Source organism: Hydra vulgaris, chromosome 11 (assembly GCF_038396675.1).
Source record: "Hydra vulgaris chromosome 11, alternate assembly HydraT2T_AEP".
Classification (NCBI taxonomy): Eukaryota; Metazoa; Cnidaria; class Hydrozoa; order Anthoathecata; family Hydridae; genus Hydra; species Hydra vulgaris.
Window position 1 is genome coordinate 42358343 of NC_088930.1, and position 72089 is coordinate 42430431.

The 72089-nt window shown below is 28.8% G+C and overlaps 1 protein-coding gene across 1 annotated transcript; it reads right to left on the reverse strand.

Moving 5' to 3' along the window:
• Positions 1-11604: 11604 nt before the first annotated feature.
• On the reverse strand, positions 11605-52085 carry LOC136086667 (protein lifeguard 1-like). Its single transcript, XM_065808889.1, has 12 exons — positions 51684-52085; positions 33429-33442; positions 32504-32568; positions 32214-32267; positions 31625-31675; positions 31408-31447; positions 29879-29916; positions 26654-26699; positions 26471-26512; positions 14732-14821; positions 14380-14427; positions 11605-11987 (listed from the first exon to the last, which is right to left on the reverse strand). Exons 1-12 carry the CDS (start codon positions 51892-51894, stop codon positions 11835-11837), a joined length of 852 nt encoding a protein of 283 aa, XP_065664961.1. The 5' UTR covers positions 51895-52085; the 3' UTR covers positions 11605-11834.
• Positions 52086-72089: the final 20004 nt, after the last annotated feature.

Here is a 72089-nt window from a genome sequence, read left to right on the forward strand (position 1 = left end):
CTATCACAACGAAATGTTATTTCAAAATGCAAAAAATAGTAAAAAAATTTATCTAGTAGTTTTTGAGTAATTACCAATTAAAGGGTGCTGAATTTCTTTGTTTTCAACCAATAGAGAAAAAATCTTATCTAATTTTTGAAATCTAATTTTTTCTAATCTTATCCTCCTTAAAATTCTTAAATTTTTTTAAATCTTATCTATTTTTTTGCTTTTGCTACTATTATAACCCTTGTTCACCGCCCTCCACCCTTCTCCCCCTACTTTCAATACCGTCTTTTAGGGAGATATGTTTGGGTATTTGTCCCCACCGTGAAAATAATAAATATACATTTTAATAAACTACTTTCATATTTTATAAAACAGGATTAACTTAATTAAACAAAAGAATTGAAAATTAATGAATTTTAACATTTCATACTACTACTAATTATAGTAATAATACTAAAAACATTAATTCTCCAATATTTAAAAGTATCATTATATCGACACAAATAAAAGTAAAAATGCATTAAACAAATTTGCTGAATCAAAACTCATTTTTAACACTATTTTCTACATTTATTTAATTTTTTTTTTAATCTTATTTCGTCATTAAAATAAGCTTTTTACAATGTTTTTACTAAACAAAAATAAAACAAATGTTTGAACCGGAGCTGGCAGAAGACGAGAACTTATTGTCCCGTTAATATAACTGAAAAATACATCCGATAAAAATGAAAAAGGAAAAACTAAATTAATGTGAAAACTGTTTTTACAATCAATCATTTTTGCAATCTTCTTACTACCTTTTTAAATTCACAAACATGTCCGTTCATATATACATACAATACCAAATAAATCTATATTATATTTCATCAACAAATTGTGTCAGATATACATATATATAAGAGTGTCCCAAAAAAAAAAAAAGATTTTTGCACGCATGTTTTTCCCATTCCTTATGTCTACTGAGTTCATATATATGACAAAAAATTTTTTCTGAGGTCTATTTCAGCTATATGTAAAATCTCAGTTTCTTCATTAATGATAAAATTTGAGATTTTTTATTTAGTTGCAAACACACCAATTTTACATTTTTAATGCCCTTACCCTAGAGGATTTGAAAAGCCGATATTATTAGACTATATAAAAATCAGTCCATCTGGCTTATTTAAAAAGCCGATATTATTAGACTATATAAAAATCAGTCCATCTGGCTTATTTGGTACAGAAGGTTCATTGAAGATTCACAGAGGTGATCAATAATAAAAACTAGTTGAACAACCTTTGTGTTTTCTGTATACTATTTAGTTTAACTAGATTTTGTCTATTATTTTGATTTTAACCGCTTATTGTAACAATTAGAAACTGTTTTTTTAATGGTATAAGAACTAGCTTTTTAATATATAATTGTATAATAGTTATATATATCTTCAACATACATATTATATATATATCTTCAATATACATATTATATATATATCTTCAATATATTAACTTGAAAATTGTATTAAAAAAAGTAGTTTTTTAAGGGTTTTTTAAGAAGTTTTTTAATTAAATTTTTTAAATTTGTTTTAGCATTAACCAATAATAAAGGTATTAACTGAAATGGGTTGTACTCAAAAAAAAAAAAAAAAGAAGTCTGAGAAGAGAAAGTATAGCGTGTCAACGAATCCAAGGAGGCTGTTGTTTCTCCTAAAGTATAAAATCAATGAGATTTCAATAAACTAGATAGAAACCATCAGAAATATTCAATAATATTAATATGATACATTCAGTTTCTAAAATCTCTCAGGTAGAACAAGTAATTTTTTTTTTTTAATATAAATTTACTATAAAACAATAACAAAATTCAAAAATGGTCTATTTTATGCAATACATACTTAATCTAATATCCCTTTTCCCCTATATGTTTAAAATAACAATAAGGCAAAAATTTATGTGAGAATAAAAAAAACCATAATGATAAATACTTGTCTACTTTAATTTTAGATCAATAAGATTTCAATCTACTAAGCTGATAATGGCCTGCCCTCAGAAGGTTGAGAACAGGGATCTGATCAGCAAAGAGTTTCTGGAAGAATTTTAAACAAGGATGTGTTGCCTCTGCTGTAATAGATGCTTGGAAGAAAGTAGGGTTTCAAGATTTTATCATTAGTGGGTTCAGTGTCAGGGGTAAGATACTGAAGCTACATAATAAGTATATAAATCTCAAAGATTTATGTACTTATTGTGGAAATTGATGTACTTATTGTGGCTTCAGGATCTTCAGTTCAAGAACTCAAGAGATAGCAACTTCTCTAAGATATAGAACGAGTATTTAGAGGGGAGTAATACACTCTTTGATATTTTATTTGCAAACTTTAAACAAAAAGTAAATCAGAATCGCTTTCGTTCTGAAAATGCTAAAAAGAAGGATATTCAGTTCTATCTAGATCAAAAAGGAACTTGAGGTTTATCTGGAAATGATTCTGAATCGGAAATTAGTTTAGATTCTTCATTTGACGAAAATTTACCTAATAGATTCAGTCATTCTACTAAACTTAAGATAATGATAAGTATAAGTCCTAAAGATCTGGTTGACTGTACTGTTGCAGTTTCTGCCCGAGATAGATTAGATATACGCCCAAAAGCTTTATTATTAGCTGCTATTTGCAATATAGCTGGTGTTAATTTAGAAGATATTAATCTATCAAGAAGTATAGTCCATAGAAAAAGATTCAAGAAGACTGAGATGTGAGGAGATAAGCTCAGGCAAGAAATTTTAATAACTCTGAAGAGAAAAAAGTTATGCGTCCATTTTGATGGAAAGAGGATGAAACAGATTGAAGAAGATCTAAAAATAATTGTTTTTGTAGAAAGAATAGCGTTCAGTGTTACATCCCCTGATATGGATGATTCAAATGACATACTGCTAGGTGTTGTTCAGACACCAAGGTCCAAAGGTAGTGACCAGGCTGAAGCAATTTTGAATCTACTAGAATACTTTGACTTTGTTGATCAAATATTTGCTGTTTTTGAGACACTACCGCATCCAATACTGGATTACACTCCGGAGCTGCTGTTATCCATAGCTCCATTATTAATATTTCACTTAATGGTTTCTCTGTAGAAGACTTATACTAAAAATACACATCTCACACTTTATGGAGGCTTTGACTGGAGAGAAGACGAAGGGCCTAAGGAAAGGCCTGTTTGTTAAACTCCAGAAAAATTGGTGTTTAGTCAAGAAAGTGGTGGACAAGATGATTGACCTTGTTAGGTTTGATTGGAGTCAGCTGAGTTACCCCTTTGTGAAATTGCTAAGAAAGATCTGGATTTTGAGGAAAGAAAAAAAGTGTAGACTTGGGACAACCTATTATAAATTTCATCTACAAATTGGGTCTGCATTATAAAATAAAATAATATCATACATGTTTTAAGTACCATACAAGATAATTAAAGATGTTGCGTCAATTTATAAGATATTAAATAACTAAGATAAACAAAAATTTTGAATAATAGAATAATAATTGCTTTGTATCAAATAAATGTTGTTTTGTTGCACGTTTAAAATGTTGAGTTAAAGTTTTAATATTACTTGTTAAAAGCAAGTTCCAAAACCATGGCCCTCGGCAAGATACCAAAAAATCAGCTTGTTTTGTAATGTTTATGGAATAATAAAGCTATTTATTGAGTATTTAGTTTAGTATTTGTGGTTTAAAGAAAAAAGTAAGTTTGGAAAATGCTTGGTAGCATACCATTTTTAAACTTAAACATAAAAAACTATATTAAGAATATTTATTTCATAGACATTAGGCACTCCAATTTCTCTTAGTAGTGGTCTGGCACTAGCGTATTTATTATTAATATCAAGTTACTTGCTCGTTTTTGTATTTTGTAGATCGTATTTAACTTTGAAGGATAAGTACTTGCTCAGATTATGTTGCAGTAGCTGATGTAGCTATGAATAAATGCGAAATAAATATTTTTGAAGCATGTGTTTAGGGGATGTTTTGTTTTATACATAATACCAATAATTTTAGATGTTTTATTTTCTATTATTTTGATATGATTACTCCAGAATGTTTATTAAAAATTATGCCCCAAAACTTGAATGAGTATTCTTGTTTAAGTTTAGTTTTATCAGTTAGTAGATCATGTAGTTTTAAAGGGAGGGATTTTACTTCTTGTGAGAACTCTTTAATTATATTGTTGTAATCTGTTTTGGATGTTACATCTGTTTCTATTTCGAACAAAGTGCAAGGTAGGATTTAATTAATTTCACTGTTAAAAACAAAAATTTTCAAAATACCTTAAGGTGCTTTTTACGTATTTCGAGAAAAACGCAGTTAAAAAAATTTATAGGAGAAACTTTTATAAAACTTTTTTTAAAATTTTTATGAATTTTTTCATAATTTTTCAAAAATATTTTTTCAATAACGTTTTCTAGGCATCTAAATTAGCTTATTTTGTAATAAAGTCAAATTTCATTTTTTTACCTAAAGATGTTTTGAAAAACGGCTAAAGTGTTAATAATAATTATATAAGTTAATCAATTATTTTGTTTTATAAACGTACACATATGTTGAATCATTTTGGGAACATCAATATCAATGCTTTTTGAATGGCCTCTAAAATGAAAATATTCGTCACAAAAAGAGAGTTTTAGATCAGTATGATATTCTTTTTAATTGTTTATGCGACACAAAGATCGCAAAAAGTGACCAACAGAGCCGTCCAGTTACGTAGACCTAAGAGATGTAAAAATAAAAACAGATTGTAGATGGTGTCATTGATTAAAAAATAAAAATCATAAGAAAATATAAAATGTGTGGCAAGACTTTTGTGAAGTAGAAAAACGAAGAATAGACGATAAGGGGGTATGGGGAGGAACAACTAACGCTCTAGTCACTCTGAGTGTTGAACATATGCAACAAAGAACAAATATTTGATATACTGATTTTAGAGGCTGTTGATGTCTATAGGTGTGATGGTGTAGTGCTTTATTATGTACCGTTTGGTCGTCTCGTATGGTCTCGTTATGTTTTTGTTCACTTTCAAATCGGGTGAATAGAAAGCTAAACACACTCACTCCTTGCGCTTATGGGCTACCACATCAGAGCCAAACGTACATCAGAGTAAGACCTACAGAATGGATTTCAATTGATCGAATGCACACATTAGTCACTGTAGGCCACAAGCCATCGCTCTTAGTCAAAAGAGCTACTGCCCCGTGCTGGTGTGGAATGATGTGCTATGGAGTGAGATTTTAGATCCGAGCACATAGTCAGCGAGTGATGATCCGACGTGCATTGTGGAGCTTCCGAATGAACGTGTGCGTGAGTGTTAGCGTAGCCATTAGGTTATTGGGCGCCGTAATCACATCCAGCGGGATAGCCTAATGTCCGTTTTGTCGTTGTAGTGTACATTGGAAAAAGTTAGGGCTCACCAGTCACAAAGAATAAATTTGTTTGTTTATGCGACACAATGGTCGCATAAACTTTTAGTTCTTTTAGTTCTGATATCATTCAATCCAAAATAGAAAAATATATAATAACTTTAAAAACGTTTTTTTTTTTATTAGTGTTGTATCTTTACCTAATCATTCATCACTAAACTTCTTTTTATTTTATTTTACGTTTAGTATTTTTTTCAAATTCTCTAATACCACATTTTTCAATAGCAGATAATTTAAAGTGTATATATGCTTCATCAGAACAAAAATCAGTTAACAAATTATACAAATAAACTATATAAGTCAATTTAAACAGGTAGTAATTGTTTACTAACTACATTAAATCGTTGCATCACTTATCCCCGAAATTGATAAAAATGAGGTTACAAGAGATATAATTTTATTTTTATTTCTTCAGCCTCATAACGAGCAACTGACTTCTTATTTTCATTATTTTCTATTATTGATGTCTAGTTTTTTTTTAAAGACTTGCAAGTATCATCCCGAGCAAACCACTTTGTTTATGAGAGATGAGAGGTTTTTTACAGTTGTCAATGTGATTAAATTTTCCCATTGGTGTGTTGACAAAGAAAAAATTCATATACACTTTGGAGTAGATTGAAGAATAGAACCGCTTCAGAACAATAACTTACTGCATTCACTCCAACCAAATTTAATGAATGGGCTACACAAAAAACAAATTTAGCTAAAGGGTGGACTTCTTTAAATATCGTTTGTTGACCAAAGTTTGTATCAGACATATTGTTTACATTGTCATGTGATTGACCTCTGAAATTGATGGGGATGCGGGGTAGGGTAGTAAAGACAACCAGCTTGTACGCGATTTGATTTTCTTGAGTTTTTTATCTTTCCTAAAACTTGAAATTAAAAAAAAAAAAAAGAATTTCCCGAGTTTAAAAAATCAATTTAATGTTATGTAACATAGATATGTCAAATAAACTAAAATTTATTTTGTTATTAATGTTTTTAAAAATTTATGCGTATGTAAGGGTTTAATTTTATATTTTTATAATAAATAGTGCCTAATTACGCAGAGGTAGAGGGTAAGGAGATGGCGGGGGGGGGGGGAGATTAAAGTAGTCACTTGCGTACAAGGAGAGAAATAGCTTATGATTTTGTTTTGTTGATATTTGTTAAATTGTAATTTTGATATTTTTTATATGCCTCCAATGTACTCGGTCGCTAAATTTGACTAAAAACAAAACAAAAGAGATCAAAAGTTTTTCCTCGCAGTGTCTTGAGTGAAATAAAAAAAAAAATTAAATTAGCGCATTAAGTTTAATAAAAATCGCCGCGTAAAAAAGCTTAAGAACTCCTACTTCTGTTTTTAAATAAATTTAACGTTGCGTAATTTAATGACAATCCTTTAACAGCTGTATAATCACACATTTCCTCCATTTTTGCCATGGTTTAGAAATCCAAAAATGGTACTAAAAATATGTGAAAAACAAAAATCAACCAATAAGGAAAAATTTGTTATTTGGAAAATAAAATAATACGGTATTATTTTTACCGCATTATTTTACTTTAGTAATTTAGGGACATAAACGACGTCACGCTATATTTAACTTTCAGATAGATAAATAAGATCTTATCCTCACTTTCCCGGAGATTTTTATTAAACATAAAGTCCTTGATTACATTAGAAATCTCCGCGCAATATAGCCAATAATCTCTTGACGTCGTTTATGCACAGCCCCTTATCATTAAGCAAATATAATAGAGGAGACCAGGACGAGTTGCCTCTGTTTTAATTCAATGAGCTCTATAGTCATAACAACAACAAATTTTGTAAATATTAAAGCGCAGTCTTTTAGAGTATGAATTAAGATAATATTTGTAACTTACATCGGTTATAAAACCATCAAGCTCTTTCGTGAAATAGAGAAAAATTTAATTTAAAGCTAAAAGTAAACTAAAATGTTTGGAAGAAAAAGTTTGTAAAAATGAAATTATAAAACTTGCAAAGAATAAAATCTTTAAAAAAAAACAACTTACTAACTGCAAAAAAATAATATACAAATCGGTACATACACGAGTCGTAATATATACGTATTCAATACAATACATAATGTATATTTAAATATTCAAAAGAGATTTTGAATTTATAAAGATTCAAAACATTTTGAAGATTTAATTTCATTTATCATATTTTTTATACAAAATTAAAAAACAAAAACTTCAAAAAAGATATACCAAAAAATAATTTTTTTTCTTTAAAAAATTGAAAGAGTGTACGCATTGTTTAAATTTAGCAAGTGTTTTTTTATAGTTCTTTTAAAAACATCAATATATTCTATTTTTTTCATATTTTCGTCAAGACCCGAGCTCCACAAGCTTCGTCCCCGACATGTAATTGAGAAATCAAATTTTTTTAGTAACGTTAGTGGAATGTAGGATTTACTTATTGAGTGTTTTGTTTCATATTTACGATCATTTAGAGAAAAACTGTAATAAAATTATTTTGGAATTATTTCATTTTGAAGTTTAAACATAAATAACAAGTTATGGTAGATATTTAGTTCGTATATGTTTAGAGCATTTGTTTCCTTGGGTAACGGCTCGGCACTTTTGTACTTATCTGCACTCAAAACCAATCGACTTATGTTTTTTACAAATATTTTTTAGGAAAGATGAATGATTATTTGCCCACGAAATATTACAATAGTTAATATAACTATGTATAAATAAATATTATAAATTCAAAAGTCTTGTAAATAATCTCCAGAGTCTTTGAAACTTTATTCTCGACCTAACTTTACTTTGCATTTCCAATTTAAATGTTCATCGAAAATAATTCCAAGTGTTTTCATGGAAAAACTCTTTTTATTTTAATATTGTTAATTGTTAGTTCTGTCAGTTTAAGCAGAAGGTTCTCGGATTTAGATGGTTTAGCAAACAAAATATGTTTAGTTTTATCAGTATTCAATGAAAGTTTATTTGCCATAAACCACTCTTTAAGATATATTAGTTCTTTGTTTACATAATAAAAAAGATTTTTTAAATTTGAGTCTGGAAAGAGAACTAAAAAGGAAAAAAAAATTACCAACTTACCCTATCCCGGGGTAAGTCGGCTCAAACTATAAAAATGGTTATAAATGTACTATTAAGTGCAAAATTTATAGATATTTTTTTACTATTTATTTAGGCAACAATTTCAAGCCAAAAACATAATATTACTTTTAGCTAGTACCAAATAGCAGTGAGTTTAAGCATTTAAGCGTTGTCGAAGCAGTGCACAGTGGGCCAGAGGTGAGCAAAACCATTCAAAAGGGCAGCAAGACAAATTTACAATATTTTAATTTTTTGAGCAATTTATACTATTCCATCAACATCATATATTGAAATAATTAGAAAAATATCAAAATTTATTTTTTTGTGCTTGCTTTTTTCAAAGTGTCTTTAAATAAAACCCGTTAAAATGCGCAGCCTTTTTTTTAACACTTACCTTAACACAAGCAGAAAAATACTTGGCTGCACTAGGCCGCTCATGTGATCGACTTTAAATTACGTTCTTATATGTAAATAAAAATTTACAATTAAATTTTTTGAGCTCAGCTGAGTGCAGTAGGGGAATTAAGTGACAAAATTTTGTGGGAAATGAGTTACGAAATTTTAGGGCTTATTTGTTCCCAGCCTCCAATCATCGCAATTTGTTGCAAAGCATCATTAGTTGAAATAAGTATAAACATAAAAATGTTTGGAGTTTGCTTCATGTCTGTAAGTTATCTCAAACACCAAAAATGCTGGATCCGTCACTGAAGATAATACTTATTATTTGTATTAATGTATGCAAAAAGTTTTTATTTATCTAAAAAGAAGAGTTTAGTTTAGTAAAGAGTTAAAATTAGTTTGTTTACGAGATAAAAAGGTTTTCAATTTTTCGTTGTGTTGAAAGCGAGAAAGTTACATCATCATGCACATTTAGTTTTAATATTGTCTAAATGATTTTTCTAAAGTGCCGTTTTTCTAGAAAATTGTAAACTAAATGTGTCAAATGTGTTTTGTTCATTTAAATAACGCCAATAAAATGGAAAAACAGTAATATAATTGCAAAAAATAGTCATTCATTTATTCTCAGTATCGAAATAAATAAGTACATAAAATGAATAAAAATCAAGAAAATGTCTTGACAACCTATGACCACACCTACCTGTGTAATCATAACCACTCCTGGAGACCAAATATGGCCAAATTCAATTTTCCTGATATCAATTACTTATATTTAGATATACAACATGTACCATCTAATTAAAATACTGTCTGGATAATCTAAAACCACTCTTGACCACTCCTAAAATGATCCCTTGAACGGTCATGACAACCGAATATGCCCAGTTTCAATTCTTTAACCTCATTTACCTTTATTTAGACACAAACATGTCCAATCTAATTAAAAAATATCGGCACATCTCAGGATTATCCTTGACTACCACGAAAATGACCATTTGAGCGGTTATGACCACTTCTAAAGTTGAATATCCCCAGATTTGAATTCTCTGACAGCAGTTACTTATATTTAGATATGCAACATGTCACATCTTATTTAAAAACCATCAAGAAACCCTATGACCACCTTTAAAATAACCACGTGTGTGGTCACGACCACTCCACAATTTAAATGGAGCTCAAAAATGAAATCCTTGGCCCTAAAAGCCTCTATAAACATGTATTATATGTCTATACTTAACCCATAAACAGTTTTACCATTTTTAGACAATTCTGGCCCACTGTACAGTGGTAGAAAAACAAAAAAATTCCTCGTAAATAATTAATAAATCTTCAGGAAATTTTATTTTTAACCCATTGTGTTCAAAACAAACGCTAGAAATCTTATTTGTTACCAATGCAGTGGTTAGAAATAAGATTTTTAACGTACCCTGATTAACCTAAAAATGGCAAAAAGTCCGAAAAATAAGTGAAAGTTTTATCGTTTTTAGACTTAAAATGTTAAAGTAAACTACTTTTTAACCTAAAACTAACTTCAAATAATTTTATAGATATATGTAATTTTAAAGGGATATATGTGTAAGAAGTTAAATTTATCAACATAAAATTTTATAAATTTAAGGTGTGGTTATCTTGTAAGCAACCTTATTTTCCACCTCAATACAAAACTTTATTATTTTTGTTAAAGTAATGAGTGGTTAGATATCTAAAATTGATTTGTTTTTTTTTTGATTTAAAGAACAGGTTCTTTTTAATTTTTCTTTTGAAAATTAAAAATTTTAATACAGAATCTTAAACATAAGTGCCAGCCAAAAAAAGTTCCACGTTGTTCCAGGTTCAATTTTAGCGAAACAAAACCACTAAACTATAGCCAAATAAACCCTGCAGCATTTACTGCAACCTCCTGCTCCGGAGATGTTTTAAATAGATTTATGCCTCGTTTGGTCAAATGCAGCACGCCCCTCCCTTTTCGATTTAAAAACAGCTTTCGGACGTATACAATCTAGTATTTACTTTTTTTTGAAATTTAAAGAATTTTTTTACGTCATATCATAATAATAATTGTGCACTGCAAGAAGGTTTAATAAACCTTTTTATTAACCTCCAAAGTTTTATTAACCTCCAAAGAGGGTTTACAAAAAGAGGTTTTTTAAACCTATAAATTCGCAGCCCTTTATATCCGTTTAAAAAAACTTAAAAAAAATTAATTTTATTTTTTTGTAAAAAACAAATTTTTTTAAGATTGTTAAAAGAAAAAAAAGTTGGGGAAAGTATTCTTTTTTCTATAGTAAACTAACCCCGTAAAATTTTGCCAACACCCCAAAAGCCTTTTTTCAATAAACAGTCAATAAAACCTGAAAAAGGGCAACTATCGAAAAAAACCCTTGAAAATAGTATGACTAAAAATAAATTTTTTTAAAATACGACGATTTTCTTTTTAAAGTAAAAAAGAAGCGATATTTCAAAAGTTAGGTTTTTGTCCAAAAACCACATAAATCCTAATATCTCCCATGCGCATTTGCGAACCCTAACAATACTACAGTGAATGGTGAAATGGTTAATTAGGAGATTCTATGTAATTTTTGGCACTTTCTGATGAAAGCCTCTGAAGATTAACGCAGTTTGTCAACTTACCCCTGGTGCCAAATAGCCCTGGTCTCCCCTACTGTAATTTACAGTACACTATTATAAACCCTAATTAAAGATAAGATGACAAGTAATCGTATTGATTTCTTTTTTATGCTTTATAACTTTGACACAAGAATATTTTAGTGAATAAACAAATATGTATTAATCGAATATCCAAATATATAACATAAAAATACTTTAAAAAAAATCTACAACAAAGTAAAACTTTACAGAAATTTGAGCACGCCTTGTCATTGTGAATATCGATGCAATAACTTTAAAAATACATATAAAACCAGAAACTTTAAAAGAAAAGGTATCAATTTCTTGCCAGTCCAATAATTTGTAAAATATACAAAAACAAAGTGATTATATCAATGTACAAGTTCAATGCAGCGAAAATATATTCCTCCGGGCTGAGCGAATATTTTTTTTTCCCTCCAAGCATCATTTGTGTGTCAAACACTAAAAACTAAATAAAAGAATACAAACTTTATATATATACACATATATATAAATATAACATGAATTTCAAATAAAAATAATATATTTTTAGGTTGCATCAATGTTTATAAAGACCCCATCATAAAACGGAGACAAATATTAACTCTGGCCTCTTACTATCAATTGGTCACAAAAAGCATACTTGTAGTTAACCATAATTGTACTAAAAGATGGTAATCTATGCTCTAAAACCGATCGAGTGATACATTACCGAACTTGTCATAGCCAAAAAACATTTAAGCACATTTGTTATAAAAATACTGAAGCGTGCCATTTTCTTTTAACATAATTTTGTGTGCCATTGTTTTTACATTTTTTTAACAATTTCGACACAGAGAAACACTATTTAAACAAATGCGATACAATTCAAACAACTTAATCTTTACACTGCTGAAGCATAAATAAACGCGTCTAATTAGAGTATTTGTGTGTGTATATAGACTTTTTACTTTCTTGGTTATTAGTGATATAAAATTTTTTTTTTAATCTCGAGTGTTGTAAGCTTAATAAAAAAAATGTCAAAAAATTTGATAAACTTTAAACTTTTTTTTTTAAATAATTTGCACATCTTTGTACATTTTTTTTTCCCAAAAATTTCGTACATCTTTAAACATTTTTTGCAAAGCTTAATGATTTTTTTTTTTTTTAAATTTTACGTGCCCCCAAAAGTCCTTATGGCCTTATCACAGAGCACCGCGGAAGAGCATTTAATGGGAAGTTCACGCCTCCTTAGCACTGCGCCACGGCTGATTCTGACTTAAACTACTTTATTTCTGACCAGTACAAACAAATACAGATTCTAATAAACAATTTTAATTTTCAATAAAAAATTTCCAAACATTTGGAATTCAACTAATTGCTTGAAATAACTTTGAACTCTGCAATTGCTGCCATTGCTCAACCATCTTACAATTTTTTTTGTACAGAGTTTAAACTTGTATTTAAATTCTGTACAGAAAAGTACAAAATTTAAACACAGCTACAAATATGCTCCATAAAAGAGATTCTTGCATCAGTGCAGGTATTCCAATCATGACAACCATCGTGAAGTCATTTGCGTCTATTTTATGTCTTTTAAAGAAATGAAGGATATAAAATAGGTTTTTCTGACTTGAAAACCCAAGATCATATTACAGTAGCAACACTTCTTCATCCCAGATTTAAACAGCACTTCTTCAGAAACTTTCCAACACAATGCATCTTTCAAAGATAGAGTCTATAGCAGATCTTAGATAAATATTTTAATCTGCTAAAAAATGTATTTTTGGAAGTTGAAAATTCAAATTTGAGCTAAAATGAAAAACAGGTGTGTTGAAAACTATTTCTATTAAGAACACTGGATTGTTTTTAAATGATGCAAAAGACGATTGCACAGTCGCAAACTGCATGGTTAAAAAATTTTTTAAATAGGCAAAAAAAGTTTTAAGCAAGTATCCAGAGCCCAACATCTTCAAGCCGTTTAGAATTTAGAAAAAAGAGAAAAACAATATTAAAAAAATTTGACTTGAGAAAAATAGCAAATGTTGGCATCATTGCCAACAACAACAACAACAACAACAAGAGTTAAAAGATTATTATTAACTGCTGAAAACATTTTTTCAAACAAGAGAAATATATGGAAAATATTTTTTTCTGCATAGAAAAACATTTAAATTGATTAATTAAAATGTGTGCACATGTTCTACATTATATAAAATTATGCTTCATACTGATGGTATAAATATACTAAAAATGTTATTTCATATATTTTGTAAATAATCTAGTGACAAAAAAAATTCAGGACTTTTACAATTCATTTCCAAGTTCTAATCTATTTTTTTTTTTTTTTGGACTTTAGTTTCACTTAAATTTTAGCACTTTGTTTTGGATAAAAATGTAATTTTAATTGATCCCTAATATAGAAAAAACAATTTATCCGTACACAATCAATATATTACTAGCAACTTTGACTACAAAACCACTGTAAATTTTAGAGACCCTGAGCTTGAAAATAAATTTTATTTTATAAGTGAAACCTAAGATACACAAATCATCTAAAATCATAGAAAATATCTAAGTATAGAATTCACACTTAAACTGTCTAATGATCTTTGGAAACTATGTTTCTATGGCAACTTGGTTTACTTGGTTACTATAACTTCCATAATTATTTGTAAAAATTTTAATTTGTTTTTTAAAAACTTGTAATGAAGAGTATAAACATATAAATAAAATTAGACATTCAACGTTACATCAATACTATTCATACTTTACCAAAATATTTGTTGTTTAATAACTGAGATATTTGATGACTAATTAACTCACAAATTTTCAGTTTTAGTGCTATAAACACCTTATGAATTGCATATAAAAAAACATACCAGGCCAAAGACAAGAGCTCCAAGACAAGCATAGACTATTCGAACAATCTAAAGGACAACAGAAAACTAATGAAATAATTTATGTTATTCAAGATTGCAATTCATTTATTAAAAATATTTCATTCAAAAAAATTAATTTTCTATTTAAAACTTTTTCAAAATAATGTTAGTTGCAGTTAAATTTGAACTTTTCATTATCTCTGCATTTCTTAACATTTTTACTTATTTGAAAAAAATCTTTCAAAATATATTTATACTTTTCACATATTTATTTAAAATTTTTTTTTTAAATATTATTATATTTTTCACATATTTATTTATTTGAAAAAAAAAAAGTCGTAAAATAAGTTACCTTGCTGTGAAAAAAAATTGTGAATATTCCAAAGCACAATAACACAATAATGAGCACAAGTAAAAATCCACCCATCATTGTGAAGTCGTACTATTAATAAAAAAGCAACTATAAAATTTTATACAAAAGTTATCTTTGTATAAAGTGTATTTGTTTATGGTCATAACTCAAGATATCTGCAAGAATTATTTGTTTAAAAATTTACTTTGGATTTTTATTTAATCTTAAACCTGATATTCAATCAACAGAACCATTGTTACACATCATTTCTCAAAGGACAAATAAATTGACAATAGTTGCTTTAAACAACAACTGCTTTATAACCTTGGAAGCCAAAGTTGAAGAAAATCATTATAAAAAAAAATTACAACAATAGTTTATTTTTTTTTTAAATAAAAAACCCCGAATAATCAATAAAAATTCAAAAGAGTAAAATTAGCCCAACTAAAAAAAATAACATTTAAGCAGAGTTTCATCAATTTTGTGCAAAATGTGAATAGATATAACTAAAATGACTATAAGCAATTGAAGGATAATTGAGTATAAATGACTATTAGCAATTGAAGCATTGAAGGATATAAATGATAAATCACTAAAGCAAACTCACTAAATTTCAGTTCCTAACTCAACTTCTAACAAAAAAACGCAAAATTGATTAACTAATTATAGCAAGAGTATCAGAAAACTTTTTAGATTAAAACACCCAATTAAAAAATCAATTAAATGAACTAGAAGACAAAAAACTGCTACCACACCTGAATCATTTCGGAATAATTTCCCTAAACCCACATTATTGTGTAAATCATCCGAACAAATAAGCCTTGAAGGGAAGCAAACTAATACCAATCAGTAACTCAAAAATCTTTATACATTCAACTTCGCCACCATTACACAGAACTTCATTATCTAAATTAACTTGTTACTCAGCTTGAATTTCATTAAACTATTATTATAACAATGCAATATCCTTAAACAATAATATGCAAGAGCTTCAAACAATCGCCTTTCATCACTATTTCAACATTATTTTTATCACAGAAACATGGTTTACAGAAACATCTGTTCCTTTACAACTAACCATGAGTTATTTAGAAAAGGTCATGCGAGGGTGGAGTAGCCATATATTATAATTAAAAATATACTAGTAATGAAACAAATAATAGGATACTAAATGAGGACTGTGTCAAGCAACGGTGGTGCTGCTTATCAATTGGCAAAGAAAAGCTGCTGCTAGGGTGTATATATAGGTCAATGACTCACAATGCACAAGACAACCACTTCACTTACTATAAGAGACAATAAAATTTTTGAATCTTGATATGAAACTAATCGCTATCTCTTGTCTAAAAAATTTGATAGGCTAATGATTAGGGATGTACAGGAATTCCGGCCAGAATTTGTGACTTTTAGTTCATTCCGGTTCCAGCCAGAAATATAATATTTTAGGCTGGAATGCCAGAACTCTTTTGTACTTTTATTTAAGACATGTGACACAGACAGTGTAAATTAAATCAAAAAATCATCCTACAGGGCAATGAACAACTATAAGTAAACCTAGGTAAAAAATATAAATTTCTAAACAAACAAAATGTAATTTTATTTGCTATAATCAATTTTGAAAGGATTTCTGGAAGTTTAGGAATATTGTGGTGCAAGAGTTGCTCTATAGTTTTGGGCAACAAATTTGTTCTTTTTTCATCAAAAATGTTACCTGGCTCTGAGATGAGTCTTATCTCAAATGTTACTTAAATTTTAAACAGTTAAAAAATATAGGATGCCTATTACAGCAAAATATTTCAATTTTAACCTATATGGAAAAAAAGAAAATAATTTTAAATATAAATATTATGCAAATATAAATATTATGCAATTTTAAATATGAATATTATACAAATATTATGCAAAACTTTCAATACATAAATGAAACAAGAATCAAATTAATGAAATAGGTTATATATATTATAGGTTATAAATATATATTATATGGCTAAAATGCTGAGGTGGAGGCCATTAATTTAATGTTGAAGGTAAAAAATAACATAAATATAATCTGGTTCCAGACAGAATTTAAAATTTCAATTCCGGTACAACCCTAAACTTGAGTGTCAATTTGCAACAAAACAAACTTGGCAATTGAAACACTAAGAAGTCAATAGTTAATATATTTAATAAATACTTTCAATTAGTCTTTGCAAATAATATAAATAATGAACTTACTGAATTTGAAAAATGTTCTATAAGTCAAGCATACGATAACACAGATCATCTTTTTAGTGAAACCATAATATTACAGAAACTAGAAAATTCAAATATTCGATCAGGATTGATGGCACAAGTCCATAAGTTCTAAAAAACTGTGCAACGTCATTTTGTATTCCACTTAAAATAATTTTCATGAAAATTTTTAGTTCAAATTCAATACCGAGGCAATGGAGCCAGGCAAAGGTTATACCACTACACAAAAATGGTAGTAAACTTATTGCAAGCATATAAAGGCTTATTTTACTCACATCAGTCGTAAGTAATTTAATAGAAAGCATATCTTGAGACTCTATGGTGAAACATCTAATGATAAGTAATCTTATCAACCCGTCACCGCATGATTTAGTGAAAAAAAGTTGTGCCTAAAATTTGCTAGAGTGTCAAGACTTTGTTAGTGCAGCTATACATACCAAACATCTAGTCTACATTCTATTTATTGATTTTGCGAAAATATTCGACACTATCGCATGATATTTGTGGTTCCAATTTTAAAAACTCTGGAGAACACTCTGATATATCCAATCAGTCCAATTTGTCCTTTTCTCTATTGTTATTCTCTATTGTCTTTTAGTCTTTAATTAACAAACTTCTAATATCTTATCTTGAGTCTAACAATTTACTCTCTGACAATCAATACAAGTTTCAATATTCTTGTTCTACTCCTGAACTGTTACCTATTATAACAGAAAAATTCCATCATGTATTAGATGAAGGAAGCAAGGCAAGGACTAATGCTCTTGACATATCAAAAGCTTTTGACAAAGTCTGAGATGCTGGTCTTCTACATAAGCTCATTTCAAATGGTGTGTCTGGGAAATTTTTTAAAGTTATTAAATTATTCATTTATAACTGCAGTATTTAAACTGTCTTATTCTTCACTCACACGACTCTTCATTTCTATTAACTACTGGGGTACCACAAGGTTCTATTCTTGGTCTGTATTGTTTCTAGGGATGGCAATCCCGGGATTACAGACAAATTCATGATCCCGAAATCCCGGGATTAGTCTCTAAAATTTCCCGGGATTTCGGGATTGTAATAAACAATAAATAAAAACAAAAATTGATTAAACTTAATTTATTTATTTAAAATGTCTAAATTTTCGCTATAAAATTTGTTGAGCTGCTTATTCTCCATGCAATGTTTTCCTTTTATTTTTTAAATTCTTAACGTTGGCGTGATTGTCACAAGTTCTTTAACATTAAAAGTTATCAAATACGGAAGGTATATTAAATAAACTTTATTTATTAATTCGAAGTATAATTGTTTTCACATAAGTTCATTTTGAATTATGAATAAAGATAATTAGTCAATAAATAGCTTAAAATATAACTTTTATCATGACTAACTACGCTATCATGAATAACTTTTATAAAATATAACTAATATCATGACTAACTACGCTGAATTCAACAGCACAAATCTCATATGGAAACATTTTTTAAAAGGAGCAGATGAAACAGCCTTATGCAAAGTAATTACATGCAAAAAAATATTAAAAATTGCTGGTGGTTCAACGAAAGGTCTTCATACCCATTTACTTTCCATACATAAAATTAAATTAACATCGCAGGAATCAAGTTTATCCACGACACCTTCAACTTCAAAAGAATTATTAGAACCGAAAAATAAAAAACCGAAAATCACAAGTTATTTTCCAACAACATCGAAAAAAGATGAATGCCTACCTGAAGTATTTGCCCGTATGGCAGCAAAAGATGGTATATCATTTAATACAATTTGCAACTCTTCTGATATACGAGCTGGGTTAGTTGCACGAGGCTTTAAAAATGTCCCAAAATCACGAAACACTATTCGAAAAATGGTGTTAGACTACTATGAACAGGTTAAAAAACTAGTTATAAAGGAAATAATTTTTTTTTTTTTTTTTTTTTTTTTAAACATCTTCGCTTCCAACAAGGCTGCAAGCAGCCACTAATTAAAGTTGGAAGTTACTGTAAGAGAAAAGATGAAGATTGTAGAGCAAGATAACGATTGACGGACGATTTAAAAGATTGCAAATTATATGAATCAGGAAAGCAAGATGAAGGAAGCGAATTCCAAAGAGCTGATGTTCGAGGAAAAAAACTAGACGAATAAGCGTTTTTGGAGCACTTAGGAACAGTCACAGAAAAAGGATGACACTTAATTGAATGACGAGTAACACGAGAATGAATTTTAGTAGATGGCACAAGAGAAGCTAGCTCTTTCGAGCAGTGTCCATTATAGTATTTGTAGAAAAGAGAAAGAGAAGCAACATTACGACGATGTGATAATGGTTGAAGGTTGGCTGCAAGAGCAGGTCCAACTATGTTTACAATGCGTTTTTGCACCTTGTCTAAAAGAGAAAGGGCATCAATAGAAGATCCGCCCCAGATATGGCAACAGTATTCCATACAAGGCCGGATTTGAGATTTATAGAGGTAGAGAATAGAATCCAGAGTAAGAAAGTGGCGAGCTCGATAAAGAGATGCAACCTTAGCAGATGCTAATTTTGCAACCGATTTGATATATGGTTTCCAAGAAAGATTGGAAGTAAGAGTTAATCCTAGAAGATGAAGAGTAGGTGACTCGATCAAATATCAAGAGGCTTCAAGTTTTCCTTATTAATTGATCAAGAGGCTTCAAGTTTTCCTTAACGCTTGATGAGTGGACTTTTTTTGGAAACTGCAGATACATGAATGTGAACGTACACGAGTTGAAAAGTTATTGGAATTTAGGTTTGATTCGCATTTTAGGATCTATGCCAGCAGAAAAGTGCGTTTCACTTCTAAACGAAAGACTCAACAATTTTAAAATAAAACTTGAGGACGATATCATTGGTATTACCACGGATGGTGCAAGCGTCATGAAGAAACTTGGAAAAATTATAGAAAGTGATCAACAACTATGCTTTGCGCACGCTCAGTAATATCAGTTGGCAGTAATATCAGTTCTTTATAAAAATGACCCCAATTACTTGGAAATCGATGAAATTTTAGATGATGAGCCCACTACCTTTGCAAGTTTAGAGAACCACAGTGACGAAGAAAAAGATAATGATTGTATTAATGACTATGCTTCCGAAGAGGAAGATTGTATTCAAGATTCAAATAATTCATTTTTGTTTAACGAAACCTCTGAGGTTACTATTAAACACCAAGTTTTTGGACCTGTTATAACAAAGGTCAGGAAAAATGTAAAAATCTTTAAAAGGTCCCCAACCAAAAATGAAAATTATTTACAAAAGTACGTAAAAATTGAGTTTGGAAAGGTCATCCATTTGATTATGGATTGTAAAACCCGATGGAGCAGCTTATTGCTTATGTTTGAAAGATTTGACAAATTAAAATATTGTGTTAAAAAGGCATTTCTAGATTTAGAATTGTATTCCTAAATTGACGATTCAATTAAGATGGACGAAAATGAATATAAAATTGTATCTGATTTAGTAGCACTTTTGACTCCTGTTAAAGCCACTGTGGAAGCACTTTGTTGACGAGACGCAACTTTAATTACAGCTGACATTGCATTAGAGTTTATGTTGACCAAAATAAAACAACAAAAATCTGAAATCGGGAATAAACTGTATGCTGCTTTGAGTCACCAAATTAAAGAGAGGAGAACACCATTAAGTAGCTTAGTTTATTATCTTCATAATGGCCAGGTTACATCAACGAAAATCACAGATGTTTTTGTACCAAATACAAGTAATCAAAACAAAAAGATTATAGTAAGCATGATAAAGCGTTTTCATCCCGCAGATATAGCATCAGCAGCAGACAGCAGTTGTGATGTTCAGCTAAACCAGGTTTTAAGAAGCGACGAAGGTGATAAGAAAGTCAAAACAAATTTGTAATCCTGAAATCCCGGGATTGAGAATTTCCGAGATTTTTGCCATCCCTAATTGTTTCTTACCTATGTTGATGATCTTCCTGACAATCTTTTATCTAATTGTAAACATAGTTGGACCTGCTCTTGCAGCCAACCTCCAACCATTATTACATCGTCATAACGTTGCTTCTCTTTCTCTTTTCTACAAATACTATAATGGGCACTGCTCTAAAGAGCTAGCATCTCTTGTGCCATCTATCAAAATTCATTCTTGTGTTACTCGTCATTCAATTAAGTGTCATCCTTTTTCTGTGACTGTTCCTAAGTGCTCCAAAAACTCTTCTTTGTCTAGTTTTTTTCCTCGAACATCAGCTCTTTGGAGTTTGCTTCCTTCATCTTGCTTTCCTGATTCATATAATTTGCAATCCTTTAAGTCGTCCGTCAATTGTTTTCTTGCTCTACAATCTTCATCTTTTCTCTTCCAGTAACTTCCAACTTTAATTAGTGGTTGCTTGCAGCCTTGTTGGAAGCAAAGATGTTTAAAAAAAAAAAAAAAAAAGGTCATAACTACATCTTCAGTCTTGACTCTTCTGCAAGAAGAGTCAAGACTGGCAACAGCTGGCAGTGACAAGTAAACAAGTGGCTGCAAAAGCTGGCAGTGGCTAGTTCTCTTTTGCAAAAGCTGGCAGTGGCTAGTAAACTAGTAAACAGTGGCTAGTAAACTAATTCAAAAAAAGCAGCTATTAACTGCAAACAACTATCACAATATTGTTGATATTTTTATACTGATGATTGGAAACACTCTCACTGAAACTATTTTATGTCTTTTCAGATTATCATTCATTACTGATATCTTTTCAAAACCATATCTATGCATATTAGGGATATGACTTTTTAATTTTTTTTCAAATAAAATGTTTCCTGTATCATAAATCGATGAACTTTTACCTAAAATCATGAAAAAAGGCCCAAATAGCTTTCTGCAACAAAAAAAGGTCACCCCCAAAATAAAAATTTGATTTACCATTTTTATACATTCATTTTTGACCGATGTTTTAAGCTTAATTCTCAGCTTAATTCTATTTATTTCATTATTTTGTTATGAATTTATAAATATAACGCCACACGTTACCATGGCAACGAAACGGCCGTGTGCCGGCAAATACTTGGAATTGTTATGTGATGACGTCATTGTGTTACCACGGTGATATAGACGACTGTAACAGACTGTAGAAGATTATAGAACTTAGTAGAACATTCTGGAAGCTCTAAATAATTATATAAGCGAGCTGCTGTCAGAGCTCAGTGTTGATAATGTGAATAGTTCTATGAAGTACTCTGCGTGTAACTGAGCTAATAAGGAACTACTGTAGCGAACTAAAGACGCTGTAAGTGTACGAAGTATAAGTAGTTGTAGCATTATCGTTAGGATACGGACTGGATTATCGAACTGTTATCAACATTGACTGGATTATCGAACTATAATTGGATTACTATACAGTTAAAGTATTTTATTAATTAAACGACTTTATTAAACGGATATTTACGCTCAGCTATCCGTAAAGTCGTAACAATATTATATGATGTCTCACAAGAAAAGTCATACCACAGTAACAAAGAACAAGAAGACTTGGACTAAAAATTTGGTGAGATTTCAAGAGTCACACAGAAGAAGAGGAAGCGTGGCTGTAGAAGAACATTCACTCGATGAAAAATCCAGAATACCACTTCAATTGCAGATCGTAGGAAGATACCAGTTTCTCGGAGCATATGTTAAAGGAAGAAAAGAACGAATAGACCAAATTTCTAAGGAAATTACAAAATTGTGGGACAATAAACTGAATTTTCCACGTGTGTCTGATCAAGTGATAAGAGCAAAGCTTATGAAGGTGCTGAAGGTCTATGATGAATGTGTCAAGCGTGGAAAATATGATGTTCTCAATGCATTATTTGACATCACGAAAGTGAATGGCCAGTGGTTATCCTCGGAAGATAAACGTCTATACCACCTACAAAAAGAAAGTAAAGGACAGGTGGGGTACTCAACAGGACAAGTGGCAAGTAAAGAAACCATTCACCCTTCCAAGAGAAGGAAAGTCCAGTCTGGAACAGCAATACCTTCCACATCACAAGTCCTGTCTACCACAGACAGTGGTACTGAATCTGAAAACTGCAAAAGTAAGAGTGAAGATGATGAAGACGACGACGGTGATAAAGACGATGATGAGGACACTCAGAAAAAAACTAGAAAGCACTACAAAAGTAAATTTGCTGTAAGTATGGTTACATCAAGTGGAGTTTCCACAAAGAAAGCTGCTAAAATATGCAATGTATTATCACAACAAGGTATTGATATTCCAACTCCAAGTCAATCAGCAATTTACAAGTCCATATTCAAAGAGGCAGGTAAATTAAAAAAAGAAATGATACAACAACTTAAAATGGAACAGTGGTCCTTACACTTTGACGGCAAACGAATAGATGATAAGGAATATCAGGTAGTTGTACTTCAGAATGAAAGAACTGACGTGAAACTTGATGCACTGCGTTTAAAAGATGGCAAAGCTGAAACTGTTGCTGAAAAAATTGCCAAACTTATTGATGAATACAATTTGTGGAATTCAATTAAGATGATCATTACTGATACAACAAACGTCAATACTGGGAAGAGAAATGGAGTTGTTGTGAAGTTGCAACGTATGTTTAAATTAAAGGGTGTCACAATACCACAATTTATCGGTTGTCAGCATCACGTACTAGACAGGATTCTCCGTCTGGTGATGGACGAAGAACTTGGGGGTGATACCAAATCTCCAAACATTGAATACCCATTTGTGTCTGAACTGTTGAATAAGTATGATGAACTGAAGGATAAGTTTGTGAATGGAACTGTAGAAATTCTTGATAAATCAGGGTGGAGAGACGATATGAAGTTTTTGTACCATTTAACAAGAGTGTTTAGGTTCTATGAAGAACAAAGAAACTTCCCTCTGATTCACTTTCAGAACATTCCTAATATGAGCAATGCCAGATGGAACTCAAGAGCCATTCTCGCCATTCTGGCGTTCATTCTTATGCCTGAAGCGAGAAAGAATTTGGAGAAGGTTTGCAGGTTCATTTCATATGAGTGGGCAGAACATTGGTTTAGTAGTCAAAAGTACAATGACAATGACTTCAAGAATTTATCTGATGTATTGAAGTCTTACAAAAAGGCATTGCAGTCATTCAAAAATCACTGGAAGAAAGAGCCATCCGTCATCGACATACCACAAAGTAATCAGATAGCTGAACGTGCAATCAAGGTGATGCAAGACCTGTATGCTTCCTGCAGAAAGAAAGACAAACTGCAACTTCGATTCATTCTAAGTAATAAGCGCTAGACTCTTTATGAGACGTGAGCATCATGTGACCCATGTACTAAACACAGTAGGCCTATAGACACAGACAGTTATGTATATTGTTGTACTAGACGCTTTGATACTGTTAATTTTGTAATACTTGTATAATTATATATCACATAATGTTTTTTGTTATATCACAGTACATGTTGCATAAATAAATAAAATAACAACAGGAGTATGACTCTTACAACATCTTCAGCCTTTAATATTCATTTACTGTACAAAAGTGTACCTATTGAAAATTCGATTTTTTGGTTTTGGGGTGACCTTTTTTCAAAATATGTCAAAATGAAACATCTATTCGTTCTTTTTACATAAAAGTTCATTGAATTACGATACAGGCCTAGTAGGTTGCAAAAAAGTCATATCCCTAATGCATATATTAACCCATTTCCATTTGCTATACAATCAATTGCAAAGTTAGCATTGGTTAAGGTTGCTGCTATTTATCATGCTCATCATTTCTTTAACTCTTAACTCCATTTTCTACCTATATAATTATCTTATTTGTTCCTGTATGGAATACTGTTGTTATATTTCGACTGATTCTTCTAAAAATGCCCTTTCTCTTTATAACAAAGTCCTAAAATATATTTTGAATGCAATTGGACCTACTCTATCTGCGAAGCTGAGTGACTGTTCCATTGTCAAAAGGTTGCATCTTTTTCTATTTTCTACAAATACTATCATGGTCACTTTTCAAACGAGCTATTGTGTCTAGGTTCATCAACCAAGACTTATTGTTGCTTGACTTGTCATTTAGCAAATTTGCATCTATTTACTTTATCTGTCCCTTAATGCTCTAAAAAATTTTATTTATCTAGTTTTTTTCTTTATGTTTTCCCAAATCATGCAAGTTACAATTACAGTTTAAAATTTAATTTTACAAAATTTTACAGCTAAAAGTTTTTACAAATTACATTTTGCAAAAGTCTTCTGTAAATTTTTTTCTTCAGCTTTTGTTTCTTTGTTTAATTGTCTTCAGCTTGTTGTTACTCAATTTAAGCCTCAAATTAAGTGATCGCAAACTGCAATATCTGAAAATATTTCTGGTTCTCAAATTCTCAGTTAATTAAAAACTGTAAACACTATTTTAGCGCAACAGTTAACTTATTATATAGGAAAAACTAAACAAAAAACAAAACAATAAATTTACTACTGCAAAAATAATAACAGTCAAAACTAATATATTTTAAATTATTGTTTGTTTAAACACCAGGTAATTTAGCATAATAAAAAAAAAAGCTATAGGAAAAAAAATAATCATAACTAAAGGAATGGAAAATTTGCACAGTAATTTAAAAATTAACCAATAAAAAATTATACTAAAGCTATTTGCGCATTGCATGAAACATTAAAACTAAAGCAATTCGCGTGGTAATTTAAAAACCAACAAATAAAAAAATATACCAAAGCTATTGGGGCATTGAATGAAAAATTAAAATCGATTTTTGTTTATGGGGGAAATTTTGAGGAATTAAATTATTAATTAAAAAATTTGAATTCCGTCTAGAACAAAAATTATATTTTTGTAATTTTTTACCTTCAAGACTAAATTGAAAGCCTATGCCTCAGCATCGTGGCTATTTAGTATAACCATTATTATATATATATTACCTCTTTCATTAACTTGATTCTTGTTTCATTTAAACCTAATATGTTGTTTTTATAAACTTATGTATAGAAAGTTTTAACCTGCATAATATGTATATTAAAAAGCATTACTTTATTTTTTATCATTCCATTTAGGTTTTCACTGTCTTGTAGGACAATCATATTATGATTTTAAGGTAAAATATAAATTCCGGCCTGAATTATTGTAATTCCAGCTAGAACCATAATGAACTAAAAGTCAAATTCCAGCAGGAATTCTGGCCATATGAACAGAATTCCGGTACATCCCTACCTTAGATTGTAAAGTTATCTTATTGCAAACTTTTATCTATGGTAAAACAAATGATTGAATAAGTCTTATAAATAAATTAATGAATAACAATTATGTTATAGTTAACATATATGCGTTATTTATATATTGTATTATACTTTATCATATTCTACTATTATATTATATATAAAAAGCATATATTTACTTTACTTTATGATGGTGTTTAACAACTTTGGTTATTTTTTTACTAGAAAAGTTTAAAACTTTTAAAAAATACAGATTAAATTATCTAATTAACTGATTAGTTTCTTTTTAATATTAGACTTATTAAACAATGTATAAACCTACAAGCATACAAAGCAATTAATCAAATTTTACCTTTGTTTGAAAAGCAAAAATAGTGATTGCCAAGGAAAGAATCTTAAAATTAATAAATAAAAAATTTGAATAAATGATTTTTATAATAAAATCTAGATAAATTAAAAGATTCTAAATAAATTTTAAATGTTTTATGAACTTAAATATTTGTTAATAAATTTTGAAAAAAAAAACTTTACTTACTGCAACAATACCCATAGCTAGCAACACTTCATTGACTTCATAATGTCTATAAATTGAAATTGTTTTACATAAAAAATTTTTAATATTTTCACTCTCACCTTCCTAAAAAAATGTTAATAGTCCAATATTATGACATAAAGTGATAAAGACTAGACTATGCAATACTGTAGACATGCAATGTAATGTATATACAAAATGTAATATATATGATTTAATGTAAGTGATAATATTTATTATTGATACTTGTGTTTAAACTATATATTTATCTATATTTATGCTAAATATTTATATGATATTTACAAGAAAAATATATTATAGTTATAGCAACACATTAAAACATTTTGTTATTAGATTGAGCATATGTTTTTAAATCTGAATCTTTAAATGATCTTATGTTTACACACACACACAGATATATATATATATATATATATATATATATATATATATATATATATATATATACACTACCGTGCAAAAGTCTCCGCTCATGTGTAATATTTGCAAGGAACAGTAAATGCAATACATTTTAGGATGATTTTAAATATATAAAAAGAATAAAATGTTAATATAAAAAGTTGATGAGGCCAAATCATAATTTTCCATACTTTTTCCTTTTCTTTTTGTTTCAAATAATTTTGTTTACCTTTGTTTTGTTGAGTTCTGCCGCTAAAAACATGGCAGAAATTTTTCTATATGAATAACCTTTTTCACGTAAAATACATATAAAGTTCTTCAGTATTCTTTATTAAATTTAAAACTGCACAAAAGTTTTAACCAAAATATTTTTTGTAAGCTTAGGTTTGACAGTAGCATGATACTTTCCGGCATGGTAAGGATGTTTTCAGTAATTTTAATTGGTTGCTTTTAATAGACTTATGTTTATATTTATACTTGAAAATGGCATTAGTGTGCGCATTTAATGTCTTGAATTTAATAAAGAATTTGAGAAATGGTGAAAGTAAAGAAAGAATATTGTGAAGAACTTCGTGGCAAAATATGTATTTTACGTGAAGAAGGTTATTCATATAGAAAAATTACTTCCAGGTTAAAAATATCCGAATCAGGTGTGAGATATGCTCTACAACGATTGCATGATATTGGTTCCAACAGTGACAGATCACGTTCTGGAAGACCAAGAGTTACATCACGGCAAGAAGATACGTTTATTGTGGTGTCCAGCAAAAGAAATAGAAAAATTCCAACCACAATTTTAACAGCAGAACTCAACAAAACAAGGGTAAAGCCAGTATCAACTGAGAATAATCGGATGATAATTAGAAGGGTTAACAATTGTTATCACAGTTATATATGTCATTTTATAGCAGGAATGGAAACAAGATAATTAAGCACTTGTTGATTTGTTTAAAAAGTAATAGAGTTCAGAAGAACACTTTTGCAAGACAATAGCATCTTTTCTAGACCACAGTAGGAGGAGAGGAGTTTAAGTGAGAAATAACTTTAGCTATGGAGGCTGGAGTGATTTAGATGTCTAACAACGGATTAAGTTGTTTTTCTGAGGTAACAGGATTAGTATGGTCTTTGGATTCAAGATTTATAGAGATCATAGCACGGTCAAACCATCTAAAGGAGAACAAGAAGAAACTAAGTACAAGCTAGGGTCAGAGACAAAACACAAATCAAGGAGTCAAATGTCCAGGAGGCAAATCATTATAGTTGTATGGAAAATGAGTCACTAAGTTTACTATCTGAGTAAGAGGTTGAGAAAAATAAAAGATGTGAGCAAGCAGGGTCAACAGCACTAGAGCCAAGCCATTCAATTTTTATCCTTGTTAAAGTCACCAAAAACAACAATATTGGCTGACAGATAAAGAGAAAGTGTTTGTTTAACTTGAGATAAAGGTGAACAAAAAAGAATGAAAAAAAAGGTGGTTGAGTGAAGAAGTGCTAAACGAAAGCACATAAAGAATATTCAGAGTATTCTATAGAGGATACAACAACTTTATATGCATAGTTTATATACAACCAAGTTTATATGCATATAACAAACAAGTTTATATGCATATCAATAAATTGATATGCATATAAACAATTATAGTTTATAGTTTGGCCTAGGTCAAGCATTGTGGCGATATTAAAGTCAAAAAGTAATAGCCATCAAGACTACAAGCCAAAGATGAAATTTAAATTGATTTTTTAACAATTTCACAAGAAATTGTTAAAAATCTGTTTTTAACAATTTCTAGTGAAATTTTAAAAAATGGATAGAAACAGAAGGAGTTAAGAACAGATCAAAAGTTACTTTAATGACAGCAAATATTTGTCAAGTATATATTGAAACAATTTGGTCGTAATAAAAAACTTGACTCGTTCATATATAGTGTATTACACCCTAAGCAATAAGCCATGCAGCTTACCTGCTAACTAATAAAAGCCATAACAAAGGGCTCATTATTTGGCCATAACAAAGCACACTAAATGCATTAACAGGAATATGTTCTATAAGCATGACACTATGAAAATTCTGATTCTTATTTTCTAATGCCCACACTATTCTGCATCCCAAAGGTACAGGGTTATCCATTTTTAGATATTCAAGTCACTCTGGTTTCTGATGCTAAACATATTTCTAACTTATACTCCTCAACAGCTTGTGTTTAACTGTTGACTAGAAAATGGCATAAAAAACTCTGGACATCACTCTGACCTATCAAACTATTAACCAATCAGCCTTCCAACTGCCATTAGCAAAGTCTTTGAGTCTTTAAATAACAAAAGCTACAATCTCATCTAAAGTCCAATATCACCTTTCTCATTCCACTACTGATTCGAGTTTATATGAAGTGCTTTTAGCTTTTAGTGCTTTTATAAAATCATATGTGATATGTAGATACTCATATAAAGATAATAATAAGCTGCTCATAATATTTGAAATTTTAAAGTTATTTTTTACTGTTGTTCAAAACTTAATTCTACTTCCTGATATTTTAAAAAATATATTTTTACTTGGTTGTGCCTCATTTAATGAGGTAACATGCTAATCAATAAATTTACCATAGAATAACTTTATAAGGCAATTTAGCCAAAAAACATCATTAACAATGTTTTTTGACACAAAAAGTGGTGTCATGTGACCAAAATAATGACACGATACTAATCTCTTTAATGGTAACTTATAAGAATTTTATCATAATAGAAATTAATGCATTTCTAATTTTTAAATATCTCAATTATAATAAATTATAAAATAAAAAAAAGACTTACGCAGAAACAACTCCAATAAGATAACTTTCACATAATGTCTATGTTTTAAAAGAAAAATGTTTTATAAAACAATTGTAAACTTTTGAGCATTCACCACAAACTAAGGTGAAGACAGCTAATTTGTTATTGATTTTATTCTAAACCCTATACTAATTTTACAGCTAAACTAATTTTACATAAGCAGAAGAAAAACTTAGATATGTATCTATTCATACTGTATCAGGGCTTGTGATGAAGCGAGCGCGATCGGGCTCCGCTCGAAAAGCGCGCCCGTAAACGGTATTTTCGAACATTCTTGGCGCGATAAACAACGCTTGTTCAGCTTATAACGAGCGTATAAAATAACGCTCGTCCAATAGTTAGGGATTATTTTTATTTTCATAAAATATTTAAAAAAGATTTTTTATTAAAGATATATTCTATTATCAAAGCACTAATATAAAATATAAAAAGCACTACGTCGTTCTCTTTTGCACTTACGTAATGAATGAGCAGTTTGAAGTCGTTAATAGTTACTAATTTCAATAATGGAATGTGCACATGGAAACACAATGTGAATACAAAAATACACAAATAAATTAAGAATAGAAAATTAGAAAACCATTATAAGAAAATTGAAACTGCAGAGTATTTTTAATCTTGTGAAAATATCAAGTAAGATTTATTTGATTTATTGTTTGTAATATTCCACACATCGTTTATAATAAAAATAAATATTAATAATAGAGTAATTTTTTAAATTAGTTTTTGTTCATAGTATAGGTTTTTTATTAACTATTATTTATTTTAACTCAAATTTAAAATGATTCTGTTCTTTAGAATGTTCGCAATCACATTCGAAAAAGAAACAAAGTAATGATGTCAACATTTATTAAATGGAAAGTTATTATTCTTATCTATTATTATTTCAAATTATTTTTGTATTATTTTTTTAAGATAAAAAAAAGTAATTTAAAAAAGAAATTTTAGAAAAAAATTAAATAATTAATTTGAATAAAAAATATCAAGAAATATAAAAACCATTATCCGTTAACTAAGTTTACGGCGTAACATTTTAAAATACATATATCAAAACAACGAAGCAAAACTAAGTCACTAAATTATACTTCAATACTAAATCAATCAGAAGTTGCGCTTTTGTTTGATATTATTTTTTTATAACATAAATAGTTAAAAATAAAATCGCGATCTGATAATATACAAGAAGTTTGGAAGTATAAAAATCTACTTCGTTGAAGTAGTTTCATGAGTGTGATACTAATTCAAACATTTTTTGACGAAAGAATTATGTAACAAATAAAAAAAGGTATAAAAAATAAAAAGCTTTTTATGAGCATCGCCTTCAGCAATTTTCATGATCACGCTCGCCGACGTTATCTCGAGCTCACATAATCACGCTCGATGAAAACATATTCTAATTTTACGAGCGCGATATAACACGCTTGACGATTTTCTTCATCACAAGCCCTGCTGTATTATTTTTAAAAAAATACATTTTTGCAACTAAATGAATATTAAAAATTGCTTACAAATAATGACAACATTATGAAGTTCATGGGAAAAGTCCTCCTAAAAAAAATCATTCAATTGAGCTAAAACCACATGAAAAAATGTTTAAACTTGAATAATATATTTTAATCAAAAATTTAAAAACTGAAAAAAAAATAACTATAAACTTTAAAATTAAAAGAAAAATGAACGTAAAACTTTATTTGAAACAATTAATATAAACACTTAAAATGGTACCTCACACTTTCGCAACAAACAAGTGCAATCATTAAAACTAATGTTAAGATCCTAAAAAATACACTTTGTAATAATTTTCAACAGAACACAGATGCATGCAAATAAAAATAAAATATATTTTATCAATAAAAAATTTTTATTTTAAAGCATTTTATGATACTAGTGATCAGCAATAGATGAACATTTAATTACTAAGCATCTAACTTCACTTCTTCTAATAATTTGATTACTTTGTTTCATATTTTGCGCAACCAGGAGTAAAAAGCTTAAAAAACCTTTTGTTATGATATGCGTTGTTTACTTGTGTTGTCTCAAATTAATAGAATTTAATATTATATTATATAATAATAAATTTAATATAAGAATTTTTAAAACTATAAAAATTACAAATTTGGGTTTTTAATAGAAAAATAAGGTGGTGGTGCAGGAAGGGGGAGGGGAGGAATTGAAGATTGATAAAAATATAAGTAGCTTCAAAATAAATAAATATAAATATGAATAAAAAAATTTTTTTTTTTTTTTTTTAAATTTACTGATGTCCAATGTTAGATAACAAAGATGGTAAATTTGTCAAAAATATTTTACTTACCATGCTGCCCAAAACATAATAACATTTGATTTTACATAGGTATTTATTGGCTTCCTAAAAATATATTGATCAAATTTATAAAATAAAAATACACTGTGAATTTTTAATAATTCAAATTTAACAAATGTTTTCCACTAAGATATCTAGCCCAATATTTTTTTACAAATAAAAAAACATCTAATTTTTAAACTATCAATAGAATTTATTTAAAAAAAAATATATAGTAATAAAAGAAAAAAAATATAGTCCACGATATAACAATATCAAACAGAAAGCAACTAAAAACTTACACAAGTAAAAAGAGACAAACAATTCCAACTGACACAAGCAATTGGCAAAAAAGAATTGCATACACCTATAAAAAAAAATTAAAATTTTTTTGAAAATCGCAATACCCAATCAAAATAAACAACTTCAAAAATTTCTAAATTTTATAAAATTATCTAACATTTTGAAATAACATTAACTTTAATGTTTGAAATAATTATTTGAAAAGTTGCTGAACCATTAGATTCCTTTACTAGTAGTAGAATAGATTATTTTATAAATATTTAAGTTATTTTTTGAAAAAACATACTTATAAAATAATGTTTTTAATAAACTTATGTTTTTTTATTTTTATTCACTTTAACTTAAAAAAATTTAAAAAGTTATACTGTTTCATTCTTATGTACCTCTTTGGCTATAAAAACTTAGAAAGAAACAAACTTGATTCTCAAAGATAGTGATTGCACATTTGAGAAGCATCTCACATTTCTGCTAATAATTTACATTCTTTTATTTATAAATTTAAAAAGTTAGCTTGGAAAAAGAAACAACAATAAATCGAGAACAACACATTACTGAAACATCACATTCCAAACAACACGATTACAATTTGAGAAAAAATTTTGTGCCACAGCTATTTTGAAAATAATTGAGGAAACTCTCAAAAAAAAAATTAAAAAGTTAATTACTCAGTCTCATTAAGTCAAATTAAATCACAATTCATTTGGTTAAATTAAATCAAAACTCATTCAGTTAAGTTGAATTTTTCCTCTTATAAAAACATCAACAAATATTAGTAAGGGTACAAACAATGTTAAAAAGTAAAGATAAAAAATAATAATATATCATGAACAATAACTGAAATTTTCTTAACTAAAAAATTAAAACCTTTGAAAAAAGATTTATAAATAAATATTTTAGAAGAAAAAATAAATAAACTTGACTTACTTTACGAATGAAAGCTAAAAAAAAAAAAGACAACTTTAAAATTTCCCTTAATAAAAAGCAACAGCACATGTCCATGATAAAAACAACTTTGATTTAAACTAACTTTTATAATAAACAAGGTTTAAAGAAAAAATTGATTTTTTTTCAACTTAATGTTTTATAAAAAATATCTCAAGCTACTACAATTTTTAAACAAAGCTTGATTGGAATATATAAAATCAAATTTTTCATTCATTAAAAAATTATACATTCACCTATGACGGAATAATGTATGGTTTTTACTTATATCACACATACATCAACTGACTTAAATAGGTAAAACATGCAAGAAGTGTACATACATTGAGTGACTTAAATAGGTAAAACATGCAAGGAATGTACATATAATAAGTGATCGGGGCCCCAGTCCTAGCTAAAAATAGGACTTTTAAAAACCTGGCCCCGGTAAAATTATAAGATTTAGCAGGGGTTGATGGTAAGGTGAAGGAAAAAATGTATAATACTTTATATATTATAAATTTATGCATACATTTACTATTTATTAAATACTGGTATATATAGCAGTCTTTTCTATTTGGCCAGCACTTTTGCTCTCGCCCACACACTCTCAAAAACATTAGCAAGCCCTTGTCAAAAAAATAAAAGCGTTTTTTTTTAAATTGCAACAAAATCATTTTTGTTCATCAAAACTTTTATGATATATCATGCAAACACTTTAATGTATGAATTATTTTATCTAGAATTCAAATAAAACTTTTTTATGTTAATCATTTTATTTAGAATTTAAATAAAATTTTAATTTTGCCAATTTTCATGTAATTATTTCATTTTCCTGTTTATATTTTAAATTAGTACTTAAAACCTTTGTTTTGATGAGTTATTTTTTTGAATTATTTTATTTAGAGTTCAAATAAAACGTTTGTCTTTCCATTTTTATTTTTTTTTACTTTTCTTTGGACAAAATTTTTTTTTTATCTTTTTTTTTGCCTTTTTTATTTTAATTATTTTATCTAATTTAAATAAAGCATTCATTTTCATTACATTTAAATAATCATGTTTTTTTAATTATTTTGTTTAATATTTGTTAATAATTATTTGTTTAATATTAATAAATGAATTTTTTTGTCATTTTTTAAATTATTTTTATTTAGAATTTAATTAAAAAGTTTGTTTTGACGGGGTTTTTTTATTCATTTTATTTAGAATTTACTCAAAGCCCTTAATCTAAATATATACATATATATATATATATATACATACATATATATATATATATACATATACATACATATATATATACGTACATACATATACATACATATATATATATATATATATATATATATATATATATATATATATATATATATATATATATATATATATATATATATACAGCCCTCAGAATAAGGGTCGCCATTTGGCGATTCCAACCTGACAGTGTCTGAGGTTGGTAATCTTTTGCCGACTTTAGATTTTTAAAACTTAATTTTATTTGATATTTCAAAATTAATTAAAAAAAGGCAAAACAAACGCTTCATTTAAACTTTAAATAAAGTAATTAAAATAAACACAATGAAACCAATGTTTTATATAATTATATATGTTTATATATGTTTTATATACTAAATGAAATATTTAAAATACATATGAAAAATAAATTTTTATTTAACTTTTAAATAAAATAATTACAATAAAAACAGAAAAACAGACTTTTTATTTGAATTCTGAACTAATTAATTTGAAAAACATAAGAGGAAAACAAAGTTTTATCTAAATTCTAAACTATTTTTTTTTGTTATTCACTTGCTCAAGGCCGAGAAGGCCACTATAGATAAGGAGGCTACCTAATAGTGGTTATAACCCTCTTTTAACTCTATAACTCCAAAACACGAACCTTGACGAACAAAGCCGCTGTGCGGAGACACAATTTGATAATTTCTACATTTAAAAGAAAATTTGGCAATCGCGACATTTGTTTTTTTGTCAACTATACAGAACATTTGCATTTTTTATTTAAAACAAGGCTTGTATATATATAAACGAAATGAATAAAAATAAGGGTTAGATAAAGTAGGATGTGACTTTGCTGATATGCATTAAGGGACATTGATAGCAACAATGGACAGATACAAAGGATGCAACATTGCTGAATGACATGCCAAAAAGAGTTTTGATTCGAAATAGAGATGATAGCTTGTTTGAGCAGACACCATGATAGTATTTGTCAAAAAAAGAAAAAGATGCAACCTTACAATGATGGGAGAGTGGCAGATAAAGTAGGTCTGACTATATTTACAATGTGCCTTTGGACCTTGTCTGAGAGACAGCAATACTTTCTAAAGTATTGTTGACTCTCAGACAAGGTCCAAAAGCACATTGAAAGGGGGTAATTATTTGTCAATATAAGAGCGTCAACAATATTGCAATAGTTATTTGCAGTAAATACTGAGTTTTTTTGGAGTTAAAATCCCCAAGCCACTGCAAGCCCCATGCTGTTGCAAAAAGTTTAAGATCAGCTTCTTGTTCTAAGCAATCAAAAAGTGAAGACTTTTTGTCATGACAAGAGTTTAAAGTTAAGTTGTCAGCAAACACTTTAGATGCAAGATTGTCAGAAAGATTGTTAATGTAGATAAGGAACAATACAGGAGCAAAGATCTTATGGTATCCCCTAAAATCTCTGGAAATGTAGAAGAGTGTAGGCCTTCAAGAATGATTTTAATATTGTAGTTAGAAAAAAAAAATTTAATGATCTCAAACTTTTATATAAAGAAACTAATAATACAGGGTATCAATTAAAACCTGTGAATTTCCCTGACTTTTTCCTGATTTTTCCCTGATCGTGGATCTCTTTTTCCTGCTTTTTATTTCAGTTATTATGAGCTTTTCCAGACTTAAAAAGGATTGGGCAATAATACAGGGAAAAATCATGTACAGTTCAAAATAAAGCATCATTATTACATTTATCTAAGTATTGTTAGTATGTTGTCATTGTTACTACTGTTATTAAAGCACATTTAAAATATAATCAAAGTAAAATGTAAAAATGCTATGTTTTTATTGACTCTATAAACTGTTTTGATAAATAGCATTCAGAACAAAATAAACTGAATTACATAAAAAATGTAAAAGCAAAATATAAAGCTAAACTCAACATATATTTAAAAGATGAAAAATAGACATACACCATATAGTTCAGAAAAAATAATACTGAAAGAATGATAAAAGTTAAAACAAAATTTTTATTTCTCGGTTAAAAGACTGAAAAAGTATTGCCACATAAATATAAAAAATCTTTTCAAAAAAAAATATTAACTTATATAATATACTTTTAAATATCGTTTAAATATCTATATGAATTTAGATTTTGCTTTATATAAATAATAATAAATTAATATTTAAAATTTCAAACTTCTTTACTTTTCTTAAATAGTAAATCAATTGTTTCTTCTAATTTTTTAATCTCTTCTTTCTTCTTTTTCCTCTCTTCAAAAATAACTTTTGCTTCAATAGTATAAGAATGATCTTTTTCAGCATCATTTGCAGTTTTTACAAGAATTGCTTCTGAATCACTTTTTAGTGTTTTTTTTTATACTTTTTCCAGAATAACCTTTTTAGATCCTTTGTGCCTTATAGCAAGTAAGTCACTTTTTGGTTTTTTTTTTTTTTTAGCAAGTAAGTTTCTTTTTGAGCAGCCATTTCAATCTTTTGCTGACTCCATGATTTTTTGACAGATTCTCTCAGTTCCTAAGAGATAACTATAGATTTCAGGTTTAAGTCAAGAGCTTTCATATGGTCATACACAATTCTCTGGCTTAATAATGATTTACTCATTAAGTTAGGTTGTAACATATTCTTGTTAATGTTAAACCCTCTTTCAACCGCTGCTTGACCATGAAAAAGAGTCAACACCATTTTGATTAATTTGGACAGTGCCGGATAAACCAATTTTTGAAAAATAGAACTCATTCAATCTATCATCTATTTTGTTGAAATTCATGAAAAGCTCCCTATTTTTAGAGACAATCTTTTCTAAATGTCTCTTGAATTCAGTATTTACCTCATCACCACCTTTTGGGGTAACTCAATTAAATCAAGTTATCAGCCAAATAACTTATCCTTTCCTTTGCCATTTTTTCATTGCACATTATTTCTGGATCAAAACATTTTACACTTCACACAATGGCATAATTTAAAGGCGATTTTTCAACAAACTTATATGTTAACAACTGTAGAAAACATAGGCAACTGTTGGAAGCATAAATATCTTTTCGAGTGATTTCATCATTTGTTTTTTTATTCTTTATAACAGTGCTGGCACCACATTCAATAATGTAAAATCTAATTTGCAGAGGCTATTTGCAGTTTTACATTGATCTAAAATATCAGCTCTAATGAACTTTGACATTATGTATTTTTATAGTCGATAAAGGTTGTCATATAAAAATGGTATCAAAGGATTAGCATATTGATATATGGTTAAAAAGGATTGCATAATATGAATTATATGAGCAAAGAAATTAAATTTTTCTAAAAATAGAGGATTCTTAGTAGCATATAAAACAATATGGTAGCTCATGCACGAAGGCTGATTATTTTTTGGTAGAGAATCCAAAAATCTAGATATTTTACAAATGCTCTCCCAAATATTAACAGCTCTTAAAACCACCTTTTCATCATCAACCCATTGAGTACCACAAAAAGGAAGAGAAAATTGATTACTTTCAGTCACAGCAGTTAAGTCTCCCCGTCTGGCAGGAGAATCATGAAGAAGTTTATAAAGAGCTTTTAAAATCTTTTTAATACCACAGTCTGTTTTGTTTTCCCAGTTTTGAGTGATAGATGAATTGAATGAAGACCACAAGATCCAGTTGGAATTAGTTTATTAATGTCATTTTTGGTACGATAGTTTTGTAACTCAGAGTAGATGGCCCAATTTGCATTTAGGCCATCATCAGATACTTGAATAAGTTTGGTTTTATTCAAAGATTTCAAACCCAACAAAAAATTATGCAGAAGATCTCTACTTCGACTATGTTCAATAAAGGCTGAGTCTAGGTAACAAGTACAAACACGGTTTAAAACACTATCCCAATAATTAACAACAAGATCCATGTGCCCCATTTGCACAACTGAGTTGAGACTTTCATTGAAAGAAACAGCATAAAAGTCTGACTTATCTATATCTCTAATAAGAACTAATTGAAAATGAGAAGCTATTCCAAAATTTATACAATATTAGCACTTGTCTTTTTGAAGAGAGAACTTTTCAGCAATAACAGTCAGGAAACATTGATTTAAACAAAATTGAAAGTCCATCACTGGATTGAAAAGAAAATGATAACAAAACATTTTTAAGTGTCCATCAGATCTCTGCATCAATAACCCAATCTGACACAACATTCGACTGAAGAGTGGAAATTTGAACTGTATTTTCTGACAAAGTGGTTGTTACAACATGTATATTTTTTGACACATTGGTAAATGGTATATATGTTGTTTTTAAGTGGAGACAAACGTTCACAATGCTTCTTTCCTGTTGAATGACTTTTTAACCCTCTCTGGCCCATATTAGACAGTTCAATTATATTTCTTGGATGTGGACAAACTCTATTATGTATTTGTATCCCCACACATTAACTAAGCTTTATATTCTGGTATTTGTAACTACTGATCATCAAAATATGTTGAGTTCATTATTTAATTTACTTAAACTTGTTCTAGTCTAAAGAAAATAAAAAACAACTGACTAATAACATCAAATACTTAGCTACTAGTTAGTTAGTTACTAAAAGCTAACTACTAATCAAGCTCAAAAATAAATAACTGCTTTTCATAGAGTTAAACTGAGTGCTAAAAAAAAAAGACTCATAATTAAAGAGTTTCTAAAATAAGATAAGTAATAAAAACTTTGTTTTTTCCCCGGTTTGCCCCTGATTTTTCTAAAATTTGACCTAAGTTACCTGATTTTCCCCTGATTTATATGAAGATATCTAAATTCCCCAGCTTTTCCCTGATTTGGCAGACACCATGTAATAGAGAGAGGACAAACCATATGATAGGGTTATTATTGCACCTGCAAAAGAAGGTAAAAAAATCTGGAGTAGAATGAGGCTCAACTTAAAACTGACAGGAAGGAATAAAAGCTTCCATACCTGTTTGGATCCAGTAGGTTAGGTAATGGGTCATCCATAAAGTACGTACGCGAAAAATTTTGAAATTTGACCCCCTCCCCCTGTTGCTATGCATACTTTCAAGTTCCCAATCGCCTTAAAAAGTAATAAATAAGTTTAACTTGTTTTGCTGTACGAATGTTGATACATCTTGGATGTAAAACAAAAAATGAATATAATTTTGCTGTGTTTGGAAACATTGAAGAGTGACTTGAGTGCATTTCTTCCTATTATATCAAGCATTTGCATTAATACATTTTTATAATTGCAAAGTTCAAGACCATACGTAAGTACCGGAACCGCCAATGTTTTATATAGCTGGACGATAGAGCTTGGATGAGCAAAGCGGATTCCAGACTGAATAAGAGTTTGGATTATTGATCTGAATTTTGATATACTATTACCAATATTTGAACAATTAAGTGAGGCAAAGGAAGAGCTTTTAGTATCCCATAACAAAAACCTAGATAATTAAGTTTATCATCCAGTTTTATTTGTTGGTGGTCGACTGTTATCGTGCAATTTGCAATTTGTTTTTTTCCAGTGAGCAAGAACTTGGTCTTATTAGCATTCAGCTATATACAATTTGTGTTAGTGCAAGCTTAGTTAATGTGTTAGTGCAAGCTTTAGTTATTGCAAGCTTGCGTTTGTGTATATATTACAAGCTTTTTAATTCCAGACAGGGTAGAACTAAAAAGTATGATGTCATCAGAGTATGCTACAACACCTGTGTAATTTCCATAAATTGATGTCCCTACGATACTTTTATTTTGTATGGTTTCAAGTAGGCTTTGAGTATATATATTACACAGGTGAGGAGACAGAATCGATCCTTGTCTCACTTTTTGTGTTAGATAAAATAAATATGATTTGCATCCTAGATAAGTGACAGAAGCGCTGCTTTCATGGTACAATGACGATATAGTATTAATAATATAAAGCGGTAATTTTTTATTGTCGTATAGTTTCTCAAATAGAATGTCCCAGCTACAGCTGTCAAATGCTTTTTTAGCATCTAGGGAACAGAGACAGACAGGTGAGTTGTTGTTGTTGTAATGTTTTATTGTTTCACTTATAACAAATTTGGCATGTAAGGTTGAGCTGTTTTTTGTAAAACCGAGTTGAAGAGGATGAGTTTCTTTTATCTGTGGACAGATTATTAAAATATTTTATCAGTTTTGTAAAGATTGGATGCTAATACCATGGTAGTTATTTAGATCAGTTAATAATTTTTTATAAGATTTAGCAAGAGGTATAATAAGTGATGTAGACATCGATTTTGGGCCTGACCGTGGTTAATGATAAAGATAAAGAATTTCCTTAGCCTCTCTGTTTGGGCTTTGCAATGTGCATGTTTTAAATGTTCTGCAGAGATTCCAAATGTACCTTTGATCTTGTTTAATTTTAGGCAAGAGATAGTAGTTTTAGTATTTTCATCTGATATTATTACCATATCAAATTTGGTACAAGGTGGAACTTGAAAATTTGAAGCAGTATGCATGATTGCTTTGATATTTAAACATTTTTTGAAACTATCGGCAAATTCTTTAGTGATTTCATTATTTATAGTAAATAGTCTTGAGTTTGTATCAGACTATGTATCTGAAGGTATTCCAGAAGTTTCTTGGGTTAGTATTTTTTACCTTCTTGATTTTTGTGTATTGCTTGAAAAGGTTACAATTTTGAGCTCTTTTGACAGCGTCGCGGAAATTTTTACGTGCCATTCGATATGGATTAAAAGCAAGGCTAAATCTTTTTTGAAACCTATCTAACGCCATTTCTTAAAATGAAATATAAGAACTTTTTTGCTCCTGCTCTGGAGTCCACTCGGGAGTCCTACTTGGGAGTCCACAGCTACAACTCGGGAATCCACCAAGGTTTTGGATTGTTTTTTCAAGAATAAGTGTTAGCTAAGAGAGGATGCACTTTTTGTAATAAAGAATAGATTTCAATAAGTTCTTCATTGTAATTACTATTTATAAAGTAAAAACTTTCAAAATTGTCATTTAAACACTCATTATATAATTATATAAAACTTTGATTATTCCAGGCATAATTAAGAATGCTATTATTGTCTATAATTTTGTTAACATTTTCTCAAAGAGATTGGCTGCTGAGTCCAATTACAATTGAAATTGGCAAATGATCACTCATATTTTGCGATGAAAAAGGAGCTATAATACAATTCTCATTCTAAAAAGAAGTACTCTTTGAGAGAGCTATGTGATCAATGTAAGATGCGTTTGGTAGTGTATGATGTTGATACATTTTAGGGCCAGAACCTATAATTACATCTACTAGTTCAAAATCATTTGTTTTTATAAATTCTGATGAAACCATGAAGTAATTATTTTTCGTGAAGTTCGATCTTTCTAATAAACCATATATTCCATCAGGAAACGATTGAAAATCACCATGTACAATCACTTCGCCAACACTTTCATAATTATTAATAAGACCTTTAATCATATCTAACTGATTCTTGTATTCCTCCAAAAATGTTTGATTATTTCCCGATGAAGAGAGATAAATACCAATAATGATAATGTTAGTATTGTTTTTAATAAGGTTTATTACAAGAATATGATCAACTTCTTAGAGAATAATGACATTTTGAAACAAATTTTTCCGTACAAGAAATGCATTTCCACCAAATGGTTGACCATGCTTGTATATATTTGCATGGTGGAAGTATAAGGCGTGAGTGTTTTTACAAATATTTTTGATAATGGGATATTCTAGTTTTGATAACCAATGTTCACATATAAAAGTTATATCATGAGAAGTTATCAACGATTCAGTATGTTCAATGTTTGACTTAAGTCCATGGCAGTTAAAAGTACATAATTTTAATGCCTTCCATTAATGGGCTGTCTGAATCCATTTTTATTTATAGAAAGCTTCCTGGTTTCAATTGGTTTCCAGATTTTGGGCAATGTTTGAATATAAGCGCTTTTTTCGAAACAGCTTAACTATTATTATCCCATAGAGCAGGGTTAAATATTTTGTTTTTGTCAGAGCTTTTTATTGAAACTTTGTAAGATCTGTTGTACTGATTTTCTTTGTTTAAATTAACTGATATGACTGTGACACCTATTTCCATTTTTCTATAGAGTTTTAAATCCTCCTCATTTATTTGATTGTTAACTAATCCAACAAAAAGTTCAAATTGACGAACTATTCTTTAGCCAGCTATTGTTTTTTTTTTCTGCAATTTTAGTGCCGAAAACAGGCTGGAGAATTTTTTTTTTTTTTTCTGAGGAAAAAAAATAAATTATTTTTTGACCGGAGGGTTTTGACTGGAGTTTCTTGACCGGAGTCTTTTATTTCTACCTCCTTAGACGAAATGGTATTGTAGTTTATCCTCCGCCAGCTAATTGCCTTGTGGAGGCTACATTACCAAGTCTCGCAAAGACAAGTTCAGCTCCCGAAGAAGCATCATTACCTGCTCTACAGACCAAGAGTAAAGTGAGTTAGGGAAGAATGAAGGTACATTAGAGTGAAAGACAGAAGTAGTTGTGTTAGAAAGATAGCATTTAGAAAGCAGACAGGAATTGCACAAAATGTTAGAAGGTGCAATAGTACTGTTAGTCGTACCTACAAAGATTTGAAGAGTTCACTTGATATGACTCTTTCCTCAACTTTTTTTGTCGTACTAAGATGAAATTATTTAGATCATCGACATTGTTTATTGTATTTTTGGAATTTTTGAATTTATTTATATCAGAAGTACATGAGGTTGATTGGTTTTTTAAAATAGAGGTTGTTTTTTTGTTTCAACATTTGTCAATGGCTTACGACAAGATTATTGAATGATGTTTTTTGTAGCTTTTGCATATGAAATTTTATTTTCACATTGTTCACAATAATTGAAATTTATATTTGAAACTTGATTTTTTATTTCAACGTTAGAGCATGGTTTACCACAAGATTGTTCAATAACATTTTTTGTAGGTTCAGCCTCTGAAAAAATTTATTTCACTTTGTGCATAATAATTGAAATTTATATTTGGAACTTGATTCGATAGGAATATACTCCGATTCAATTCCAAAGTTTCGTTTCTTATTTTAAGGTCTTAAATAAGATTGATTTAAAGAAGCATTTTCTCTCTTAAAAAACTGAGTTCCTCTTTTATTTGTTTGTCTTCCATTTGAATTGCTTTCAAAAAAATTACCAATTCTTTTAATGCAGAAACAAGAAATTTATTACTTGGCAGAATATCATCTTTTTTTGTTGATATGATTGCTTTCCCTATTTCTTTGTGTAATTGTTTTTTGCATAACAATATGAAGAACAAATAGATAACTTCTATACAAAATGCTATTTTGTATCTTTTACAGAGATTTTTATCAACAGGATTTTCATAGTCTTAAGTTATCTTTATTTCATCGAATTGGTCGGTATCAAATATGTCAAGAACTTCAGCAAATAGATGTTTACGAAGATTTCGAATCAAGTTTTCTGGAACTAAGATCATATTTTGAGGTATTAAATCTTTTGGGTGAGAACAAATTTCTTCAATATTTTTCAAATAACTATCTTCAAATGTATTAATGTCGAATTTCAAATACGAGAATATCTCACTGAGTGATCTTGGCATCATATATTTATTATAAATGAAATCTTTTTTTCAATCACTTTATTGATATAAAAAAATATTTCAAATATTATTATATTTTTTTCTCTTTCTTAAAAACAAAAAGTCTTGCTTGTAGCTTGTATTGCATATTTAATGACGGATCAAATAAAAATAAACTATACTTAAGGCGGACATTTTTTTCAGGCACCCCTCTTTAGAAAGTCTGTAAAAAACAAGTATTAAGCGAGATCAATAATATTGAAAACAAAGCCTAAAACCAAGCGCCGAGGGTAGGCTACCCATACCCCTGGGCCAGTATATAAGGGGTGGCATGTGTACACCCCCCTCATTTCGGAGAGTCGGAAAATTTGCATTGTCATAACTTTTGTAATTTACAATATTTTTCTACGAAATTTAAAATCTGTCTATAAGTTTAAATTTAGTTTTAGATAGTGAAGTTGAAAATTTTACTACATTAGTGCCCTCGTGTTTGGCCAGGAAGGGGAGAAGGGCTTTTTTGTTCCCAGGCTTCAGCCATCCCAATATTTTGCAAGGCCTCCTCATTTAGCATAGGTCATCTGTCAATCATTAAGTCGTCTGTCAATCGTTATTTTGCTCTACAATCTTCATCTTTTCTCTTCCAGTAACTTCCATTTTTAATAAGTGGTTGCTTGCAGCCTTGTTGGAAGCGAAGATGTTTAAAAAAAAAAAAAAGTATAAACACACTTAAGGTTGTGTGAAAGCGTCCTATCTGGAACATCAAAAAATCCTGCGGGCGCCCATGCATGTGTGTGCATAGAGGGAAACTACACCCTCTACTTCCTATACCATACACCTTTTTATGTTGGCATACTAGGATCTTAAGTCAGAATTTTTTAACTTTTCTATTGCTTGGCTGGTTAATTGTGATAAATTAGAAAATCGAAGTACAAACTTTTAAATTGAAACCTCAGCCCCCCCCCTCCCCATTTTAGAAAATCGAAGTACAAAATTTTAAATTGAAACCTCAGCCCCCCCCCATACGCTTTTGTACGCTTTTTGAAGCCCTCCCCCTCCCCCTATGAGCATACATTCTTTATGGATGACCCCTTAGAGGCACATTTATGCATACATAATATGGATAAACATATTAGGAAATCAAAAAATAATCTTTTTTATAACTTTAAAATTTTTAAAATTTTACAATTTTAAAAATTAAAAACTTTTTTCTATATAATTTTAAAAAATAATTCATTTTATAATTTTACATTCATAAATATAAAAACATTTTTTATTTCTGCTGAGGATAAAAACCCACAAAAAAAACTTATTTCAAAGGCTTTTATGTATCTGAAAAATTTATTTTTTCACTTAGAGTAAATTGCTCATAGCAAATGTGAGTGGGGAAGATAAGCGCAAGCCATTATTACAATAATGATTAGCAGTTAACTAATTAGTTATTAAGGGTTTTTTTATGACAACACTCCTGTCAACAAGTCCACTATTTTATGTTTTCTCTAATTATCTATTACTACTGACCTCTCATTGAAATAATATTAACATTTCTTACATTTTAATTTTATTCTCTACCTCTATAAAGCTCTTATTCTTCTTTTTACGGAATACTGTTTTCATATTTGGGCAGGTGATTCTAATGAGACCCTCTTTTTTAGACAAGGTTAAAAATTGCATTGTAAATGTTATTGGGCCTGCTTGAGTTGCTTCTGTCCTATCATTGTAAGGTTGTATCTCTACCTCTCTTTTACAAATGCTAGCATGGTTGCTGCTTAAGTGAGCTATCATCACTTGTTTCATTCGCTCTGCTGAATGACACTACTCACTATTCAGGAAAGTCGCATCTTTTTACTGTAACTGTTCCTTCATGCCCTAAAGACTTTTATCTAGCTTTTTTCATTACCAGTCAATGCTTCAGAACTCTTTCCACAGGCATATTTCAATGACTCATAAAATGTTTTTCTAATACTCTGCCAATCTCTTTCATTTTCTTTGCCTCTTTTTTGTTCTTTGCTAACTCCCAAATTAATTAGTGGTTTCTTGCAGCCTTGTTGGGACTCTTTAAAAAAAAAAAAAACATAGAATTTGCTTTTGATTCCTCATTGAAAGTTGTAAAGAGTTAGGCTGAAATCCAAAAAGTTAAAACGTAGTAACAAATTGATTATTCATATTATGAGAGAAAAATCCACAATGTGTTAGTAATAAGCAAACTAATATAAATTTTTTAAATAAAATGTGCTTGGTTTTTTGAATCTATCAACAAATGTTGCTAATATTCAGATCAATTATGCAGAGAATGTTAAATCTTTTAATCAGAATGAACCTAAAATTGATTACTTGAGATTATAAATTATATTTCACTTTGCACCACAGCAATCTGGGCCTTGTTTTAAAGCGTTACGCATAAAGCAAATTAAGTATGCTTTAAACAATTTTACATAAGCAGTAAGCGACTTTTTAATCATTTTAAGCGACTTTTTATCATTTTTAACTTTTAAATTATTCAATAAGCAGTAAGATAAAAGAAGTTAATTTTTAAAAAATCACATTAATTTTTGAAAGACGTTTACATAAAAATATTCGTTACAAAAGTTTGAATGACAATTATGTTAGATACTATTATGTTAGCACTATTTACTAATAAAAAAAAATCAAATGAAATTGAAAATTTATTTTTCTTTTGTTTTTATTTTATTGAAATAATTGATTTTTTTGCTTGAAAAAATGCTTTTACTTTAAGCTTGAAGCAAAAATAATATTATTTATATCTGATACAAAATATACAATTTAATTTAAAACTAATTTATTAAAAAAAAATAATTTCATTCTGTTAAAAAAATATATTATATAATTTAGATTAAAAAAATATATAACTTAATTTTGATTTAAAAAAAATATATTTAAGTTTATCAAAATTAAAGTTAATGCTTAACTGTCAAATTTATTTAAAAATTATACTAAATATTGTTCAATATTTTAATTTAAAAAAAATTAGCTCATTTTTATCGCAATTATTTTTTTGGTTTTTCTTCCAAGACATTTTTTTTTTTACTCAAAATTAAATTTTAAATAAACCGCTGTATCAAAAATTTGCACAAAAATAAGTTAAACTTTTTTTTTTTAATATAACAAAAGTTAAATTGCAGCGATTATTTTTTAATAAATAGCATATACAGTAAGCCACTACCAAGTTAAAGTCAACCCTCGGCTCACTTTGGGAAATGTACTATTTATATTCAATAAAATTATTTGCAATTTAAAAAATTTCAAAACTTAATCATTTTTTTGGGAAAACAAAACAAATTACATTTTCATGGTTTCATTTAGGTATTGCGAAATAGAACAGAACGTCGCTTAAAATGTTATTTTTGTGTCATAAATTAGTATAATAACAACAAGCTAGCCATTTTTAATGTGTTTTCATTTTTTCTGTTGGAAAAGGATACTTTTTGCAATGTTTTATAATATAAAATAATAAATAAAATCTAATACGGATAAAGTATTTATATTAGCCATATATTTTGCTTCTGTATTTATGGTATTTTCACATTATATTATCTTATACAACAAGTTTATAAAAAATCTTTTTCAGACTGAATGTAAATATTAAAAAATGAATGCAAAATGTGGATCAGGGAAACCAACAAGAAAAAGAACGGATAATATTATAACTAGACATGAAAGTGAAAGATATGCTGAGCAACCAAACGAACTACCTGTTAGTGACCTTCCAACATATAAATAGATTATTCAATATGCTTATAAGGTCGAAAAAGAAATGATTACAACTAAAAAAATTGATTCACCTGCATAGTTTTAAAAGTAAGTGAAGAAATTTTAAAAATTTGGAAAAAAGTGAATCCAAATCTTCCACTAATGAAGGAGAAACCTCTAAGAAATAAGTTACAAAGAACATTTCAAAAAGTAATTGCAGATGAACGATCTAAAGCTTCAAAACATAAAAACAGTGTTTGATATATCAACATGCAGATGTGAACTTCCTCTTTTAAATTGTGATGACAGGTTTGAAGTTACATTTTCAAAAAACCATAATATTAAATAATATGTTTGTTCAAACTAATTTGTGACTAAACTGCCTACAAATTTTACAGCTGTACAGTTTTTTTTCAAATTATTGCATTGTATTTTATTATACATATTACCCTTTAGAAATATTCGATGCAAGGTTTGCACTAACAAGCACTATGTATGTCTCTGTGAAGAAAGCAAACAGGTGACATTTTTTTTTTTTTTTTGTATAATTATTTTTTATGCTTTTTATTATTTTAAATACTTTCTATAAGCTATAAAATGAATTTTTTTTAACTTAAGGTTCCAGTTCTAGAACGAGAGTATTTAAAGGATCAGAAAGTTAAGCAAGGGCCCTTTGGAACCTGGCAGGCAAAATTGATAAGAAAAAGACAGCCAAGATCGTAAGAAAAAGAAGTAAGGAGAAAATTAATTTAATAAGTGACATGGCACTTCACTCAGATAATGATTGTATCAGTGAAACTTATGATGTAGAAATAGATAACAATGATGATTATAAAAATCAGAATCATGAGTTTTTTGCTAAACCACTGTGTAAAAAAAAATTATACAGATTTAACTAACATTGCCATAGCTGCTATCAGGTTCGAAATTAGTGATGCTGCAACATCTGCCATAGCAACTGCTACCTTGATAGACTATCAAATTATAACTCAGAACGACAGATCACAAATTATCACTGAAAAAAAGATATTTGACACTAAAAAGCGTGTTTCAACCATGATTAGTGAAAAACATAGTTCAGAAGTTTTTCATTTGAAAGTCATTGGAGTAGATAGTAAAAAAGATAAAAATACACTAGCGCATATATTAGGATATGATCATTATGCAAAACCTATTATTAATAGACAGTAAAGGATGAACATCACTTAACTTTTACTGCAGAAAGTGGACCTTTTTCTAAGAAATATTTAACTCACATTGAAATAAAAAATGTAACAGGAATTACATTGGCAACCGAAACACTAAAAATACTCGAAAAATACAACAGCATTAGTAGTTTGAAAGCCATTGTACTTGATAATACTTCTGCTAATACTGGTGCAGATAATGGCCTAGTTGTGACATTAGAAAGGCTTTTAAACCGACGAATCCATTTAATAGGATGTGTACAACACCAAAATGAGTTACCACTTTGCTATGTCATAGCTGAAGTAGATGGTAAAAGTAACGATCCAAAGAAATATAAGGGCCCTATTGATCAAAAAGCTTCGGCAAGTGATTTGCATAATTTACCAATAGTTGATTTTGTTCCAATTCATTCAGAAATTGATTCCTAAGTAAACTCTAATATTTTATCTGATCTTAGTACAGATCAACGTAAACTTTACGAATACTGTATTGGAATATCTAAAGGCTTTATATCTCTAGCTTTAAGAATAATGATGGTTTATGCAAGAGTGAAGAATCCTACAGATGAGTTGTGTACAATTACAAAGTATATAGTCCAAGTATATTGCCCCATGTGGTTTGCCCATAAAAGGTCTGGTCTTTATAAAGATGCTCCTAGACTTCTTCATAAGACAATTGAGCTTGTTAAAAATCAGGCAGACAATATACAACAAATTGTTTTTCAAAATCTTCAAGGAAACTCTTATTGCTGTCTTCAAGAAAAATTTTTATATTCTATGCTGCAAGATGATGAAAAAGATATAAGGGCTCAAGCTATTAAGCTATAAAAGGTGGCTAAGGCAGCCAGAAACAAAATTTAAATAAAAAAATAAAGTTGAAGGAGGGGGGGGGGGACTCTTGCCCCTCAGCCCCCTGTTTTTATCCCAGTGTTTAAGATTAAGTGGTAAATATTCATTCCATAATATTCAAATATTCTAATGGAAAGAATATTTGTATCAAAGTTTGTACTAAAGTATAATAAATATTAAGAATGCTATAAAAATGAATAATTCATTGAAAACAAGAAAATACTTAAAAACTTTAAAACTATTTCCTAAAATTGCCCTTAACCCAATTGGTCTGAAATTTTCAGGATTGTCTTAGAATAATATGTACAACAAATCCCAAAGTGAGCCAATATGATCTGAGAAAAAAAGTATATTTTGGTAGTGGCTTAATATACAGCAACATATTTTTGATAAATGATGTTTGGAAAAATAATCTTTGCTTTCACAACAAAATCGTTAATAAAATAATAAACTTTTAATAAATAAAGTAAATTATGAAAATAAATTAACATAATTTTTTTATTTATTACACTCATTTTTTTAAAATAAAAAGTCATTTGTAGTTGCAAAGCCGCTATTAGAAATTTAAGTAAAATAATCATTTAAAAACTCAAAAATTGAACATATTTTAAGCTTGAATGTTCCTTGTTCATAGAAAATTTTCGAGGTGGTGAAGCATTTGGCAGAGCTTGTTTTGGTTTGGCTAGGCAGTGATAAACTATTAAATTTTAAGTTTTGTAAACCTATATCAAAAGCTGTCTACTACATGACAAGAAACACCTTAAATTTCATTTGCAACAACTTGATACAATTAGTGCAGAACAAATAGCAACAGTTCATCAAGCTGCTGAGTTTACTGGACTATTTCATGCAAAATGGTTTCTGATAGCACCTTGGCAGCCTCTTATCCTTGCTTAGATTTATGTGCAATTTGGGACATGATCAAGTATGGGTCATTTAAAAAAACTTTCAACTGTAGCAGTTAAAAGTTTTAAAAATCATTTATGATTTCTAACAGAACAATTTGTTGCCCTTGCTATGCAATGAAATGCTAGACAATAACACAAAAATTGCCAAAAAATTATTTTTATATTCTAAACCTTCAAGATTTTAACACTGTAAAAACCACCTTTTACAAACATCAGCACAACGAAACTTTTGAGAAACCAGGTCAAAAATAAGATTAAAAACTTACAAAAAATAAAAATAAAAATATAAAAACAACGCCTAAAACTGTTCTAATGGTTTCTAATTTGCTGAATTATTGCTTCACTTGACCAAACAGATACGCTAATTCTCTTGAAAAAAAAAATTAAGGGTGATTAACTTGTCACAATATGACCTTTTAAAACAAAAATTTAACTTTTGAGTCCATTGAGCAAACTCTTTGTGCAAATAAGTTAAATTTATTTTTTATTAATTACAGAATGATCAGCACACAGAAAACAGTGCCTTATGATTTTTAAAAATAAGGGGCGATTGACCCACATCAATGTATGTATAATGTTGAAAGTGACCTTTCAGTCAGTATTATAATATTTTATTGTTATTGTTGTGATCACAACAATAACAACAGCAAAAATAACATTATATTTACCAGTAAAAACTATGCATAAGTGTAAATATTATATAGTTGACTCTGAAAGGTTTACTTTCTTATAGCCTGGTACTATCTTATAACCTTGATACACTTTACGTGAAGGAACCTTATAAGTATAACTTTTTTTTATTCTTTTCAACATATTTTTTAACAATATTATTTTTGTGTAATTATATTACCTTGTCTGATTGACTTTTCACTGAATGATGATATTCCTAAAATAGTAGTATTTGGTTCAGCTCCTTGATCAGGATTGACCCAACCATATTGTGGTGGCGGTGCCATTGGGTTTTCTTGAGTTGCATATGCATTATAAGACGTGTATGGTGGCGGTTTATTGGCTTCCAAATCAGCGTTAACATGCTGGCTATAACTATACTGATTTGACATTCTAAAATTTCGTAAACAATCAATGTACTAACTGAAAAATTTCGGATTGTGTTTACCAAAGCATTATATCGAAACTACATAACTCAAAGACAATTACGGATTCGATTACGTCATGGAAAAACCTAAAACGTTTTTACTTTTACATTTTTACCTTGGCAAATTACTAATTTTTGCCACAAAATAATTGCCATAAAAATGAATAATTGTATTGGAAATAATTATAAAAAAAAACGTCATCAAAAATTTAATTGATTAAAATTTTGTTACGGAGACTGAAGGATGCTTTTTTTATTTTTAAAGTTAAATCCGCTCGAAAAATTTTAGGTTTTTTTGCAAATCTGAGTGCACTTAATAAAATTTTTAAATGTTAACATTATAGATAAGTTATAGAAACATTTTAGTCTGTTATTGTATGTAAACTTATCCTTATAAGATTCTCTATATTAAAACACAATATTTCTAGGGGTTACATATACCCTTGTTATTCAAGTCATGTACTTGATAAACTTTTTTTAAGTAAAATCTAAGCAAAAAACAATTCAATATATCAAAAGTCATTTAGCATAATTTCCATTACAATTATTCATTTTATGGCAATTATTTTATATTTTTAATAAAATATTTATAAATAAAATATTTATAAACAGTTTATAAATAAAATATTTATAAATGCCCGCGGGTAAAAAACTAGCTTGTAACGTTCGTCACCATAGAGATAGCAAAAAATTTAGCTAAATCTCTTACGGTTAGCGGTTAAATTTCACCTGAAATAAAAACACTTTTTTTCCAATAAAGTTTGTGGTAATATGTTATAATATGTAGCAATGTTTAATCAAAAATTTAATATTTTTTCATTTTTATTTATTGTCGCACCTAGTAATCATCAAATCACTCGCCACTAAAGCATGCTTTTTATTCTCTCGTAATGAGAGTAATTGATGTATTTAATTATGTATAAACTATAATATGTATAAATAATTTATATAAATACATTACAAATTTAAATTTACATATGCTCTTCGGAAAGAACGCTGTGTTCATTATATTTTACTAATCACAATCAATAGGATAACTGCGTAACTTTTTTTATATTTTTGTGTTAAAGTAAAACTTCACTTATCGCAGCGAACAGAGCCTTCCTCAGAAAATGCGAGGCCTGTAGAAAATGCATGGCCTGGAGCAAAACATTTTAGCGAGGCCTTCTTTAAAGTTATTTTAGGCGCCTTGATCTCTTACTGTCTCAAAGGGTTATGTAAGTGCAAAACATAAATTTCTGGTTGGTATAATTTTGAGTTATTATTTTCGTGTAGGCTTATAAAAAGGACTGAGTGCTTTATAAAATAACCTAGAATAACAGCAATAAAATTTATTCTTAACGTTATTATAATAATAATGTAAAATAAATAACAAATTTTGCTTGACAAAAAATAAATGAGTTAGAATAACAAATCAATTTTTTTTTGCTGGGTTGTTATTGAATAATCAATTATAAATAATATAACATATTATTACAAAATAGTAATGTTATTTGCACATATTATATTTACGGCAAACTATATGAAGGGTGCTCATAAGTAGGTAGATGTTATATAATAAGTGTTCACATCTGTAAAATGATAGAACATAATTTTATAATAGAATTCTGGAAAAAATAGTTTAATAAAAACAAGTAGTTCTTGTTAACCAATAAAAAAAAAAATAATACGTATTTATTACAGTATTTCAGTATTAATACTGTAAAAATAATTGTCCATGGTTAGATAATTTTTAATATTGCGTCAAAATGATATAATCTTAGATGTCAAAACTTAGACTCACTTTATATGAACTGAACTTTTCTCGCTTTCATTTCTGTGAAGTCGTCGATAATGTTATCAAATTGATTTTGGCTGTTGTGTCAGATTTAGTTGATAACGTTGCCAGAGATAATAGCCTTTCTTGACCCATGGATGACCTTAAATATGTCTTGATAAGTTTCAAGCATGAAAAACTCCTTTCTGGGCTCGCCACAGTTACAGGTATAGTCGGTAAAATTCTTTCGCTATAAATGCGTTTGGAAATGGGTTTTGAATCTGGTGAATAAATCTCAATATCCCCGCAGCTATTTCCACCTCAGCTGGTAGAAGTTCTCGAAAAACCTTAAGTTTAGAAAAAAAGGTCATTTCCACAAACATTTTTTCCTTCTAAACCTTAAGAACAATTCTAGGTCTTTGCACTTTTGAAACAATTTGTCTTCTTTTACTGATTTTAGCTCTTTGACATGATACAAAAATTCCCAACGAATGTCACAGGAATTTTTTACAGTCAGATTTAGTGCGTGTTTGATGAAAATTTCTCATCGCATTGTTGACGAAGAAAAAAGTACATATATTCTTTGCACAATACCAAAAAACTTCATAGATTTAGGTGAACATTTTGCAGCGTAATAATTAGGACGCAGAACATGTAGAATGCATTTGGATTTATTTCTAAGATCCGTGCCAGTACTCCAGAGTGGATACCTTTTATATTGGAACCGTGTTATACCCGTGTCCCCTGCAGTCCCTAATTTGGTAATCCAATTTCATCTAACTCTTATAGAAAAAAAACAGTTAGATTTTTTCCCGTTGTTGATTTAATGTCTAAGAATCCAAGGAAATGTTCATCGATGCTTACACCTTCGTTTTCTCTCTCAAAAGAACTTGAATTTATATCAACTTTTACAAATCGTACGACCAAGGATAACTGCACCTTGTGACGAAGATCTAGTCTGCAGTCTAGCATTACTAAGAAACACTTAGCTGCTTTTATATCCGCAACATTCTTAGATTTTACCCTTACAGACAGCAGCTATATTATTTTGTTTTGAATGTTACAAGTAAATGGCCGGGTTCTGGGCCAAAAAAAAATAAGCTTCATCAAAACCATAATCAATGTATAAATTATGGTTACATCATAACCATAATTTCCGAGCCAAAATAAAAAACAATATAAAAAATAAAAAATAGAACTATGGTTGTGATGTAACCATAATCTATATATAATTTATGGTTACATCATAACTATAATTTCTGACCCAAAATAAAAAAATTAAAAATAAAATTATGGTTGTATAACAACCATAATATATTAAGAAATTATGGTTACATCACAACCGTAATTTCTAAGCCAAAAAGTAAAAAATTTAAAAAATAAATATATGGTTACATCACAACCATAAATTCTTAGCTAAATTATGTTTGTATAACAAACATAATTTCTGAGCCAAATAAAAAAAATTACATCAGAACAATTTTTAGGCGTAATAGTAAAATTGTCCTATTAAAGCATAAAAACTTCCAGATTGTCCAATTTGTTCATCCCCAGAGTTTAATGTAACCACTAATCTTCTTCCATTAGTAACGCTGGGCATAGAATCGGATTGAGTATAATTTACACACTTATCAATTCTTTATAGTCTACCCATAAGTTGAACGTATCAGGGTACCCGTACCACTTTACTTATGATTTGTTTTTGAGTTTACAAATAACTTTTTCAATCCTAAATATTTTTTGATTAGTTTTTTGCAGTTCTTGTTCATAAAAAGTACCTTTGTATTTCTTCACCATTATCGTCTGTTATTTTATACGTCGGCGGATCTGTGAACTGAATCTGTGACACAGTGAAAACCTTTTCAGCCCATCTCGGTGTGTATTCTTTTCAAACGTTACTTTCTTTAGTTATCCTAACTTTATCACTTATTGAAAACTTCGGTTTAACGGGCTCTGATTGTACCTTTCCATTTAGATTCAACCAAACAATATTCTCATTCTTTTTATCGCTAGCAGCAACTGGTGTCATTTAAATTGAAGAATGTCTTGTGTTGTTGTATTTATTTACCCTTTCATCTAAAACGTCGATATATTTTCTAGTAGATTTAGCTGAAAAGTACTTAAACATTTTCTTTTTCATTGTTCTAGTCCAACGTTCAACTACACAACTTTTTTCTTCATTTTCAGTTGAATATAACTGAACACCCAGCGCTTTAACATGCTTATAATAAAATTCTGAGCCTTTATCAACCCATATTTTATGACACCTTCTTTCTTTACAGATTTTATTTAATGCATCAGCAACATCATCTCCAGTTTTACTTTTCAATGGAACAATCTATCCATACTTTGAAAAAACATCTATCACCATTAATAAGTATTTAATACCATCATTGAATTTGGAAAAAGATTGCACGTCAACTAAATCAACAGCCCATATTTCATCAATTCCATTTACAATAACTTTTCTTTTTCTGAAAGTTCCACGTAGCATATTTCTTTTGTTTTTACTTACAACAGATTGTAAGTTTAGTGTATTTGTTTTGTTTTTTATTCAACACAGTACATTTTTTATATAGAGTAAATAAAAAAATGGATATTATAGATTTATCATGGAATGTAAATAACAATAAGGGAAATAATAATAAGTTGTTACCTAAAAGTATAAGAGGAATTATTGTTGGGAAGTCAGGTTGTGGAAAAGCTACTTTATTACTGAATTTACTTGAATACCTGGTTGGTTAGACCATAATAGTTTACAAGTTTTTGGAAAATCTCTTTTTTAACCAGAATACAAAATATTAAAAAGATCTTTTGAAAAAAAATTACAAAAAGAACTTATTCTTGAACTATTAGATTAGAACTAATAGAAAAAATAAATGCAAACCCTGAGTTTTCAATTGAAGACATTTCAAAAATTTAAATGAGAAAACAGATATGGAGTGTAAGTTTTTTGAAACTGCTGAGGATGTACCAGATCCTGAAGATCTTGATATTCATAAGAATAATTTGATGATATTCGATGATTTACAAATAACAAAGCAAAATAAGTGTGAAAAGTTTTATATAAGAGGAAGGCATAGTAATGTAAATAGTTTCTATCTTGCACAAAATTATTTTATGTTACCTAGGTAAACTATACGAGAAAATACAACTTTTATTTGCTTATTTCCACAAGATTCAAAGAATTTAAATCATATTTATAAAGATCATTTCAAGTGATATGATAAAAGATGGGTTTACAAGATTTTGTAAGGATGCTTGGTCAGAGCATCATGGATTTGTTATTATAGATCTATCTTCTAAAAGGGATAATGGAAAATATAGAACTGGATTAGATAATTTTTATATACCAACTTGTGAATTTTAAAAAAATTTAAAAAAATTTTTTTCTTGTATATAAAAAACAAACAAAATGTCTTTCTATATACTACCAGGTGAAAATAGTAATAACATAAAAACTAGGTTTGCTCCTATTATTCAACTTAGATAAGACAAAGAATATGAAATGGCTCTAGTTAGTTTACATATTATATTTTTTCTAATATTGATTCTTCAAACAAGATTTAGATTTAGTACAGATAATGGAGCAACTTGGCATGATGTAAACATTCCAGAAGGATGTTGTGAGATGTTATGATATAAATGAATATATTCAATTGATTATGTCGGGAAACAACAATATTAGCGCAGGAGTTCAAAATGGTATTACATTTGAAGGAAATAATAATATATTAAGATCAGTTTTAAATATTGCATCTGGTTTCAAAGTTGATTTTACAACATCAAATTCAGTTAGAACTGTTGTTGGTTTTAACAATCAAGTATATTCATCAGGTTACCATCAACCAACTGATATAGTAAACATAAGAAGTATTAATAGTATATATGTTACAAATGATATAATAGTATCATCATATATAAATGGAAGAACAGAAAGCGTTATACATTCATTTTTCCCAAATGTAAGTCCTGGATTTAAAATTGTTCAAGAGCCTTTAAACTTTAAATTTACTTACCAATAACACTAAAAACAATTTCAAAAATGGAAACTAAATTGCTTAATGAAAATGGAAATCCTATGAATTTACGAGGAGAAGAATTATCTATTAGATTTCATATAAGAGAAAAAAAATAATTTTTATAATATAAAATGATTAAATGTACTAATATTAAAGTAAATATTTCGCAGGGGCAATAAGAAAAACTTAAAAAAGCAATTGAAGATGGTTATGGAGCTAGTATTAAATTATCACATTCAGATCTTAATGGTGAACATGTATGAAGCTGTAAAAAATATACAATTGAATAGAATTACAAAAGTATACAAAAAAAGCACTGGTGTAATAATTGATTTAAGTAAAGCACAATTAGCCCACAATTCTAAAATAGAGGGAGGATTTATTGGAGCACTTTTACCTTTACTTGATACAGCTGGAAGATTTTTAATATCAAGCGTTGCTCCGTCACTTGCAATAGGGCTATTAACAGGAGTAGGTTCAGCAGCTGAATTATCTATGGTTGATAAAATTGCTGGAAAGGGTGTTGTGTTCTTAAAAAAGAATGGACAAGGAGTTGAAATGAAAGCTTCAGGATCTGGTTTATATTTGAGACCATGGAGTAAAGGAGGTTCTGTAAGTGATGGATTTTACTTACGTAATGGGAATGGATATACATCAGCAGGCTTAGGTTTATTATTAAGACTAAATTCACCATTTGCTAATATTTCATTTTTAAATATGATTCTTTGATTTTTTTTGAAAATCTTTTCACATATTAAAATGTCAAGAAATAATCCGCCAATGCATAAATTTATAAACAAATATAAAAAAGTTGAGCTTTCTTAAATACTTTTTAAACCACACAAAGATTTAGAACACTCTTCACTATTGATAGATGAGAAGAGATATGAGATACTTGCACAACATGACATTACATTAAAATCTCTATCACTGCAAAATATTGTTTTAAAGTTTGGTGTATCAATTAATAAAGGTGTTGCGTTAGTTTCACTAAATCAAGAACTTAAATTAAAAATGTTAAGTTAACAAGATTCTGTAATATCAGAGTCTGTTGTTGATATTAAAGTAAATGTTGTTAATAATTCTGATTCTGATGTATTAATTAAAAAAGGAGAGAGTTTATGTTTTATTCATTTATTGTAATAATTTTTGAAAATATTTTTTTTTCCTTATTAAAAATGGAATATACTTATAATAAAATATATCCAACTCTTCCAGATGCACCTGCTGAAAATCAGTCACCTTTTGAAAACCAAGCTCATGTATATCGTCTACAATAAATTAATAAGATTCAAAAAGAAATAGAGCGTGAAAGAAAAAAGAGAACTATGTCAAGTAAAATGTAGAACTGTAATCATAGAGCTGTAAAAATAATTTCAACAATTTATAGTGCATTACTAGCGAGCACTATGGCACTTGTAACTATTGAAATTAGTTTCTTAACAACAATAATTGCAGCACCAGTAGTTATTATATGTGAGGGTACAGCGTTAGGAGCAAGTGTGTTATCAATAATAGTTGGACAAATTAATAAAAAATTAAATTTTAAAACAGAAAAGCATGAAAATTAAGGTACTTGCTGATTCAAAACTAAATACAATAAGGGATTATATTTCTAAAGCTTTAGTAGATGGACATGTAAACGACAATGAACGTGAATTAATACTTGGTGAACTTAAAAAATTCCAAGTAATGCTTGAACAAATTAGAACAAAAATAAAAACCGAAATTGATGAACAAACTAAGGAATCATTAATTAAACAAGGAAGAGATGAGGCAATTAATATACTCCAAAGTAGATTTAGTAAAAATGTAAAAGTAAAAACACGAAGTAATTTATTAAAATAAAACATAAATCGTTACGTTTTTTTATTTATTAAAACACAATATAAATCTTTATTACTGTATTGTTTTTATTTTAACAGTAAATAAAATGTCATTTCTAAAAATTGAAGATCCTGAAAAAAGAGATCAAATTCTTAAAGAATTCTTAGATAGTAAAAAAAGAATACAGCAGAATAATTTATATGAAAAGTTGGGTGAAGCTAATTTACAGTCAGACTGGATAAAATTGTACAAGCCAATAACCGATAGTCAAGCTGGAATAAAAAAAAAACATTTCTAAATTGCAAGATCAAGCTAATAATTTTCCACTCACTTTTTCAAATGCTTATCCTGAAATAATGGATGGGCCTTCATATAAAGAAATAATGCCTTCTTATGAAAAAATGCCTTCTCGTAAAATAATTAAGACCTTGAGTCTCGGAAAAATTGCAACAGATTATCTAAGATTGTATGCAAATAGTAAAAAGTCTGCAGATACTACATTTGGAATACATTCTAGGAAAGATAAGTTATACATTAAAATAAAACAATATTTATTAATAATGATGATGTAACTATTGATGGTAAAACATACAATGGTACTCCTGGTCTTTGGGAGTTGATCAAAGTTTAATCCTAATAAGACAATATATACTGAAAATGATCTTAAAAATTGCGAAAATATATTAAAACAAACAGATGCAATTACTACTGAAAACCCATTTAAACCAAAGTCATCTAGGAGTGAAAAATACAAAGAAATAATTGCTCCAAATTGGAAAGATATAGAGAAAAATGGAAAGCGTGAATCAAAAGGAACAGGATTACAAGCTATAATTTTTCCTAGTGACCCTAATGTACTAATTGAAATGCTTGAATTACGTATAGCTGCATGGAAAGCAGGTAATACTGGATCAAGAAATGAAGCTGTTGCAATTTGTGATGAATTATTACGGCAAGGTGTTATAAAAAGTGGACACTATAGAGCAATACAAAATAGTTTATAAAAGTAGAAAGTCCGCGTCTTTCTAATCTCTTACAAAAAAAATATAGCACATAGAAAAATGTTTATTGTTCATAATAAGAGATATAATAAGAAACAGGTTGTTTGAGGAAGTGGTATGTTCGGCAGTATAAAAAATTTATTTAAACGAGCAACAGCGTCAACACGGAGGTTATTTTTGATAATTTTTCTCCCACTTGCTAAGTTTTACGAGGTTTTAAAAAATTATTTAGTTACGGACGTAACGAAAACATGCTTACTAAATTTGTTTTTAAAATTAGCTAATTAAATAATATTTAATAAGCTAATATATTAATATTTAATAAATATTTTAAATCTATATTATTATTAATAACTATTAAATATACAATATTTAAAAACTAAGTTTATAATAATTTAAACCTTCTTTGAATCAGGAAAATTTTTAGTTGAATAAAAAAGTTGTCATTAAGTTGTGCTATAGAAAAATATTGACAGAAATGTTATGAACAAGTTATTTGAAATAAATACTAATTTTCTTTTAATACTTTACCTTGAAATAAAATTTTCCAGATTTAAAAAAGTTAATTTAAAATTTATCGACAAAATTACACTTTCTACCAAACGTATATAATATCAATATTTAAATTTTTACGCATCAATTAATAACCTAACACCGACAATAATATATCTTTAAAACCCCCATAATGGTTTCTGAGTCACTTTTTTGATTGAAAAAATAACCAACTAACAAACTCTTAGATAGTCTTCATCCATGATAAATCATATGATCTGAAAATTCCCGCATAGATTCCTAATATATAAATCTACAGTTCCAGTTTACAACATATATCTTCTTTTAAGTGATGCCGTAAATATATTTGTATTTTGTAAAAAAGCAGACATTTTGATGGTTATTTTGCTTGAAACTACTATATAACTCTAATTTAGAAATATAGTTGTAAACTGGAACTTGAGATCAACTAGAAAGCCCTCTTTATAAGTAATAATATTAACAGTTAATAACGTCGTCATGTAGTCTATCAAGCTGATTACTTTTAGTTTTAGTACTAGTTTTTAAAAGAAATTAAATTTCAGTATCTATATAACTTTTAACTAGCAGATTTAATAAGAAAATGAATGATTATGTTCGAACTTTATTTTCTATTTAACGAAATATACTTAAAATACTATTATATAACCCTAATTTAATGCTAAAGGTTTTCTTTTTTTGCAACCTTGCGAAAAAAATAATTATTTGCTGACGTTTTGGATCAAGTTTTGATAAATTTTGGTATTTTTTAAAAAAAGCATTTGGGAGAAAAACAGTAAAAAATAATCGCCGTGTCAAAAGAAACAAAAGTATCATCAGCTATGTTGAATATGTTGGCATCTAGCGAATTAGGAAAAACTGCATTAACTGCTGCTAAATCAGCAGGAAAAGAACTTTCAACATCAGCAATAGAAGCTGCTAGAGGTGTTGCAGTTGAAAAACGAAAACAATTAATTGATAAAGCATCTTCAAAATTAGTTTCACGACCAAATACTGTTATTAATCCAAATACTGCTATTAATAAAAAAAGTAAAGAAATAATTTCAAATTTAATAAATAATGGAACTGATGAAGTAACAGCAAATATAAATAAACTAATGATGGGGGCTGGGATAAAAAATCAACAGAAAAAAATCTCAAATGAAAATGCTAAAAGAATAGAAGATCTAGTTAAAAAAGGACGCGGTCTTAGATTTGCGTAATTTTTTCTTTCAATTATTAGTTAGCAAAATTATAAAAAAACAAAATGGCAACTTCTGAAGTATTAAATTTTACAGAAATCCCAACTGTTGATGAAGGAATTGAAAGATTTGAATTTTATGAATATGAGCCAGTGGCTCGTACAAATCTAAATAGTTCTGGAGAAATAAGAATCAACGTTGAGCAATAAGATTTGTTCACACTTTCATCTGAGGTTTTTCTCCTATTTGAAGGACAACTTGTTAAAGTTGATGGAACAGCTTATGCTAATGCAGATGCAGTGTCACTTACAAATAATGGTATTATGCATTTATTGATTCAAATAACATACCAATAGTATACCAATTATCAAACCAAGAAGTAGAAGCTGTTTATCATCCAGGTCAAGCAACTACAATGTTAGGAATGCTTGAATATCTGAACGACTTTCAATTGGCACAAGGATTAAATCAATTGTGGTATAAAGATTCTGCAACAACAGCAGTGCTTGCTGATAACCCATGGTTTGCAGTATGACAAGCATACATAATTCAGAAACCAACTACAAAAAGGACATTTTCATTTAGCTTACCTTTAAGGCACATTTTTGGATTTTGTGATGATTATAACAAAATTATTTATGGATTTGAACATACACTAACTCTTGTAAGAAAAAAGTGATGATGATGCAATTTTTAGACTTGCTGCTGCAGCGGCAGGAAAAGTTAATCTTGATAAAATATCATTGCTCATATCACATATGATCCCATCAGATGTAGAAAGGATTAATCTTTATAAAACTATTGAATCAAAAGTAACACTTCCAGTTACTTTTTGAGCACGGCAGCATGATACTATAACTGTTCTACAATCTAATACATTTTAAATCTAAATCTACTTCTAATATACAGGAAATTGATTTCCAGTTTGTTAACTTATTTTCATCCATCCATTTAAAATCATGTGTAAGAAGAGGCTTTCTCATTGCCCACCCATATAAATTATTAGCATCTAGATACTGTATGTATGTTGATTGTTTGCTTTGGTCATACACATCACCCATGTACTTATTATTAGAAGCTCTTAATCTATTAGATATCATACTAATTCCACCTCTTATTCCTTGCTTTATTATCAATATCATATCATAATCACTCAGCAATTCTAAATTTATTATTGTTTTCTTTAATGCTACATCCCAAGCTAATCCTGGTGATGTATAATACCAAGCAGGATCTAATTTATAACTACTAATACAAAAATCTCTAAAACTTTCAAATACATCAGTTAGTTTCATCACATCTGAAACATTGTACAAATCATGGTAATCTCTAAATGTTTTACAATTAAACTCATTCCGTACAATTTATGCATGTGAGTAATCATCATCACTTATACCTTCATCATTTAATTTTGAATTTAACGATTCATCTAATACATTTTAAATCTAAATCTACTTCTAATATACAGGAAATTGATTTCCAGTTTGTTAACTTATTTTCATCCATCCATTTAAAATCATGTGTAAGAAGAGGCTTTCTCATTGCCCACCCATATAAATTATTAGCATCTAGATACTGTATGTATGTTGATTGTTTGCTTTGGTCATACACATCACCCATGTACTTATTATTAGAAGCTCTTAATCTATTAGATATCATACTAATTCCACCTCTTATTCCTTGCTTTATTATCAATATCATATCATAATCACTCAGCAATTCTAAATTTATTATTGTTTTCTTTAATGCTACATCCCAAGCTAATCCTAGTGATGTATAATTCCAAGCCGGATCTAATTTATAACAATTAAAGCAAACATCTCTAGAATTTTCAATTACATCAGCTAGTTACAACACATCTGAAACATTGTAACAAATCATGGTAATCTCTAAATGTTTTACAATTAAATTCGTTCCATACAAATTGTGCATGTGAGTAATCATCATCACTTATGCCTTCATCGTTTAATTTTAAAAAGAACGATTCTTTTGGTGGCAATTGTGTTTCAGAAAATAGAATCAACCAAATCATATGGGTACACACCTTTTCTTAGTACTAGATCTATTTTTTTACTTGAATACAATTTTCCAATTTTTTTACATTGATCTTTTGTTAAATTCTTTTATGAACTATCTAAACTAGATGGCATAAATTTATAACTACCTATGAAACGGAGTTCACGCTTTATTTCAACACTCTTACCATTTTTAATCATCTCACAAACCTTAATTTCTCTAGAAAAGCTAATATATTTTTCTTCATTGTTTAGTAAAAAAGCAACTAAAAATTTTGAAAAAGACTTTTTTAAACTAATGAACAATTCAGAATTTTGAAAAACAATGGAGAATATTAAAAACAGAGTTGGTATTAGATTAGTAACAAGCAGAGATGAAGCTGTTAAATTAACATCTAAACCCAACTATGAAAGTAGAACAATATTTGATGAAAACTTAATAGCAATACAAATGAAAAGAACAAAATTACTTTATAACAAACCAATTTACTTAGGTATGTGTATATTAGATTTAAGTAAAACGCTTATGTATGAATTCCACTATGATTACATAAAGAAAAAATATTCTGATTGAGCAAAACTATTATTTACAGATACAGATTCTTTAGCATACGAAATAAAAACAGATGACTTTTATGCAGATATTTCTAATGATGGTGAAAGCAAATTTTTTACAAGTGAATTTGACTCGAATCACCCAGCAATTAATAATGTAGGTCTTAAAGTTGGTGCTAATAAGAAAGTAATAGGAATCTTTAAAGATGAAGCAGCAGGAGCCCAAATTGAAAAATTTATAGGACTCAGATCAATGTTGTATTCTTACAAAGTACACGGAAAAGATAACAAAAAATGTAAGGGGGTAGAAAATTTTGTTAAAAAATATAACATATAAAGATTATAAAGATTGTTTATTAAATAAAAGGCATCATATTAGGAAAATGAATGTAATAAGATCCCATTTGCATGAAGTTTACACAGAAGAGATCAATAAAATAGCATTAAGCTCAGAAGACGATAAAAGAGTTATTTTAGAAGATGGTATACACACGTTAGCATATGAGCACTACAAACTAAAAGAAAAAAAAGGAAAAAGGCATTCACACATTAGCATATGGACAATACAAAATAAAGGAAAAAAAAAAAAATTTATAATTAAAAATGAAAAAGATTAACAACAATTATCATAAGCTTATCAATTTTGAAGAAATAATTTTACCAAATGAGCCACTAACAAATTTTCTGTTAATCAACACAGCAAAAAAACTAAAAATTAGCATTTTAAATGTGTATTTGTAAGAGATGAATTACCTTAAAATACACAAAAAAAAAGAATGTGGAATATTAAATGCAGGAGATTCAAGTACAGAAGGATTCCATTGGATTTGCTAGTACAAAGACGGAGATAAATAAAGTTTTGACTCTTATGCTTAACCACCATCAGTTGAAATTGTTAATTATTTCAAAAGTCCCGTTTATTACAATAGTGAAAGAGCTCAGTTTGAACCTCATTCTGTGGACACTTGTGTCTATATGTTTTAAAAAAACTAGATGTAGGATGTGATTTTCAGAACATTATTAATAATCTATGGTAATTTTCTATATATTCAAAAATGACTGTTGATAAATTCGGACGCAATAATAATTCAACTACAAATCAAGTAGCAAATGGTTTAACAACATCTCAAGCTAGTAACTTGTTTATTTGGAGCGATGGACAAAATAATGCATCTAGTAATATTAACAAGAATACAAACAAATTAATAAATGTAGCAAACTAACTAAGTCAAATGCTACAAAAAATTATGCTGATAAAATAATATCTAATCCTAGCAGTTTAGAAATAATACCAAATTGAAGTTTAACGTGCCTTGGAGTAAAATCACAGACTCTTGCACCACATACAGGTACTGATGGAAAATCAATTTTTATTCAACCTACTGGTCCTGGTATTCTCAGAAGATTATGGTTAGCAATTACAGGAACAATTACTTCTGGAAGTGTACCAGGTAACGTGTTTATTACATTATACGCAGATAATACACTTTGCATAGAATATCATTCTTTTTCTACAAATATTAACGGAATAAATAATATAAGTTTAATCGCTGATTTTTTATTTGCTACACTTGGTGGACCATTTTATGTAAACTCTTTACAAAGTTGTAATGCGTTTACTAACAAGGCATTAGGAGGATACTTTACACTTGATTTACCATTTAAAACCAATCTAGCAATTCAATTGCTCGATAAAACTGGTAATACACTAACATATTGGTTACAACATTTTATTACAATAAGTTCATTAATACCACAATCAATTTCATCTCTTAAACTATACTCATCAACGTTTAGATATTTGAATACAGCTTATGGTAAAGAATATATATTAGTAAACACTAAGGCAATGGTAATGGCGTTTATTTAAAATATACTAGGTTTCATGTTGTTGGTGCATCTGAAAATTGGTGGGAATCAAGAGTACGCATGTATGACGCACTCAATTCTTCTGTAAATACTAACTCTGTTATACAACCTTGGACGCCATATAACTATAATAATTATACAATATTTCCTGGATATGATGTTGATAGTAAATGTTTTTACTGCTCATCTGGTTTAGAAGATTTTTATCTTTTTTCATGGAATGGTGCTAATACTACCTCATTTAATGATAAATTAACTGGACTATTGTATCAATCTAAAGAAACAATTGATTCTACAACTACTATCTCATTTTACAGAAATTATACTCAATCCGATTCTATGCCCAGCGTAACTAATGGAAGAAGATTAGTGGTTACATTAACCTCTGGGGATGAAAAAATTGGACAATCTGGAAGTTTTTATGGTTAATTTAGCTAAGAATTTATGGTTGTGATGTAACCATAAATATATTTTTTTTATTTTTAATTTATTGGCTTAGAAATTATGGTTATGACGTAACCATAATTTTTTAATAGATTCTGGTTGTTATACAACCATAAATTTATTTCTTATTTTTTTTATTTTGGCTCAGAAATTATGGTTATGACGAAACCATAATTTATATATAGATTATGGTTTTGATGAAGCCTATTTTTTTTGACCCAGACTTTATACTACTAATGTTCACCCCTAGGTAGTGATCATGAATTTCAGACAATTGAAATTGCCTAACACGCTCTTGAATGACGAGGTTGAACGTAGCTAACATTTCAATCAGTACCAAAAAGTTGCCGTTGTTTCACTCGTATATTTTGCTGTTTGATCCTCTGAATGCAATGTTGTGTTCTGCTAAATAATTTATAACATTAAAAATTCCATTCAGAACCTTTCGCAAGTGCTTTCTTTCTTTATTTATCTGTTCTCTGTGCTTTGTATCGATTGTTAAAGCTTTGTTTAAATTCACGTTCCTTCCATTTTTTAACGTTCTCAACATGCTTTGATGACATCTCATGGCATTCAAGTCCTCTGCCAAGATGTGCCCAACCACTGTTACCTTCGCAAGATAACTGAGACCAAGTGTTGTTACCAAATAACTTACAACAAAAACAAAACGCCTTGTCACTAGTTTTACTGTATACAAGCCATTGCCAATGCACTTCTTCGTTGCTCGTGACTCTTTTATAATACTTAGCCGAAAAATGTTTTAGGAGTTTCTAGGAAAACTAAAATTAGTTACTTGTAAATGGCTCATTTGGATAATTTCATCAAATTTAGCAGTTGAAAACGCAATAGGCCAAGCAACTGGATTATCAATGTCAGATACAATCCCTTCAACTTCAGTACAAACTATAAAGTTTTGAGGACCTGGTTCTGAAGGATCTTTAACTTTAAACGCTAAACTTCTAGCAGAAATTGAAAGGTTTTGAGGATCAGAAGAATCAGACGGAAAAAAATCATCTAGTTCTTTATCATTACTTGTATTTGGAATAAATTGACGAATATTTCAGTTTCTTTACCCACCATACTCAAACTCTCAACAGCAACTAATCCTCCATTTTAATCTTCAAGTTCAGCTTGTATTAGAAATTTAACTAGCGCGTTCTGTTGCGATTTTAAAAACTTTTTACGTTTATCCTTTTTCTTCTGTTTTTCAAAACCACGTTTAAATTTTTTATATTGGTCTCTTTCTCTAGACATGATTTAAATCTGTTTAATACACTAAAACCATAGTCACTAATGCTATAATAATGATAAATTCATATTTATAACATCTATAACTATAAAGGTATATAGATAATGCATTTATGTTTAAGTTTTACAGCCAGTTCAATACAAAAGATGATCAGGATTTGTTTTTGTACGGCTAAATTGATGTTGCGGAAATTGAGATGAAGAGGCCTGGTTCAAGAGACAGCAAAGGGAAACATCGTGATGCCAATGAAGATACTGGACGAAAAAGAAATAATAACAGCGGAAACAAAAAGTAATTCAAGTATCATGTTTTAATTGGAGATAAACAAATACAGGTATGTGATGTGGCGTTTTTCCCAATATTTTCTGTATTAGAATAGAGATTTCGAAGAGTGAGTGAGTTAAAAATGGATGGGAGAGCAGTAAAAGATTTGAGAGGAGTACACACAGGTTACATTACCAGCCATGGTGGTAAGGAAAGGAAATGAAGGGGTAAAGTTCAGTTACATTTTATAAGTACTAAAATGAGCACTTTCATTTATGTTTTTGGCAACATCAAACAGACACCTGTTGCACATGCGAAGATTTAAAACAGAGGATGATGCCGCTAACCTAACACCAGTAGCTGAGTTAGCAGTACATAAAAGACGCGCAATATATTTTTACCAAGCCATAAAACAAGATGCACAGGACGATAAGGAAGAAAAATGCCAAAATGCCTGTGCAAGAGTTATTTTACCTAAGAAAGTTAAAGGTTAGAGTATTTTTTATTCATGATGTGAAGAGAAATGTTGAAAGACTCTACCTTTAACCTGAGGGGCAAATTAGAAAGTTTCCAAATGAAACACGCAAAAAGTATGATGAACTCAACTTTTATGCCGATAATTCTGTGTGTGGGGGAGGGGGGAGTTTAGGGGCAAATTAAAAATCATTGCTTTTTCAAACTTTTATGGTGCTCACTGACAATAAATGGATTAAAAAGGTCAATCAGTTTTTCTCAATCAAAGAGCACAGCTTTTTGCTCTGTGAACGTGACTTCTCGATTATAAAAAGAGAGTTAAGAAGACATGACAGAGTGTACAGCGTTCAAGAAATAAAATTAAATAAAAATAAAAAGCAATAATCAAAGAAAGTTTTTTAGTGATTGATGAGAGTTTATCTTTGGTTTACACTGTTAAAAGTTGATGGCCAGTTCATTATAAAAGAAACATTACCTCAGTCAAAACGATGAGTAAACCCAGAAACCAACAAATTCAGTTTGCAATAAGCCAATTTTACCATTTTAAATACGATTGTGATACTATAAATTAATATAAAGTCAGTGAAATTATCAATAGTATTGTCAAACATACTTTTAAGATAAAAAAATACTCAAGAAAGAGTGAACCTGCCAATACAGCTTATTTACCCAAAAGGAAAGAAAAAAAATCCAACAAAATTTGCTATAATGAATGATTTAAGAAAGTGTATTAAGTATATCCCACATTATCATATTGACTTTTATAATGAACTACTACAATGGTCTACAGCAGAAAGCAACAACGGCAAAACAGAAGGTGTTGGCAAAAAATTCAATCATTAACAAAAATTTACTAAAGGGTTAGTGCAGTTTTTTTAGTTTCCCAAAAGTTTACATTGTTGGACTTCCGCCCTTTTAATATTTACCTATTCATTTATTGAAAATTATGATTACAAATTTATTTTTGTATGGTTAATAAAAAAACTAGTGTATTTAATTTTCTCTTAGTTAAAGTATTTATTCTTTTTTTTTTTTTTGTTATTACATTACGTTAAACCAACATTACCTAATTGGTTTTGGAAATATAAATAAACAAATAAAAAGAGGGTTAAAAAAAAAGCTATAAACAGTGTACATTTAGTAACTTTCGATACCGAACCTGCAAAGTGAGATTGGTAAGGAAGGAGAAATGAACTTTTGGTTAAATGCACTATCGCGTTACACTGCAATAAAACCGTTAGATCCTCTTAGATTATCAGAAAAACTAAAAACAAGGATAAATAGGTCTCATTTGTTATTAATGCACATAAAAAGTACATCTTTCCGTTAAGCTAATTTTAATGTTTTTTAAACCTACAAATTCCCAATCTTTGAAAACCTCTGAAAATCAATTAAACTGATACTATAAAATGACTCATTAACTTATTTAATTCAACCTGCTGAGAAGCTTTTCTATTGTTCCTAAATGGGCATTGTAAGTAAATTTGCAAAGAATAAGCCCCATCATCACTAAAACAAAGTGTAATTCCAATAATGTATGCGGCATATCAGTTAATTTAGAAAACAAGTAGAAGACATTATAAGAAGATTGCTGTCATGAGATTTTCCATCTACTGGTACACATATACAAGCAATCATTTCATTGGGTAAAACTATACTTTGTAATTTAATACCCTTCATTATAATGTGACTATTGTACAAGGCTGACCCATAAATAAATTCAAATGAGTTTAATGTTGGTCAGTCGTTTTTTCATAGTTTGGTTATGCAGCTCCCCCCCAACAACAAACTGAAAGTCCGAAAATATCTTATAAATAGAGGACCCTTTTTTTCTTTTTTCTTTAGGGTGCTTAAATGTGATACAAAATAAAAAAATATTTCAGCCTTTTTTTTTTCAAAAAATTTTTATAATTAATTTTAGAATCGCGCATTTTTTTAAAAAAGCAATAAAACGCTCACGTTGTTATATGTTACTTTTACTCACACTACTTTTGTAAAACAACAAAAAGTAGATATTTTCCGAGTTAGCTTGTCTTTTAAGCTAGTGTATAACGTATTTCTAGCTTTTACTTCTCTCAACTACGATGTAAAATATTTACAAAATACAAAGAATAAAATCTTATATAAATTTATATATTAGATTAACAAATTTTTTTGTGTATTATTTTTTAGAGTGTTTTAAAGAAACAAAGATTTTTTATGTGTAAAGATTGCATACAAGGACAATTTTAGGAGGAGTGTGTGGGGACGGAGGTGTTTCACCCCTACAAAGAAGCTAATTTTAAAGTTACAGTCGGTTTTTTGACAAATTTAGTCAGCTAGTCGGGTATTTTTTAAGGACCTTTTTTTTTAAGAAACCAGTCGGTAATTTTTAAGAATTGACCCCCCCTACCCTCCTTCATTTTTTAATTGAATGATTTATAAAGTCAAAAGTGCCCTAGCAAAGTTGTGGCGAGTGAGACTCAAGTCTTAAAAGCACTTATTTAAGTATAGCGGTGGAATAAATGAAAATTGTATATATAATTTTATAGTTTTTAGTAACTTGTAGGCTAATTTAATAGATATTGAAAAATCCCCCATCCCCTTTAGGGATGGTGGTGCAAATAATGTTTAGCCTTAAACAAAGCTCGCTATGGCAATGAACATGAATATGTTTAGCAAATAACAGGAGAAAACAGTTTTAGAAAATTTTGAAAACAATTTATCATAGTTGCTACTTAAAGTTATAATAAAAAAACTCAATAAAATACAAAGAAAGTACTTTTCAAATAGAGTTTTCTGAAATTTTTATAATCTGCTTCACAATATTATACCATAATATTGTCCATAACAACTGCCTAAATAAGACATGAAATTTTATCCTTTACGATTTCTTTGATTATTTCTTACTACTGACCTCGTATTAATATATATATATATATATATATATATATATATATATATATATATATATTTTATATATATATATATAT

What these genes read in the sequence shown, in the direction of transcription:
- LOC136086667 (XM_065808889.1), bottom strand. Translation starts at nt 51,894, where the DNA reads ATGTCAAATCAGTATAGTTATAGCCAGCATGTTAACGCTGATTTGGAA. An exon ending in GTTTGTCTCTTTTTACTTGT is followed by an intron (nt 32,268 to 32,503) that starts GTAAGTTTTTAG and finishes ATATATTTTTAG; the next exon opens with GAAGCCAATAAATACCTATG. An exon ending in GTTTGTTGCGAAAGTGTGAG is followed by an intron (nt 31,448 to 31,624) that starts GTACCATTTTAA and finishes GATTTTTTTTAG; the next exon opens with GAGGACTTTTCCCATGAACT.